Source organism: Aegilops tauschii, chromosome 2 (genome assembly GCF_002575655.3).
Source record: "Aegilops tauschii subsp. strangulata cultivar AL8/78 chromosome 2, Aet v6.0, whole genome shotgun sequence".
Lineage (NCBI taxonomy): Eukaryota > Viridiplantae > Streptophyta > Magnoliopsida > Poales > Poaceae > Aegilops > Aegilops tauschii.
The window spans coordinates 11,515,100-11,587,188 of NC_053036.3; the positions used below are offsets into that span (position 1 = coordinate 11,515,100).

The 72,089-nt window shown below is 42.9% G+C and overlaps 4 protein-coding genes and 1 non-coding gene across 5 annotated transcripts; 3 read left to right on the top strand and 2 right to left on the bottom strand.

Moving 5' to 3' along the window:
- Positions 1-12,672: 12,672 nt before the first annotated feature.
- On the bottom strand, positions 12,673-23,068 carry LOC109759072 (probable amidase At4g34880). Its single transcript, XM_020317914.2, has 5 exons — positions 22,553-23,068; positions 20,257-20,471; positions 13,475-13,714; positions 13,197-13,395; positions 12,673-13,029 (listed from the first exon to the last, which is right to left on the bottom strand). The coding sequence occupies exons 1-5, from the start codon at positions 23,066-23,068 to the stop codon at positions 12,673-12,675; spliced, it is 1,527 nt and encodes a 508-aa protein (XP_020173503.1).
- A 2,056-nt stretch (positions 23,069-25,124) lies between these two features.
- On the top strand, positions 25,125-26,159 carry LOC141040606 (uncharacterized). Its single transcript, XM_073506718.1, has one exon. The coding sequence runs from the start codon at positions 25,125-25,127 to the stop codon at positions 26,157-26,159; it is 1,035 nt and encodes a 344-aa protein (XP_073362819.1).
- Positions 26,160-26,176: 17 nt separating this feature from the next.
- On the top strand, positions 26,177-31,617 carry LOC141040607 (uncharacterized). Its single transcript, XM_073506719.1, has 3 exons — positions 26,177-27,495; positions 29,551-30,996; positions 31,467-31,617. The coding sequence occupies exons 1-3, from the start codon at positions 26,177-26,179 to the stop codon at positions 31,615-31,617; spliced, it is 2,916 nt and encodes a 971-aa protein (XP_073362820.1).
- An 8,238-nt stretch (positions 31,618-39,855) lies between these two features.
- LOC109759060 (probable carboxylesterase 3) lies at positions 39,856-41,532 on the bottom strand. The gene has a single exon (XM_020317903.2). It carries the CDS (start codon positions 41,530-41,532, stop codon positions 40,162-40,164), a length of 1,371 nt encoding a protein of 456 aa, XP_020173492.1. The 3' UTR covers positions 39,856-40,161.
- Positions 41,533-69,557: 28,025 nt separating this feature from the next.
- On the top strand, positions 69,558-69,645 carry TRNAS-GCU (transfer RNA serine (anticodon GCU)). The gene has a single exon. It is a non-coding gene; the product is annotated as a tRNA-Ser (tRNA).
- The last annotated feature ends 2,444 nt before the right edge of the window (positions 69,646-72,089 follow it).

The window sequence follows — 72,089 nt, forward strand, 5'->3', positions numbered from 1 at the left end:
GTGAACATGGCTCTATATAATACCACATGATGCCTTTATGGATTTGATGCCCGTGTCTACGACCCTTATCACTAAAATACAGAAAGTCATAAACGCACATAACCGTGGCTGCGGAGACTTTATCAAGAAAGAAGTGTGACGCAACTCAGTACGGAACCGTGTCTGTATGGACTTCACGTCTGTGCTTTTAAATACAAGGAAATAAGCTTTTAAAATCAGCGTCTCTCATATAGGCACTTCTGTGCTTCATAGAGTAAACGCCCGTGGCTGTGCGTAAGACAAAGGTTCAGTTCCGTGGGCTAGACGCCCGTGCATCTTCGTCTGATCGAGTCTCATAGGCGAGCATGACTCTGTGTAATACCATCGACCATGCGCAATAAACGCATGATTGTGACCCTGCCTATTACTAAAGTATGCCTTCATGGGCTGCTCGTCCGTGCTTCTCCGTCTGAACGAGTCGACTGAATCATTCAGAACACAAACACAAGTGAACATGACTCTGTTTAATAACACACGATGCCTTTGTGGATTTGACGCCCGTGGCTATGACCATAATGACTGAAACACTGAAACACAGAGAGTGCAAGACCGTGCTTTTAAAAAACGCGCAACAGCAGTGACATCTGCAATTATGTCCCTGCACTGTGCCTAACCGTACCTCATGTGCATAACCGTGCTTGCGATGCGTGTCCAACCGTACTTCATGTGCCTTCACGCGGTGCTTCTGTGATGCAAAGATTTCAAACACAACGGGTCACGGTTGTGTTTGCGTTTCTGTTTTACAAATGGATATAGTGCCTGGCAGTAGGTTCCCGGCGTTTCCTATGAATGAATTACGTCTTTACGTGCTACTGAAGCACGTGGAATCACGGGCGTGCCTGTGTGGCATGTAGAACAGCGCGCGTCGTATCACTTCACGGCCGTTGTGTGGTTCATGGCAAACCGTGCGTTTGCCATGGTCGTGCCTGTGTGACAGGTAGAACAGTGCGTCTCGAATCACTTTTCTATGAAGTCATGATCGTCTGTGTGTTTGCTGACAAACCGTGGTTCACTGAATCATTCGGAACACAAACGCTAGCACAAGCGAACATGACTCTATATAATACCACACAATGCCTTTGCGGATTTGACGCCCGTTCCTGTGACCCTTATCACTGAAACACAGAAAGTCACAAATGTACATAGCCGTGGCTGCAGAGACTTGAAGCCCTTTTAGTTAATGAAGTGTACGGCATGAGCAAAAGACCGTTTAGCCATCGACCGAAATACCGAGTTCGCTGTTGGCAAGGTTACAGATTGAGCAAAAAAGGTACGGGCATTGTTTCACCACATCTATGTAAATTCCAAACCGGAAAGTGGCGGCAACATCTCACTCCAGCACTGTTTTCAGCACTTACAAGTGAATGGATCCTTTAAATCCAGGTGCTCAACACATGTGTGCCTTAGATCCAAGTTCCCGTGGTTGCGACTTGGCGACAACCTAAGGCAAGCATGTTTAGAAGCCTTTTTGTCCCACTGAAGCACGTCTTGTTGCTGTTTGTAGAATTCTTCCGTGAAGTCTTCCTGAAGAAGAAACTTGATCCTCATAGTCTGCAGTTGTGCATCGTTGAGAATAAAGAATGTCGCAAATCGAATGCTTTTCTCGCATTGAACATAGCTTTCCAGCGTCAGTGACTTCAAACGAACGTCATGATGGTGCTTGCAAGAACAGTCGTTCGCAAGACTTTCTTCATTAGAGGCTATTTCCCGAATAAACATGAATATTTGAAATGGTTAAGCTCCATAAAGAGTGATTCTGCTGGGAGAGCAAGTGAAGGAATAATTCTATAACCTCTGTTGTAATAAAAGCTTTTTTTTAGTTTTGTCCTAATACTGGTCCATGACTATATACACCTTTGTCCATTACATACAAATGTATGTGACATTTTTGTTGTTGAATGGAGTTCTACACCATGCATGGTATGTGTTTTGCAATTTGTGTGAGAAGCATCACCTCGATATACAGGTTTTCCAAGCTTCAGAAGTGTTCCACCAAGGAAAAGACTGCGTGCAGGTCATAATCCATGTTGATAGATAACGTCTTGATATAATGAACCGCTGTGGATGTGCTGACTGTCGGCAAACACTTCATGTAGAATAAAACATAATATTAGTAGAGTAAAGGTTGAATTGCATGGAACTTGTTCGTACCAATGAATGGAGGTGAAAGTATTGTTGAAAGTCAGTACCTGAATAATTATAGGTCATTTGTGACGCCGGATTCACAGAAAATATTAGATAATTTGCCCATGACCTGCAGTTTAGGTGCAGAGGTGATAACTATCCGCAACTTTTTGCAATCACCATCACAAAGCAACCGTTGAAGTGACGAGGCGTCTTCTATAAAAATTTTCCCATAGTAACCAGAAATGCCGATGCTTATAAGGTTAGGTGAGTTTATTCTGATGCAATGGTGCCTGACTGTCCAAACAAGCAGCAGAGACTCAAGTGTAGGAGAAGTAGAGCTGATGATGCTTTGTAATGAGACGTCTGATACATCATCATCTACTAGCGAGAGTCTCCTGAGCAGTGGTAGTTTAAGCACCCGTACATAATTGTCTGGTAACTTGCAAAGAGCAAAGGCGATGGTTTGGAGAGAGGAGGAAATTTGAGGGTTTAATGCTGGTGGTGATGGCATGAGCGAAGGGCATGAGAATGGCCCTATGTCATGTTGTCTCAAGCATGGTGGGAACAGGTAGTAAAAATCGAGCACCTGGAGATTGTTCAGTCTTGGGGATCGAAGCCAGTCGTCGACCGTGGAGTGCCTGCAGTCGAGGTAGGACGCCGGAATGCAGAGGCGGCGAACTGCACTCTGACGCCCGGAGAGGATGGCCTCTGGAAGGTACGAATCATCATAGGAATTATCTTCACCGACATGTTCTCCTCTAAAATAAGTTCCAGTGTATGTTACGCGGACGAGTTCCTCCGGTGTGGCGGAGTGAATTACAGAGACGGAGACAGAAAGAATACATAAAAAACACACCATAAGGATCACCAGGAACTGGTACGTCAATTCAACCTTGTTTTCTAATTGGTTTTCCAATTCCTGCATTCCCTTGTTTAATGCCAAAACCCAACAATAACACCAAACCGTAATCACAGATTAAAAGGATGCACGCACTCATGAAGAAGCATTACGGCGAAGCGGAACTACGAGCCAACAGCAAACCGAACTAGTCGAGGATAGCAGAAACACCTAACAGAGTTTGCGTGCCAAAACAGCAGGGTACCCAATGCGGACACTTCATGGTTCAATTTGCAAAGTACTGGAATGGCATTGATCTCATAAAAGATAATGAGGATTTCGATGTAAGTGAATAGTACGAGAGCAACAATTTTAATTTTTACAAGCATGTAACACCCACGATGCGGCTATATCTCCCACGTGTCGAGGCACGACTTAGAGGCATAACCGCATAGTGGTTTTGTCGCAAGAAGGGTCATCTTCACACAATCCCATGTAATGAACAAGAATGGGATAAAGAGTTGGCTTACAATCGCCACTTCACACAATACATAAATATAATTCATACATCATCCAAAATACACACATATAGACCGGCTACGGTCAAAATCCAGATGAAAATAAGACAACCCCAAATGCTAGAACCCCGATCGTCCCAACTGGGCTCCACTACTGATCATCAGGAAAAGACACATAGTAACGACCACGTTCCTCATCGAACTCCCACTTGAGATCGACTCCATCATCTGCACTGGCATCATCGGCACCTGCAACTGTTTTGGTAGAATCTGTGAGTCACGAGGACTCAGCAATCTCACACCCGCGAGATCAAGACTATATAAGCTTATAGGAAAGGATGGTGTAATGAGGTGGAGCTGCAGCGGCTATAAGCATATATGGTGGCTAACATACGCAAGAGAGAGCGAGAAGAGAAGCAACGGAACGGTCGTCATCTAGCAATGACCAAGAACTGGTCCTGAACTCCTACTTACATCATTCATAACTCAAACCGTGTTCACTTCCCGGACTCCGCCGAGAAGGGACCATCACGGCTACACACACAGTTGATGTATTTTAACTGGGTCAAGTGACAAGTTCTCTACAACCGGACATTAACAAATTCCCATCTGCCTCATAACCGCGGGCACGGCTTTCGAAAGATAATACCCTGCAGGGGTGTCCCAACTTAGCTCATCATAAGCTCTCACGGTCAACGAAGGATAAACCTTCTCCTAGAAAGACCCGATCAGTCTCGGAATCCCGGTTTACAAGACATTTCGACAATGGTAAAACAAGACCAGCAAAGCCGCCCGAATGTGCCGACAAATCCCGATAGGAGCTGCACATATCTCGTTCTCAGGGCACACCGGATTATCCAAGCTTCCGATAGGCCAGACCAGAGTTGCCCATGGTGGCCACCGGCGACTGACAGGTTGGACCAATACTCAGAGGAGCACTGGCCCGGGGGTTTAAAATAAAGATGACCCTCGGGCTCTAGAAAACCCGGGGGAAAAAGGCTTAGGCGGCAAATGGTAAAACCAAGGTTGGGCCTTGCTGGAGGAGTTTTATTCAAGGCGAACTGTCAAGGGGGTCCCATAAATCACCCAACCGTGTAAGGAACGCAAACTCAAGGAACATAATACCCGGTAGGACAGAAACTAGGGCGGCAAGAGTGGAACAAAACACCAGGCATAAGGCCGAGCCTTCCACCCTTTACCAAATATATATAGTTGCATTAATTAAATAAGAGATATTGTGATATCCCAACATATCCATGTTCCGACATGGAACAAACTTCAACTTCACCTGCAACTAGCAATGCTATAAGAAGGGCTGAGCAAAAGCGGTAACATAGCCAAACAACGGTTTGCTAGGAAAGGATGGTTAGGGGCTAACATGGCAATATGGGAGGCATGATAAAGCATGTGATAGGTAGCGGAGCATGGCAATAGAGCGAACAACTAGCAAAGCAAAGATAGAAGTGATTTCGAGGGGTGGTCATCTTGCTTGCAAGGTTCTCAGAGTTGTCGAAAGCTCGATCCTCGTAAGCGTACTCAACAGGTTCCTCGTTCACGAACTCGTCTCCCGGCTCTACCCAAGACAAGAACACAAGCAAACGGAACCACAATCAATCACGAGAAATGCACAAGCAACATGATGCAAGACATGTATGATATGCGAGATATGATATGCGATGCATATGCGTGCTCCGGAAGGAAAATGATGAACAAGGAAGTAACTTGGCAAACCAAGCATGCCACTGGAAAGATGAGATGATTTCGGTCGAAATCGTTATAAAGATTACCGGAATCGGATCCACGGTTTGCAAATGGCAAGCAAAACAAGAATGACACGAATCTGCGATTAACAGCATGATAGCATATAAAATGCAACAAGTAACAATGCTACAGCACTCCAACATAGCAACAAAGCATATGACAGTAATCTACAGGAGATGCTTGACAAAAGATGAACACTGAGCTACGGCTAGATTACAACATAGCAAGCTCAAACAAGCATGGCAAAAGTGCAAAAGATAACAGGATCACAGACTTAGTGAAATTACTGGACATGTCTGAAAATAGCATCAGGTACCAATGTTGAGAGGACGAAATCAACATGCTACCTGAACTTAAAATAGCAAAACAAGGCATGGAAGTATTCCACTAAATGCATATGACAAACGTCCCTTACTGACCATAAGCCAAAAAGGATTAGAAGATATGATGGCAAGCATGTAAACATAGCAAGTTTCGTTATCAGGTTTCGGACTTAGCGGAAAACAGAGCATGGCAGAACCAATAATATGTAGGCCTCTTGGTGAGCTTGATGCACTCACCACAAAGCAATACATGACAAAACTAGTATACCTACAGCAAGACGGCATGTTTATGAAGCTATCCATGGCAAGAACAAAAGCATAGCATGTATGGATCAACTACAATAATCTTGGCAAAAATAGCATATCATGTTAAGAATCTGCCAGAAATATTTTATAGCAAAAGTAGAGCAAGATTGAGTCATGCTATGGCACTCCATAATTGCAAACAAGGGCAGGAATGGATCAACTACAACTATAGCTACAAAACATCCTTACTGAACATCACCAAAATATGCATGGATATCTCTGTAGCATCAAGTTTACATGGCAACAAAATAACAGCAGACAAAGACTTAGAGAAATCACTAAGTCCCTGAAATCAGAAACATTACGGAGCCTAGTTTGCATGCTTGTGCTAGTCACCACAGAGATCACAAAAATACATGGTATACACCACTGGAAATATGGCATGGCATACATAAAAACACATGTAGAGCTCATGCCCATAAGATGCACAGATTTAATGATACAAAAATGACAAATCTCCAAGTTCTGATAAGAACCAGCAGATAACAGCAACTAGCCCTCTTGCAACAGAGAATTGGGCATCAAAATGACCTCTAATGAACATGGTGCAATTGAACAAAATGTAGAGCATCACGAGACGAACAATTTGACATATTACATGCGCGAAACGAAGCTACATGCGGAGAGTTATGCACTGTTGAACAGGAGCACATGCTGTAGATATATCATGACTTGGAGAAAATTAGGGGGTCGAGGAAAAGTCAACCGCACGGGATCTCTCGATCGGATCTGGCCGGGCTCCTCGAGCTCGGGCTCGGGGCCGGCGATGGAGGAAGGAGAGGAGGCCGGAGGGCGTCGGAGGGGAGGAGAGGAGGCGAGGCGGCGCCTCGGGCCGGCGACGGTGATGGCCGGCGGCGGCGGCGCGAGGGAACGGCGACGGGCGGCCGCGGCGGGGCGGCGCCGGCCGGCGGCGGCGCGGGGCGGCGCGCGGGTGCGCGGGCCGGGAGGAGCGGCGGCGGCTGGGCTCGGGCGGGCCCCGCCTGGGCCCGGCGGGCCGGCGGCGCGGGGAGGAGAGAGAGGGCGCTGCGCGGGATGAGGTGGCGCGCCGGGATTCGTCCGGGACGGCGGCGCGGACACATCCGGCGGCGGAGGATTTCGTCCGGGCGCGAGGTGGAAGAAAGGTAGGGTTTGGACTGCAATTGTAATTCGGGAGGGTCACATATATATAGGTAGAGGGAGCTAGGAGAGTCCAAATGAGGTGCGGTTTTCGCCCACACGATCGTGATCGAACGACCTAGAGCGTGGAGATGACTTGGAGGGGTTTTGGGCTGGTTTTAGGGGGTTTTTGCTGCACACACAAAAGGACTTTGCGGATGCCCGGTTAACCGTTGGAGTACCAAACGACCTTCAAATGGAACGAAACTTGACCGGTGGTCTCCGGGTGGTATACTAGGGCCACTTGACAAGCCTCGGTCCATTCCGAGAACGTTTGACACCCGCACATGAAAGAAAACAAGAGGGGTGCACCGGAGGAGATAGGAGCGTCGGATTGCAAAACGGACAACGGGGAAAAGGCTCGGATGCATGAGACGAACACGTATGCAAATGCAATGCACATGATGACATGATATGAAATGCATGACAAGAACAAAATACAACACGAAAAACAAAACCCGACCACGGAGGGAATATCATAACACATAGTCGGAAATGGCAAGAGTCGGAGTTACAAATATGGAAAGTTACATCCGGGGTGTTACAAAGCAGCACTACTTGAATACTTCAATTATCTCATGAAAGAAAAATAAAAGAATATCAATGACCTCCATGCAGCAAAGCAACGTAGATGCCGAGTGGAAACCAGAGTTCCTTTTTACAGCCATATTTGGTGAAACAAACAAAGTAAAGTGCGAGAAACTACCTGGAAGAATCAAAGAATTCAAACCAGAAACTTCAAAGTTCTTTTCCACCAACAAAAGTAAGAAAATCATTTCTACTTATCTTTTTTTTTGTAATAACCTACCCATCCCACGGTTCACCAATGTCTTTCGTATCACAAGAGCTTACATATTACATATCTGCTTCCGCTGACAGAAACAGATGAAACTAAAAGGGAAAGAAGACGAAGCACCGGTCCATTCCCAAAACATTCGCATTGCTTCCAACACACAAGGGAGGCGTCCAACCTCTTCCATCTAGTCATGAGCGACAGCTGGCAGGAAGAATACAAAAAGTGAGTTGTTTTCTATTGCACCTCAAAAATAGTTGGACAGAGGCCAAAAATAATGTAAAAATATGTTTCTCACTGACCGTGACCTCCAAAATTATTTAATCTCCCTGTCGCAGCGAAACTATATTTAGGCGCATCCGCAGGGACAGTGAAAGCACGCAACTTACTGGAGCCCAACTGAAGGCAGTATTTGGTCCAAGACCAGCACAGACGAACATACCACATCATATGGAAAAGAGGGTCCTCGATGACATAGCAGAAATCTGGGAAAGCAGACAAGATTCAAAACAGAGTGACAGAGTAATATTAGGCCCAAACTTTGCAGAGGTAAACATTTAAAAAGCAAAATCTTGTCTATATTGCAACACCTACTCTTTTTATATTGTTACACAGCTCTTTTTTCTAACAGTTTTTTTCATCGTAATTATTGTTTGCAGCATATATTGGATTTAAAGGAACACAAAACTACTATTAAAAAATTTAAAAATGAATTGCAAAAAAGAAAGAATCAGCTGGTTCCATGTATCTCAAGGAAAATCAACGGAAAAAGCTCTCAACAGCAAACATGGTAACAACCCTTTCCTCCATGACAAAATCTCAAAATATGCGTTCTATTAAATTACTTTATATTAAACTGTCATCTAAGCAACAAGTATTTTGTACGCAGATATTCGTTCCAATGGAGAAGCATGACCGCTGCGTACTATATGTGCTGGACAAATACAAACACAAAGTTCACATTATTGATCCTCGAGAAACGACTCCAGAGGAATTTGAGAAAGAAAAGATAGACGTGGATAAATTGGATCCACATGAAGCATGTCAAGTTCTTCAGGAACATGAAGACGCTCAAAAAGAAAGAGAAAGACAGTTTCAGGAATATCATGTTCATAAGGCGGCAATCGTAAGCATTTATACATAACAATTTTTTCAGTTTTACAAGTTGCAATATTAAAACAATTAATTACAAAATGCAATGTTCCCAGGTACCTAGGTTTAAAGAAGTCTTCAACACCATACTAGGGCAAACAATGAATGCCAAGGGTACAAGATGGCAGATTCATACCGTGCAAGATGTTCCAGTGGTAGAAAAGGAAGAATCAACATTTGCTGTTTTAAAGCTTGCATTCCTCTACAATGGTGAAAAGTTTGTCGAAGACCTAGAAGATTTGACAGTAAGTTTATATAGATTTACTTATAAACAACTTATATGCACAAACTCTAATAATATACTTCCCTTCTCGGCAAAATTTCACAGGATGAGGTCGAAGACTGGAGGGCAGAGGCAATGTACATTCTCTTAAGTAGCGAGATGAATCAAGTCAAAGCTAGTGAAATGGGTGACGAGATTAGCAAGATCTTGAGCAAAAATGAAGACTAAAACTTTTGATTTAGCCCGCGAGGCTAATTCTATCTAGACGTGACAAAAAAGTTTATCAATAACTCACATTTCTATGTAATGTAGTTAGAAATTGCGTGTTCATGTTGAAAAGATAACTATTTCGACAACAGTGCCTCTTACATCATCAGAGAGTGCCAGTAAAATATAAACAACAATGCCTCTTCTTATTTGTACGACAGCAGTGACTCCCAAAACGAACCCTTATGCGTGACTCTGGAGACCACCCTCCCGTGCCTCCAGAGGCGGCATGGCCTTGTGCCACCAAACCTTGGGTCACCATGCCTCCGGGCAATATTCACACACACACATACCCTTATGCGTGACTCTGGAGACCACCCTCCCGTGCCTCCGGAGGCGACATGGCCTTGTGCCACCAAACCCTGGGTCACCATGCATCCGGGCAATATCCACACACACACACATACCCTTACGCTTGACTCTGGAGACCACCCTCCCGTGCCTCCAGAGGCGACATGGCCCTATGCCACCAAACCTGGGTCACCATGCATCCGGGCAATATCCACACACACACATACCCTTACACGTGACTCTGGAGACCACCCTCCCGTGCCTCCAGAGGCGACATGGCCTTGTGCCACCAAACCCTGGGTCACCATGCCTCCGGGCAATATCCACACACAAATACCAAGAACGCCTCAACCATGGCTAGCTCCTACACACACGTGACTTCACATGCTTCAAACCCATGCCTCTGGAGGCAACACACCAATGACTTCACGTGACTTCACATGCTTCAAACCCGTGCCTCCGGAGGCAACATACCAATGCCTTCATAGTATACACACATGTGAATGCACGCACAAACCTAGCTCATAAGCAGACGTGACTGCACACGCTTCAAACCCGTGCCTTTCGAAACAAAGCAGCTTTGCCTTTTGCACAACCTGCTATATAAAAATTAAACAAGCAGGTTCCCTCGCACCGGAGGCGCCGTGCCACACCACGACGTACAACGCACCGCACGAACCAACACGCCGCACGACCAACACACACTTCGACCTATGCCCCCCCCTTCAAGATGTTTATGAAAAGTGAACGAGCCGAAGGCGAGCCGGAGGTTCCCTCGCGCCGGAGGCACCGTGCCACACCATGACGTACAACGCGCCGCACGAACCAGCACGCCGCACGGCCAACACACACTTCGACCTATGCCCCCCCTTCAAGATGTTTATGAAAATTGAACGAGCCGAAGGCGAGCCAGAGGTTCCCTCGCGCCGGAGGCGCCGTGCCACACCACGACGTACAACGCGCCGCACGAACCAGCACGCCGCACGACCAACACACACTTCGACCTATGCCCCCCCTTCAAGATGTTTATGAAAATTGAACGAGCCGAAGGCGAGACGGAGGTTCCCTCGCGCCAGAGGCGCCGTGCCACACCACGACGTACAACGCGCCGCACGAACCAGCACGCCGCACGACCAACACACACTTCGACCTATGCCCCCCCTTCAAGATGTTTATGAAAATTAAACGAGCCGAAGGCGAGCCGGAGTCTCCCTCACGCCGGAGGCGCCGTGCCACACCACGACGTACAACGCGCCGCACGAACCAGCACGCCGCACGACCAACACACACTTCGACCTATGCCCCCCCCCCTTCAAGATGTTTATGAAAATTGAACGAGTCGAAGGCGAGCCGGAGGTTCCCTCGCGCCGGAGGCGCCGTCTCACACCACGACGTACAACGCGCCGCACGAACCAGCACGCCGCACGACCAACACACACTTCGACCTATGCCCCCCCTTCAAGATGTTTATGAAAATTGAACGAGCCGAAGGCGAGCCGGAGGCGCTTTTCTTCAATTTAGTAAAGTTAGTATACACCCGTGCCTCTCCTAGTGTTCACTTGTGCCTATAAAAGAAGTCACGCGATTGAATGACTCTGGAGACTGCTGTTTTACATTAAAAAGTTGCTTTGTTCTTTACTTGAAAGGTGACATTTTATAGTGTTGGTAGTCTCCGCCCGTAACTACCCCATAAATCTCCATTACCCAGAAATATAATGGGAACAAAAAGGGAAACAAGAAAGGGAAACAGGGAACCAACCGCGCGAGCTGGTATTTTTTTTGTGTTTTCGCGCGGAAAGGGAAAACGGAAAATTCTGATAGTTCGAGGGTCAAATTGCAAAACACATCAAACCACAAACTGGAAAGGAAAAAACCGGGGACCAACCACGCAACTGGTTTTCCCTTGCGGGAGCGCTCCGCGCGCGACACTTATCACGCGCGGAGTGCTCCCGAACCGCTCGTTACGAGCGCTCCGAAGGAGCGCTCGTTAACTAGTTGCTCCCGTTCAACCCAATCTTCTGAGAAGGCAGCCATGAGAAGGAGGATCCCGGGAAAGAAGCCCGCGTGAAGCTCCATGCACGCCGAACATGGGGTGGCCCCCTGTTGGGCCCCATATGTTTGACTACACATGGGGCCCACCGGTGTTGACTACACATGAGGCGGCCCATACCGCACACCTGTCTCACAATCTTGATACAGACCGCATGTAGGGTATAGTGTTTCAACCACTCCATGGTGATATCATGGAGTGGTCTTCTCGTGTAGTAGATAGGTAGTTTTTCATTGCTCTGTACCGACTATAAATATGAATGGAACACTGTCAGTAGAGAGTTGCGAAAGGAAACATGTCCTAGAAAATATCTCACACACTCCTCCTCCATTGTTACTCGCACACCAAGGTTCTTCCGTGAGCTCATTCCGGCGGCTCGCAGAAAGATCGGGTTGGGCTAACAATCTCCTATCATGGCCTCCGACCCTGTGTCCTACAATGGCCGGTAGAGTCTTGGCCATTTCCGAGCTGGATCCAAAGAATGGTTAAATCTACAAAGTCGGGCACTCTGCCAGGAATGTCTCCCAAGCCAGTACGGATGCCGAATTCACTTATGTAAATTTCTTTACAGTATACGAGCTCTAGTTAGATGGAGTACGCATCTTCTAGAAGATCCCTTGGACTTCGTATGTGAATAAATCAGCATGCAAGTATTATTACAATACTTATTCATAGTTTATTATCTTCACAATGATGAAGCTACATTATGAACAAATGTAGTTGCCGGGAAGATGATGTTTGTCCTCTGCAGCTAAGGTGGATAACTTACAAATATTTCTGCAGAAGGTCTGATGTTTGTGCTCCGGTGATCACCCCCTTGTCAATTGTTCTATGGCATGAACATGGGAGCTTTCCTGACCTTGGTGTGTTGCTCGAATGCGTAGGCCATCTCGATCAACCTCGGCTCGTACCCCCTCAACCCACCAAAGCAGAGACCAAATGGCACCCCCATCTTGCCATACCCGGCTGGCACGGAGATGCCCGGCATGCCACCGATGGCGAGCACCGAGGATGCATCAGCGTTGGGCGTCACGATGGCATCTAGCTTGTGCTCCTTCATCAACTTCTCCAACCCATTGGTAGACAACTTCTTAAGCTGACGGATCGCTGCTCTCTCTGGAGCACCAATACCAGTCGTGTTCTCGGCTGCTAGGAAGATGATCTGCCCGATTTCTTTCAGCTTCTCCTGCCATACATTCATGTAAGAAAATTAAGTTTCACAATATTTATCTGTTCAACTCTTCAGATATAAAAAGGTGAATGCCTGAGAATAAAACTAAAGAAAAGATAACATCAATCATAGCGAGAGGAAATGCATACACAATGAACAGGAAACTAAAATTTGGAGCCGACCTCAACCGGATGTGCATTGTTGAAAGCTATGATCTCTGCAAGTGATCGAACTGGGGAGTAGGATAAGTCTAATAGGTAAGAGTTGAGGCTTAACTTGAACTCTGCTGGTAATGCAATCTGTTGCCCATTGTTAAGGTTATCCATTGTGATATCTAACTTGTCTATGTCCAGGTTCTCAATAAGAATAGCTCCTTGTTTCCTTCAAGAATATGTGCAATGAATTATTAGAAAAAACATGCTATGAAACAGATATGTGGATTAATTTCACCAATATATACCTCATTGTGTTGAGATGTTGCCGGTAAACCATGTGCTGCACAGTCCCATTCGGGAAGTTGAAGAAGCCGTTGGGGACACCGATTCTCTTCCCCTTTAATCCGTCCATGTTCAAGAACTGCATATACCCGCCATGGGGAATGTATTTGGAAGTTTTCCTCGTGGCTGCTGCATCCCGAGCATCGTAGCCAACAATGGCGTCCAACACATGGACTGCATCTGCCACCGTGCGGCAAATAGGTCTGCAGTTACATAAATCTCAAGATTTTTTTTAATTTGTTCATATATGCATTTCCTTAGGTTCTAAACAAAACCCGGTGGCTTTGAACATGTCTGGAAATATGCATATGCAGAAAATTTCTATGCATAGGTATGACCACACGTGACTGTACAAAATTAATGAAAATAGACATATATGGCAACCACTTATTGAGATATATAGGATGCTTAGCAGCATTTGCAAAAAAAAAAAAAAAAAAAACAGAATGAATCTTGTTCATTTGGTTGTGGAGGAGGATGTACAACCCCACGTTCAGATTCTCGTTAACACCGACGTGGATTTTGTTTCTATTTATTAACATTAAGGGTATTACTGATTGCATTTTTAACAAATATTGGATTCTTAGTACCATCTACCGAAAGTGATATGTTATTTAGAGCTGGGTTCTCTCTTGCCTGGACTACTAGGAATATTTATATGCTTAGCAAGGAGTAGCAACTAGCCAATTGGGGAGTTGAATATAAAGTTGGAAAAATGTCCAACTTTTTGTAGGAAAAGAGGGCATCACCACCCCTTTTCTAGGTTAATTGTTACATTCGAAAATACTACTGTATCGATAAGAGTATCAAAACAAATATGGTTCTTTGAGAGATACCACTATGCATCCGACATATATAGTATGTATTACCCCATATTAGGTATTTGATATGCTGAAGTCAAATCTCTACTCCTAATGTCTGAGTTGGTGAATAGTATCCACGGTTTATTTTCGCTGGGGTTTTTTCGTCCTCCCTCCCACCATCTCTCCTATACATAGGTTTTTTCACCCTGCCACTAAAACCGAAGTAATTCCCTTTAATACTCCACCTGGTTTATATCAGGTAATAATTGTCGCGCTTCTTTCTTTGGTAGGTGCTAATTTGCTTACCTTCTTACGTGAGATCACCTTCCCATCAAAAACCGAATTGGTTTCCCATTTGGTTTTTATATCCATAATATTTTAATACCAAATTACGGATTAAACAATTGCATTATAATTTTTGGTCACCTTCCTAAATCGTCCACGACTCGCTCGAAGGAGGGAGCGAGGCCCCTCGATCGTCTCGCTACGAGTACGTTGTGGTTTCGTTTCTTAACCTATCGATCGAACAAAATCTCCAGGCCCACCCCACGTCCTTGATTTCGTTCCATACCCCCACCACCGAAGATCCTCCCCATCCCATCCTAATCTTTCCTTCCGAAAATCTTAACTTTCCTTGCCTAGCTAGGGACCTAGGCCCACAAATTTCAAATCACAAAACACTCTACAATCTTTCCTTTGGTCTCATCCAGATTGTGACCCTCTCTCCCGACGATCTCGTCCTCGTCCTCACGGCGGCCAAGACTAGCACGTGGATGTAGCTGCGTATCGGAAATCCTAGGGACGACAGAGGATCCGGTCGCTATAGTGAGGCTGGTCGCTGGTGGTGGCCGGATTGTCACCATGGACAAAGCGGTAGGCGAAGTGGTGGCATTGGTGAGCGGCAGCAAGGACAGCTTCTTCAACATGATGTGATGTCTCGACTACATTCAAAAGGCAACACAATCCATCCATCCTGCCGCACCTCATTACGTCTGTTAGGTTTAATCTTGATTTCATATCTGCATGTGTTTTTTGCTTTTGTACTGCATGTAGTTCATCAGGTGAGTCGTGGGTAGGAGTCTTGGAGCAGCAAGTGTGCAAGGCGAGATGCCAGATCATGTGAAGCGATGTAGATGGTGAGATGCCTGGTGTCGTGTGGATCGGCACGCCGCCGTGTGAAACGGCAAGCTGAAGCCAAGGCCCTGAGGAGTAGTCGGGTGAGTTTGTTAGTATTGCATGCCAGGTCCAGGAAGAAGATTAGCCGCACGGGATAGTTGGTTAGTGGTGCGTTAGTGCGTGGGTAGTGCCACAAAAATCAGGGAGGCTTTGCCCCGGCTGTGTGCGTGCGTGTGTGTTTTATTTAAGAGTTGTACATATGTTTGCTTTGAGAAGGAGAAATACAGAGAGAAAAGGTCGTGGCCGTGTGAAGCAGCACGACGCCAAAAACCTTCTGTGTTCCATTGTTCCTGTGCGAACTTGTGAGAACCTGAGAGGAAGAAGGAGCTGGGGATCAGCTCCAACAGCGTCCACCCTGTTTCTCAACTATGAAAACCGTAGTTTTAGTTCTATAATTATGTGTGCTTGGCTGCTTGCTTGATGATGTGTGTGTGTGTCGCTGCACTCCTCACCTGCTCCCACCAGTCAGCAGCGGCCGGCCGGTGCGCTCTCTCGCACGCCGCCAGTAGAAGGGGTGAGCTGGAGCTATGGATGCTAGCAACTAACAAGGGTTTGCAGAACGCAGGTGAGGGGTCGCATCGCCATACCCATCCCAATTGTTGGTATTCTTTTTTCTTTCAAATGGAAATCGGAAAGGTGCGACAGGTCCCGGGAGCCCAGGCACCCGCTTATCCTGTCCGTACAACGGTTTTAAGATTCGTGCGAGTTACTGTTCATGCGCAGGAGATTTGCAGGTTCAGAGTAAAAAGTGAGCTGTTGTTATGCGGTCAAACAGGGACGTCAGAAGCATGCAGCATGCAGAGATAGGGTAGGCAGGACTAGACATGCAGCATGCAGAGATGGTTGAAGTGACAACACAGCGTGCATGCGACTAACATCATAGCAATGGATTCCTTTTCGCCACGTGTTGTTCAGCTTGCTCTGCCGTTTCAGATTTATTGGGCGACCGGAGCTGGTTTCTCTCTCACAAGTGTTTTCTTCCTCTCTCCATTTTTCTATGTGACTTCTTTAGGAAAAAAGTGAAGTTCTCTGTCATATGCGCTCTCTCTCTCTCTCTCCATTTTTTCTGTCACATCTTCAGAAAGTAAAGTTCACTTTTAAGCGATTACTCTCTTCTTTTTTCTCTGTCACTCTCAAAGTCTCACGCAGCAACGTCCTCTCACTCAAGTGTATTACATTAAAAAAAGTACTGTTGTATTGTTTCTCTCAGCTGTCAGAGAAATGGAATCTGTGTTAGATGAACACTGTGAGGGTTATTGTTGATGTACTCGGGCCGACATGTCAACTCGACAGCTCCCTGCTTGCATCGCTAGGTGGAATCAGCCTACGAGGCACAATGCCAGACTAGGCCTGGAATCATTTCAAATAGACGCATCCTCCCATGCTAAACAACTGTTGCGCCTGCTAATCAAAATTGTGGTACAGTACATTGCCCATATCTCTATACGGTGAATTCTGAACGTATGGTTTTGATAAGGGAGTGTCTAGACACCCGGGTACTGAAAATCCCTTCTCAATGGAAATAGCAAGGTGACTGTCCTAACTATAAAAGTTGTACTAGCAAGATCATCAAAAACACCAATGCTTGAATTTTTAGACTATGTTCAGTTTCTGTGCCAAGCTCGAAATTTGAATATATAGCATGCTCTCTTTATTTGAGCGTGTATGAATGTTCAATTGTTCATGCATGAAACTACATAACCAAGAAATGCTAGATTTAGCGATGCTTTCATCAGAGTTCTTGTACATCAGACTGCACTGTTATCACATGCTTGATATTTATCATGTCATCATTGGAAGTTCTGAGTGTTTTAGCCTATGATTGATGTGCCATGGGATGTAGGCGCCATCGATGGAAAACATGGTGTATGCGACTTCAAGTATGTTCTAATTTTGTTCAGTGCTTTGTGGTCCGATTTATGTGGTTTCTGAATTTTTTTTTATGTGGTCTTGAGGTGCAGGAAGCCGGAGGGGAGAGGCAGTCGGTCAAGTCTTGCTGGATAGGGAGGTGGACGTGGAACTTGCAGCATTCTTGCACGGGTGTGGGGAAAGGAAAAGATGGGCTTCTACTGTACACTTGAAGATTGTTGAATCATCTTTCGAGAAGTAAATTCAGGAGTTGCAGGCATGTTAGAAGGTGACATGTTCATAGTATATCTTCAGTCTTATGCACACAACATAGTATTGTCAGCCTTGAAAAAAATTGTTTTACATACTCCCTCCGGCATTTTTACTCCGCGTATTAGATTTGTGTCAAGTTAAATTTTGCAATGTTTGACCAAATTTATATTGAAAAATATGAACATCTACAATATGAAATATATGTATTATGAAGCCCTTATGAAGCTACATTTCATAATGAATCTAATAATATTGATTTGGCATTGTGAATGTTGATACCTTTTTCTATAAGTTTGGTCAAAATAGAGATACTTTGACTTCAGACAAAACTTATATGTAGACTAAAAAGGACCGGAGGGAGTATATTACTCGTAAGACAAGCTAGGACTGAACATACTTTCTCGTGGTACGTAAACTACGTCATTTATGGTTGTAGACGGGTATTTTAACTGCTTCATTTCTTGCATGATGTTGGTAAGGTGCTTCCATAACTCGTTAGAAAATTGAGTGGAATGGCCTTCCATGTTCCCACTGTCGATTTTTTCTGTTGTTGATCTCACCCTTAGACTTAAGGGAGCAATATATGAGCAGATTATTACGGCTCCTATCAAGTGAGTAATGCTAATAACTAAGATCAATACACTTTATTGGGCTGAATTTTGGTTTTTGATGTTTATGCAACATAAATATCTTTCTTTGGATGGGTAATAACACTTTTAAGAATGTCGTTGTGACTTCTGTAGTACTCCCTCCGTCCCAAAATAAGTGTCTCAAGAAATGAAGCAGTTAAAATACCCGTCTACAACTATAAAGTTGAGACACTTATTTTGGGATGACGGAGGGAGTATATATTTACTAACATTTATTGTAGGTCCACATGTGAGAATACAGTTGTGCCAACATTTTCTCAAATTTTTATTTCTTTATTGGTTCCTCCCATGTATAAAGTTGGTATTCCTCTACAACATATGCCCTAACACATCTCTCCTTGCACCCATACTGTTTGTGAAAAAAAATGTTTTCTATACATGTGATTTGATTTTCAAACTTGAATAAGCAGTTTGAGCTAGAAAAGTTTTCCAAATAAAATTTTGAAATCGCATTTTTGTGATGCCTCACATACCCATGTCTCATTCATCCGCCGTCGCCCCCAACAACAAGAATGACGATCAGCTCACGAGACGGCTACTAGACCGCTAGAGCCCTCTTCAGAAGGCAACACATTTGAGACTAAGAGAGATCAAGAGAGAGTGAGTGAGTGAGAGAGAGAGAGGAGAGAGGGGCGATAGATCGAGGGAGGGAGGGAGGAAGGGGGAGAAAGATCTTGTAGGCACACAATTGTAGGACAACCATGTTCTGAAATATAAATGAGATTTGTTGGTAAGTCACCATTTTTTTTGTTCTCAATCTACCAGACATCAGAACCTTAATGTCGAATCTGTGTACATATGCTCTTTGATAAATATGTTTTTACCTCTTGATATGTTAGTTTGGTTGTAAATTTATGAGTTCACATATCACTGTCAGAAACATTTTAGTTAAGGGAAGAAAAAGGGAACAAATGAAGAGCGCTTTAAAAGCCCGTTGCAACGCACGGGCATTCTACTAGTGGTATGTAACCGGCCATATGCTATTTTTGAACCTTGGCATGGCAAGTGGAAAAATTTAGTGTCAAGTACGTTTTCCTGAAAGATACCACTAAGCATCCGATATTGCACCCCATAAATATATCCTGAAGTCAAACGGTATCCCATAGGGCATATTCTCTATTTCAATCATGGCATGGCAAGTGGTAATGTTTAATCTCAATGGTCTCTTACTAGCCTATGTTAAAAAAAAAGGATGTTTGACCACCACGTCTCTCAATTGATGCATTTCGATACTCTATGGACAAGAATATTGAAACAACTATGTTTCTGTAAGAGATATATGCCACTATGCATCACATATGTTATGTATTACCCCATACTAGGTTACCCGTAACGGGAAGTATCATATACTAGTATCATTCATATGATACTAGTGTATGATATGTAGTGCATAGTATCATAAGTTACTATTTTAATTATATTGCCTTATTAATTGTCATGTATGACACAACGTAGTACAACATTTAATATGATACAGTATCATGATATGATATCACATCCGCTCTTTTCACATTTAGTTGTGTGCCACATCATCAATAAAATCGAGTTGGCATGCATGATACCGCTTATGATACTTCAATTATGACCAGCCTTTGGTATCCGATATGCTGAAGTCAAATGGCATCTAGCCGGGCATATGCTATTTTGGAACATTGAAATGGCAACGTCTAAATCATTCCCCCCCCCCCCCCCCCCCCAAAACACACACACACACACACACACACACACACATATTAGAAAAAAATGTTACATTACCCTGTCTCTCGAGTCTCCATTGATGCATTTCGACATACTATATCAACAAGAATATCAGAAACAAATACAGTTCATTGAGAGATCTTGTTTAGGGGAGTTCTTTGAGAGGCAGCACTAAATATGCATTTGTTTTAGGACGTGCCACCCCATATAAAGGTATGTATCTGATCTGCTAAAGTCAAACGGTATCTAATCGGGCATGGCAAGTGGCAAATTTTAATAGAATGAGTCATCTCTTACCCGATCGTGTCTTGCCGTGGTGTGATGGGGATGACTCCGGCTCGGCTGGTCAACCCCACCGTCGGTTTGATCCCCACCACCGAGTTCAGCGACGCCGGGCAGAGTATGGAGCCGTCCCTCTTCGTTCCCAGCGTCACCGCGACCATGTTTGCCGCCGCGGCGATAGCCGAACCCCCGCTCGACCCGCACGGATCAGCCGAGAGCACGTACGGATTCTATAGTATATGGGTCTGTCTAGGTCTTAGTCGACTGAGACTTCGCGAAGTCTCAGTCCGATGACATCATCTAACAATAGCCCAGCTCATTTTTAATTTCTCATTTAGTCTGCTACTTTTCTAGTATTGTTGGGTTGGCCCTGCTATTGCATCTAATACCTTTGTCAGTTTCTCACGTTGCTCTGTGCCTTTAGGCCAGCGTTTTTTTGAGTCCATCGAGAGTTTCTAGAGATACTGCTCGTTCTGGCACACAGACCGGGCCAGTAGTAAGTTGGCATGATTTTCCTTCCATCCTTTTTTTGTTTATGTTTAGTTTTTCTGTTTTTTCCTATTGTTTGTTAAACGTTCATTTCCTTTGAAAAATTAGTTATCAGCTCACTATAAAAAAGAAATGGAAGCATTTTGTTTACATTTATCATGATATTTTGGAAAAATTGCTCGTTTATTCTTAAAATTATTCATCATGTGTTGGAAAAAATGTTCCTAAAAAACATCATGTATTTTGAAAATGATCACGTGTGTTTTCAAAAAGAAAAACTCAAAATGCAACAACAAAATAAAATAAGCATAAAAAATATATAATATGATGATGATGATGATGATCATAATAATAATAATAATAATACTAGTAGTAGTAGTAGTACTACTAATAATAATAGTAACAACAACAACAACCACCACCACAAGAACAACAGCAACAACATGCAGTTGTAGTCATGGCGACAATGTGTCTAGTGAAAAGATATGCAACTGCCCCCCTCCTGACAAAAAACATCATTGAGTTGCAGTCGCGTTGAAGACATGCAATTGCAGTCGGAGGAGACACTTGCAGTTGCGTGCCTAGTGGCAGACATGCAACTACCCCCTCCCCGACAAAAACACCACAAAGTTGCAGTCACGTTGAAGACATGCAATTCCAGTCGAGGGCAACACTTGCAGTTGCGTGTGTAGAACAAGACATGCAATTGCGCCCCCCCCCCCCCCCCCCCCCCCCCGCGACAAACCAACACTAAGTTGCAATCGTGTTGAAGACATGCAATTGCAGTCGAAGGAGACACTTGCAGTTGCGTGCCTAGTGGCAGACATGCAACTACCCCCTCCCCGACAAAAAAACACCAGGGAGTTGCAGTCGCGGTGAAGACATGCAACTGCAGTCGAGGGCAACACTTGCAATTGCGTTTGTAGTACAAAACATGCAATTGTCCCCCCCCCCACCCCCCCCCCCCCCCCGACAAAACAACACTAAGTTGTAATCGTGTTGAAGACATGCAGTTGCAGTCGGAAGCGACACTTGCACTTGCGTGCCTAGTGACAGACATGCAACTTTCCCCTCCGACAAAACACTATAAGTTGCAACTGAGCTGAAGACATGCATTTGCAGTCAGGGCGACACTTATAGTTGACCGGCAAGAAAATACTTTTAAAAAGGAAAAAAGAAAGGTAAGTTGCACGCGGATGACATACATATACAATAGCGTGTGGCTGATGCGCATGCAACTCCGTATGATCGATGGATGTGACCGATGACAATACTCTTGAAAAGAAAAGAAAAGGTTGCATATCGATAGTTGACATGTAATTACACACAAAAACAAACCGTGTGGTAATATTTATGAAAAAACAAAAACTAATAGAAAAATAGAAAAAGAAAATGGGAAAAGGAAAAATGGGAGCAAAGCAGGTAAACAATCCAGAGCGAAAGCAGCAGGAAGCAACGACAAAAAAAGCAAAAAACAATGAAAAAGGCCCGGCTGAACACCCGCCCAACACAAAAGCAACACACGCACGCTACAAAAAGGCCCAACAAAACAAGAAAACGGGCTGGTCGCCTTATACAGGCTGAAACAAAGACAAACACACCTGGCGTGAATCTTAAAGCGAACAAAACATCCAACGGCTAACTCGTCGACTAAGCCTTCGTGAAGTCTCAGTCAACTGAGTTTTAGCAGCTCCGATAGTATATAGTAGCAGAACAAACAAGCAAGATTATTTGGTAGGTTCACCGTCAAGAGAAAAATTGCAAGATGGTCGACAGAGTAAAATGAGAAAAACAAATCGTGTATGGTTGTGTAACTAATTACCCGGGCCTGGCCGCCGCGCGCGCTCCAGCCGTCTGAGCCATGCAGGCTGCGGAAGTTGGCCCACTCGTCCAGGTTGGCCTTGCCGAGCACCACCGCGCCGGCCAGGCGGAGCCAGCGCACCACGCCGGCGTCCCGCCTCGCCACGGACCCCAGCAGCGCCAAGGAGCCGGCCGTGGTGTTGAGCGCGTCGTGCGTGGTGATGTTATCCTTGAGGAGGACAGGGACGCCGTGCAGGAGCCCGCCGCCAGCGAGGTATTTGATGGAGGAGGCTGAGCGGCGCTCGGCGTCCGCACGAGCGGCATGGTGGAGCACGTCTGGGTTGACCTCGATGACGGCGCGGAGGAGCGGGTTGAGGCGGCTGATGCGGTCCAGGTAGAGCCGGACGAGCTCCACGGAGGTGAGGCTGCCGTTCTTGAAGCCGAGCTGGATGCTGGCCAGGGTCGCCTCCTTGATCTCGAATGCTCCGGCGGCGAGCACCAACGTGGCCACGGCGGCCGCCAGGAGTAGCCGAGACATCGTGCAGCGCGAGTACTTACGTGGAAGAGGAAATGCCGTCTCTCTCGACTTGAAATGAACCTCTCTCTTCCTTCGCCGGTCACAAACATACTCGTGGCCTACACGCCTATATATTAACGGTAATGCTAGACATACAGAGAGTTATTAGGATTTACTCCTTCCGTCTGAAAAAGCTTCTCCCAAGTTTATTCCTCAAATGGATATATCTATCACTAACTTGATGCTACATACATTTATTTGAGGGACAAGTTTTTCGGACCGGGGGAGTACACGCTAGTGAGTTTTGATTGGGATAAGGGGGAGAAGGGGCCCACCCCCGTGAAAATTAAGGGGGAGAGATTAGTTACGAAAAAAATTCTATTCAACATGTAATTGTGTGTAACTCTTTGTATTTTCAGCATTATTGATATATTAACTGTATAAGGTATATATAATTGTATAAGGAGCGTGCACATAGACCAGTTGCCAATCTTTCCCTAATAATAAAGTCCATTGGAGGTTCCCCGAAAAAACTGAGAGCCCTAGCAAGGGCGATTAGGGTTTCGGTGTAGATAGGCGGCGCTCGTCGGCATCTCGCCGGCAGGACGCGCGAGGGTAGGGCTGGGGACGCCTACGTCCGCGGCTCCTAGTACGGGGAAGACGGGGTCTGCATCGCCAAGGGCGGGTAGAGCCCAGATGGAAGAGGCGATGGGCAGATTGGATCTCACGGAAGAGGAGGCCACCCCCTTGGTGGTTGATGACCTGGAGGACGAAGCGCAGCAGAAGTGGGCAACTGCCGGCAAGGTCCTCCACCGCAAGGTGCTCCACGTCCAGACGATAGAGAGTGCTCTAAGGCCGGCATGGGGAAACCCTAGATGTTTGAGCTTCAGGCCAGCAGGAGAGAATGTGTTTGTGGCGGAGTTCGAGAATCACCGCGATCGTGATTGGGTACGAGATGGATCTCCGTGGCATGTCAGTCGGAACGCGGTGATTCTCACTGAGTTTGAGGATTACATGCGACCATCAGAGCTTAAGTTTGACAGACTACAATTATGGGCTAGGGTTCCAAACCTGCCCTTCAATATGCAGAACACAGTTCGAGGACTAGAGGTTGCGAAGCAAATTGACAAGAATATCACCTCGGTTCAATTCGATCTCGTTGGGGTTTTTTGAGAGCTAGAGCCACAATTGATGTCACGAAACCACTGAGAAGATGGATATTGATTGACTCGGCGAAAAGGCAAAGTCGGGACTGTTATGATGTTCAGTATGAACAGGTTCCAAATTTTTGTTTTTCGTGTGGCCGGCTTGGCCACTCGGATATGGTGTGCCCTACTCCCGGTACGCGAGATGAAAACGGAGACTAGCCTTTCAAAACAAGTCTGCGTGCGCCGGAAGATAGGAAGCGTACTGCCTCAGGTGAGAGCTCGTCGAAGGAACCACAAAGCTCAAGTAATAGAAAGAAAGAAACAGCTCCTCCCAACAAGAAGGCAGATGTTAGCACTGAGGTCAACTCCCCGGTTAAACGGAAGGACAACCAGAATAAAAGAAAGGGAGGACCGCAGCAGAGTCAAGTGTATCGTAGAGTGGAGACACTGGAGCCTCCAAGAACAGAAGTTGTTACAGCTACAGGTACAGCTACTGCTACTGATCTGGTGTTGTTCAAAGCAGCAGGGAAAGGACACTCAAGTGGAACAAGGGAAGGAGGTGAGACAGCTCTGGTCGAGCCTGATCCAAAGAAGAAGAAACCAACCCCTCCGTCGTCTGAAAATTCGGCAGCGGCCGCCAGTCAGCCCTGCCCGAGCCAATGAGTTGTTTAAGTTGGAACTGCCGGGGGCTTGGGAACCCCGAGGCAGTTCGAGAGCTTCACAAGATAGTGAAGCAAGAAGGGCCTGCCCTAGTTTTTGTTATGGAGAGAAAGATTAGGGGGGAAAGGGTGGAAGAGCTACGTCATACTCTTGGTTTGGCGGGTTGCTTTGCAGTGGATAGTTTTGGGCTCAGTGGTGGAATTGGACTTTTTTGGTCTAATGAAGTTGTTGTGGAGTTAAAAAACTTCAGTTCGGGACATATCGATGCGATGGTCCGGAAAGCTGATCATAACTCTCCTGATTGGAGATTTACGGGGTTCTATGGAGCCCCGCGGAGTGAGGACAGACATCATAGCTGGCGGTGTCTCCGCACTCTACATGCCATTCAACATCAAGCATGGTTGTGTGTGGGGGATTTCAACGAAACGTTGTATGGAACAGAGCACTTCAGTCGATCACCTAGACCAGAGAGTCAAATGCGTGCATTTCGGGAGGTGTTGGATGATTGTGCCATGCAGGATTTGGGTTATTCAGGTGTACCTTACACTTGGGATAACAGACAGGCGGGTTCTGCTAATGTAAAAGCTAGGATCGATCGAGGTGTAGCTAATTCTGAATTCTTGCAGCACTTTGAGCTAGCCCGTGTACGTCACATAAGTGCTATAGAATCAGATCATTGCTTTGTGTTTGTGGAGACTCGAGTTTCAGTTGATAGAAGAGGTCCACGTCAGTTTCGTTATGAGAACGTGTGGCAATCCCATGTTGATTATGATAGAATTGTTGCAGATTTGTGGCGCAAAAATCATTCAGGACAGGGACTTGCTTCGATCTCAGCCACTTTGCAGTGCATGCAAGTGGAGCTGGGTACATGGGGGGCACGTGAGTTTGGGTGCTTGGCGAAAACAGTTAAAAAACTTCAGAAAAAGCTCGAGCTGCTGCGTGCACAAACAGTCGGAAGGGGGCCGTCTAATGAAGAGAAGGCTACTGTAATTAAGCTTCGCGAAGCACTTCGTCAGGAAGAAGTGTGGATGCGACAGCGATCACGAGTTCCTTGGCTGCGTGAAGGCGACATAAATACGAAGTATTATCAGGCTCAAGCAGCTCAGCGGAAGAGAATGAATCGGCTCTCACATCTTCAGCGTGAGGACGGTTCTGTTTGTGCAATGGATGAAGATGACAAAGCCGAGGTTCAGTCGTTTTATCAAGAGTTGTATACTTCCCAAGGATATAATCCTATGGATACACTACTGCAGTACGTCCCGGAAAGGGTGTCCTGGACAAGCCGTATGTGGCTGACGAGGTGAGGGCAGCCCTGTTTCAGATGGCGCCGTCCAAAGCTCCGGGAGTCGATGGATTTACAGCGGGTTTTTTCCAGAGGCATTGGGAACTAATTCAGGGTGATCTTGTTCCAGCCATATTGGATTTTGTTAATGGAGGGGAGCTTCCACCGGGGTTTAATGATACTTCAATCACGTTAATACCGAAGGTACGCCATCCCCAGTCCATTAAGCAGTATCGTCCCATCTCGTTGTGTCCGGTGCCATATAAGATTGCTGCCAAAATGATTACAAACCGGCTTAGAGAATGGATGGACACAGTAGTGGGAGAGGATCAAAGTGCTTTTATCCTCGGTCGCTTGATAACTGACAATGTGCTTGTTGCATTCGAGAGTGTTCATGCGATGAGGAGGAGGAAGAAAGGAAAAAATTACTCGTGTGCAGTAAAGTTGGACATGATGAAAGCTTACGACCGTGTAGAATGGCATTATCTGGAAGCAATCATGGTCAAACTTGGTTTCAGTTTGAATTTTGTTCTTCTAATCATGAAATGTGTTTCTTCGGTCAGGTTCACAGTTCGTGTCAACGGCGAGTTACTACCATATTTCATTCCCTCGAGGGGTTTTCGGCAAGGGGACCCTGTGTCGCCCTTTCTGTTTCTACTCTGTGCTGAAGGACTTACATCTCTACTCAAGTTTTATGGAGGGGCACATGTTGATAGAGGGATCCGTGTTTCCTTCCGAGTGCCATGGGTAAATCATTTATTGTTTGCTGATGATTGCCTCATCTTTATCAGTGCAACAACAGAGAGTGCAGAAAGACTGAACCAAATTTTGCTCATTTATGCCTCATGCTCTGGGCAGGCAGTTAATCGTGAAAAAAGTGCAATTTTCTTCTCCCCTAATACTCCATCAGCCAGGAGGGTGGAGGTTAAACAAGTTCTACAGATTTTCGTGGAAGCGTTCACAGAGAGATATTTGGGTCTCCCTACTGCAGTTGGGAGGATCACCAGCGGAACTTTTGAACAAATGGGGGAGAGAGCAAGGAGTAAGATGTATGGTTGGGCGGAGCGCTTGCTAGCTTGTGCTGGGAGAGAGACACTTTTGAAATCTATCATTCAAGCCATCCCCACGTTTAGCATGAGTTGTTTTCGTCTGACTAAGAAGGTTTGTAAGAATTTGACGTCTTGCATGGCGAGATTTTGGTGGAGTGGATCTCTTGATAGACGGTCGATGCACTGGGTATCTTGGGATGAACTTGCATCCCCAAAAGCTTCAGGTGGAATGGGGTTTCGTGAGCTACAACTCTTCAACTTGGCTCTTCTAAGGAAACATGGATGGCGATTCATAACTAATCCAGATTCCCTATTGTAACATCCCAAATTTTCAATTTGGTATGTTATACATAGATCATCATTGCATATCATATTTTATTGCATTTTGACAAATCCTCGATAAATCCTAAGCAACTCAAGGACCCTCGGAGAGAGTTGGGGATTTTCTTGAATTTTCATATTTGATTTTCATCAAATAATAAAACGAGGATTTTGGTTTTAATTATTTTCTCTCCGGAAAAATATTTCATTTTAATAATAAATCCTAGATCGGTTTTTTTTCGGTTTTGTTATTTTGTGAACGTTCACCGACCCGTTCGTTTTAACGAACGTGTTCATCGGATTTTCTCTGTTAACGAACGTCCGTTCTTTAACCGTTCGTCCGTTTTTCTTTTTCGTCAGATTTTTCCGCGATTATCTCAGATTTCGATTTCTGATCGAATCTTCGTTTCTGTTTAACTTTTCGCTCGTTTATCGGAATCAGGCGATTCAAGCGCCTAGAGTTTCGTCTCGAAATTCTCTTTCCGTTTAACCTACTCAAACAAGTTTTTGCTACTGTAAAATTTGACCTAGATCCAGATTAGTAAACGAAGCTTGTTTCTTTCGCAGTTTGACTTTCGTTGCTTCGTTCGAATTGATTCTTTCTGCAAACCGGAGTTCTTAAGTTGAACTTTCTGGTTGGATCTTTCATTCGAATTTTACCTGTGCATTAGATGAGTACTGATTGTCTGCTTGTTTGTTTGCGATAGAGTACCCGGAGTGTGCCGCTTGTTACTTCGAATCGCTAGGTTTTGCGGATCATCAGCAAGGCAAGTAACACTTTGATCATACCTTCCATACCCAGTTTTATTGCATTAGATCTTTTCCTCTAACAATTGCATGATTAGGATCTAATTAAATTGTGGGAACTGGGAAGTAGTTGAGGTAGTACCTATTACCTGTTTTATTTATCAAACCCTTGGGAGTTACTTCTACGTTGCTATTATATTGTCATGCTATGCTCGTAGACGTGGATTGGGTTTGAGAGATATTCAAGACAGATGTGAGATTGTTAATAATGGTTTACCTAAGGTGGCAACTAAAACTCACATCTGGGTGGATTGAGGTACCTGGAGAATCCAGTGTTGTCTGTTTGTATAAGGACCGCCACCCAGGCTCAAAGGGATCATAAGATTATTCATGCTAGAAACTTCCGTGTGCAGCCACAAGCTATTATGGGCTCTAGCATAGTTGAGTAGGTTACATGATCTCTTGAAGAGGTGGGCTAGCAGATGTAGGGGAAAGTAGGTGTACCGGTCCACCCGGAGTAAAGAGTGATTGTTCCTGAAAGACTGTGTCTCGGTCATCCGTTTCTCAAACATCGTGCAGTGCGAGAATCAAGCGGAGGCGATCGAGTCTTGTGGGGAAAAGTGCGCAAACCTCTGCAGAGTGTACAAACTAATCATGGTTAGCCGTGTCCCCGGTTATGGACAACTTGAGTATCTAGTACCTGGATTATCATTTGAATCTCATCACCATGTTACTTCTAATTAATTTTGTTGGGTTAATGATGATTCTTAATTGGGATTGAGATGCTGTCAACCATCTCAATGTTTCACAACCACCATGATAGTTAAATAAAATTTATTCCTTTGAAGTAGGGAAAAATTGTCTTTTCGCAAAACTGTAACCATAGAGCTTTACACCAGCCATATATGCATGTAGTATAGCATTATGATTGTTCATTATTCTCTATGTGTTACTTTGCCAGCATATTCTATGTGCTGACCCGTTTTCGGGCTGCAACGTTTCATGTTGCAGACTTTTCAGACGACGAGTAAGGTGCCTTAGGTCGTAGTCTTATACTCAGTGATGCCGCTGGAGTTGATGGACTCACTTATCTTCCAAGTCTTCCGCTGTTATCGTTTTTAGATGGCCTTAAGCCATATTTATCATACTTAATCTCTTTGGAGATATTCGATGTAATAAGTGTGTGATTGCTACTCTGTTATAAATCCTCCATTTGTACTGTGCGTGTCAGCATTACTGATCCAGGGATGACACTGGTGCACAGCAGCACAGGCCATTTGAGGTCTGGTCGCTACACCTATGTGCCCGTGTCATGAAAGGCCGTTATTTCCCTGATGGTGAGTTCATGCAGGCTTCGATGCCGCGAGCCTCATCGGCTGTTTGGCGGGCAATCGTTGCAGGTCGGGAGGCGCTGCAGACGGGGCTGTTGAGACGAGTTGGTAATGGCCAGAGTATATCCATTTGGGAAGATAAGTGGATCCCTGGTCTTGACTCTTTGATTCCGTCGGTGATGCCGGGAGGTACTACACTGGCTACTGTGAGTGAGTTGATTGATGTCGAAAATTGGACTTGGCACCGGGAACTGATACGGAATGTTTTTATCCCTCCGGAGGCTGATGCTATTCTCAACATACCACTACAACATGGGGGTGGAGAGGATTTTATTGCTTGGGCTCATGAAAAGAATGGCAACTACTCTGTCAAATCTGCGTACCATGCTCTCGTGACTCGCAACGAGCGTTTAGCTCTAGAGGAAGGGACGGTTCTTAGCACTTCACAGACTGATGGACAGATGTGGAAGCGTCTTTGGAAGCTCAATGTGCTGCCTAAAGTTCGGGTATTCTGGTGGAGAGTTGTTCGACATATTCTTCCGGATGAATGTACCTTACGGCGTAGGCATATACAACAACTTGGCAGATGCAAAGTTTGTTTTGCTATGGACGAGGATTTAATGCACGCTCTAGTGCATTGCTCGCACGCAAAGATGTTCTGGGCGGAGGCTTATTCATGGCTGGGTGTAGTCCGGCCATGTCTTCACCCAGGAACTTGGTCGCGAGACATATTGTGTGATGATAAATACACGGATGTACAGAGATCGCAGATGATTTCCGTTATGTGGGCGATATGGCAGTCCAGGAATAGAATTACACATGATGGTGACAGACTCGATCCGGTTACAACGATTCAGCGCATCAAGGAAGACTTGGCTGTCTTGGAGATACCGCGGTCGTGTGCGTCAGTGCTGCCAGGCCATGGGTGGAGACCCCCTGATCCAGGCGTAATAAAGGTTAACACTGATGCGGCAATGTGTATGGACACGGACAAATGTGGTGCGGGAGGAGTTGCTCGCTCCAACACCAGTTTGCTGGGTGCATGGTCAAAACCCCACCATGGGGTCACGGATCCTTTCATCGGTGAGACACTAGCATTGAGAGATGGAGTCATCTTTGCCAAGCTTCGTGGTTTCTCTCATGTGATAATGGAAACCGATTGCCTAGAGGTGGTGAACCTCTGGAATTCTCGCCACAATAGTCGGTCTGTTGTGGCACCGGTACTAGTAGAAATTGGAGAGCTAGCTTCCTCTTTTGATTATTTTTGTATACAACATGTAATGAGGTCAGCCAATGTACCGGCCCATCTTTGTGCAAAGCGAGCTAGCACATTGACAGTCACCGAAAGTTGGACTGATGATAGACCAACCTTCCTGCTCACTAGCCTTTTGGCTGATGATGCTAGGAGTTGGTTTTGTTGAATAAAGCTCTCGAGTTTGAATGCAAAAAAAAAGTCCATTGGATTCACCGTCGTGGCACTTTTCAAAAGAGTCCCTGAAGTTATTTAGAATCAACCCACAGTCCACGATTATAAGTGGAAAGAAACGGTTTGTACGCAGCCCTGACTCGCCCGTAGCTGAAATTGCTGCCCCGCACGAGAACCTGAGGGTTTCTTCCGCCGCCGCGCCTCCATCCCTCCACCGCCGCCGTCCCTCCCAGTCTCCCACTCTGCGGCGTCCTTCCTCGATCATGGGTCGTCAAATCAAATCAAGACGAGATCGGCAGGATCCGCCGCACCTCGCGTGAGACCCAGCTGCAGCTGCTCGTGAGATACAGCCATCGATCTCGACGAGTTCCAGATCGATCAGATCCAGGATGCGGTGGACGACGGTGGCAAGAAGTGGCTAGATGAAGGTCGCGTGGCCGTGTGCGGGTGGGCAGTCAGCACAAGAGGGGCAGCGCCGATGCGTATCTCATCCTGCAGGGGGACAAGGAGGATGGGATGGAGCCTCCTGCAGTCGAGGACGACGAAGGGGAGCAGTGCTGCCCCTCCTCAGTGGAGGACGATGGCAAGGAGATGACGGTGGCGTGAGATTCCTCTTGAGACCTGCGGCGGCGACGGCGAAGTGAGGGCACGTGGTGACAGCGGATCGAAGGCCGCGGCAGCAGATCGGTGTAAGCATCCATCTTACTGTTCTCTCTCTCTCTCTCTCTCTCTCTCTCTCTCTCTTCAGCTTCCTCTCTCCTCGCTCATCACATACTTAATGTTGTGCAGGTTAAGAACTTCTGCTGTAGTGGACATCAAGATCATGCAGCAACCACAGGTTTTTTTTTTGAAGCGCGATCTACTTGGATTTGACCTGTCTCTCTGGTATTAGATAAGCTAAGCGCTCACATATTCCTGCCAGATCTAGAGGTATTTTCTATTGCACCCCATGAGTTACTTTGATCTGATTAGTTGAGATATTATGAAACTCATGGTCACTAAGCAGTATTGTTTTCCCGCAAAAAATAAAGACTACGCAGTATTGTTTTTGGACAGAATGGTGGTTTCAGAGTAATTACAATGATAGTACGACACATTGCTATATAATCAAGTTTTAATGTGCATTATTCAGTAGACCTGACATGACTTACATAGAGCGAAACATCTGATACTGTATTGTATTCGCAAATATTTAATTATGGTTGGGGCTTTCCATCTGAAAGAAAACAAGATGTGTATGTTGCCATGATATTTATGTGTAGGTCTGGCATGGAAAAGGATGAATCCAATAATCAATTACAAACTTACGGTATCATATGTTGTGTGCTATCTTCAGTCACGCCCGGATAATATAGAATGAGTATGTACCAAGAAACCATGTGTTACTCAAAATACAAACATTGAGATAACTCATAGCTCATGGTTGTTCATATGTTTGTTAGTACGATACGACATGCATGGTTTATATAGATATATTGCAACTTTTTTAATCTCTGTTTATAATACTATATTTGAGAAAACTATTGCAGTGTTTTGTTTGACTTTATTATAACATCTGAATACTATTGTTCCCGACAGTTATAATTATATTTTCAAATACATTAACCAGTGTGATTTCTATTTTCTGCAGACCTTTGACTTTTTGGTGAAGCGAACAAGTGAAGAACTATCCTTCCTTTCATACCTAAAATGGCCTGGTAGTTTTCCTAAGAAAGTTATCGTATCATGTGATAGACTATTAGGTGATCTCCCATTAATAATGCAATAGAATCACTCCTGACTGATCACCTGAATCGATCATGACTGTTGTCATTTGCATCTTAAATTATCCGCCTATGTACATTCTTTAATCACTACATGTTTTTTTACCAACTTAGATCATTTTCCAAGTGACTCTTAGATGAGAGGAATAAGAAATATATAAGTTGGTAGTTTTTTATTTATTTAATTTTTGAGAGAAAAATATACGGTAGACCATGTGGACATATATACTCTTAAAATTATACGATGAATTGATGTAGGGTCATACAGACCAGAACTTTGTTGCACGGTCATTGGGAAAAGTTAAGTGGTGCCTGAGTGGATAAAACAAATGACAAAATACGACTATTGCATGGGAAACAAATTCAAGTCATATCGTGTTCCCATTTGGTTTTGTCTCTGTAGATAGACGCAGTGATATTAAAGAAAATGAAATTCAAAGCTTTTTTGACATGCTTACATAGTTCATCTAAGATTAGTAAAAAACATATGCTTAACCGGAACTCTCTCAAAAGAAACAATAAGAGAAATGTTAAATGATTGAATCTATTAATTTCTTACTTATATTCAGAGTGTTAGTTATATACTCCGTCCGTTGCAAAATAAGTGACTCAACTTATTTTGGGACGGAGGGAGTAACATATTGGTTCTTCTTCAGGATGTCTAAGCAATTTTTACATTTTTGGTGTTGCATCTGTTGTACAATGAAATATAAGCATTTTCTGATGCACACGACACAAAACAAACTGTAGTTTGGAATAATTACTTTCAAGAGCTTATCACCAAGCCTCTGTATTCATCATTAGTGCAAGTTTTCACACGCAATTCTTTTTTCGAAAAGGTTTAGTTGATGTATTGGTTTAAAAAGCTAGCCCGTGCAGTTGCACGGGTTTTATAGAACGTAGCGTTCGTGTTGTGCTTGCGCCTGTCTGCTGTGGGTGTGTGATGTGCGCCGGCCAGCGTCCGTGTTCTTGTGTGTGGCGCTCCACAGGCAGAGGAAGCTGCTGGCTTCTCGCAGAGGAGGATTAGGATTAGTATAGCACAGATTATGATATCTCCCTTGATTTCTGGTCTTTATTGTTTTGTGGTGAAGGAGCTTGAAGACAACAAGGGGCCGTAGGATTCATGGCAAAACATTCTTCTATGATTTTTTCCCCGAATCTGAAATTATTTGGCCCCTAAATTCGACTCCTTTTGAGAGAGTGAGTATTTATGACTATGCTCTATCGATGTGACAAACTTGAATACAACAGGGACTGGAAAGTAACTGCATTTCTCACCGTTCCACTTATATTCAGGGCAACATCAAACTTCAATCAGAAGAACATGACCAGGCAGGGAGCTTCCTACAACACTGGATGTGAGAAAGTTTGGCATTAGCAAGTGCAGCCACCACTCTGCCCCTCCCCTCCACACTATCCTCGGCTACCTTGTTGCTCACTTCGCGTGTGGCCACGTCATCCCCGACCTATTAGAGCATAGTCTGGTAGACTGGCGGACAAAAGACTACGCCAGTTTCAGTTTCATGTCTTGTAGGGTTGGAACTTACAAAATTTATTATGTTCAGTGCTCTCCAGTAAGTAACCATACAAGAGAAAAAAGTATTACCATTTTAATCGTAGTTCATGTGAATTCAACAAGAAAAGGTTAATCTTTTTACAAAATGAGAAAAGTACAACCTTACGGGTTACATTTTATAGAAATTTTGAAAATCGTCCGACAGATTTGCTAAACTATACATGAGATGTGCTTCGAAATTTACAATTTTCATATAATAGTTAGTGAAGAAACAACGTCACACATGCGCCGGAGAGCATTTGCCGTGGTTGTGCGTAAAGTGTCTGGAAGTCACGCCAGAAGGGCGTTGATGTTAGTTAGCCGGCTTGCGTCGAACTCGTCACTTTGGGGTTGACCATATTTGGATGCGTTGTGATTAGATAGATAACGTGCTCACCATCGGCGAGGGCCGGAAGGAGGGTAAGCGGCGAGCGGGAATCGTGTTGGAAGAGGACATGGAATGTATGTGTTTGGTGAGGGGGTCTTGAGCCATGCTCATTGAGCTAAAGACTTGTGGTATTTCTTTCTCCGCACGGACATGTTTACTAGTCTATACCTAATAATGAGGGTGTGGTTAGGTCTCAATCGACTGAGCTTAACTAAGTCTGAGTCAAGTGATTAAACTGAAGAATTTTTTTATACGAATCTCCATGCAAGATCAAAGAAAAATAGCAATGACTAAGACATAACAAAGTCTCTAATTCATTAACATTTAGCAAAACTGTAATAATAAAGGGGCTATTGCTTCTGGTCGTACGTAAAAGAAATTGCCCCAAAAGTTATAAAATATTACCACCGATGCCATTTATAAATATAAAAAAGGTTTCACACAGGGGAATACCCGCCTTTCCCGACCCATGCAGTAGAAACATTCTATACTACGCTCTGTACGCTGGGAGACGACACAGCACACCTTTTTGGGCCGGCCCATGTCCGGGCTGCCTATTTTTAAAATTTGGTTTTTAAGTTATTGTTTTCATTTTTGTCTTTTTTTCTACTTTAAATAATATAGGAATTAAAAAAAGTTCCAAAATTTTATAAATTGATGACTTTTATATAAAATGTTTAATGATTCATAATTGTTTGTGGCTGCAGAAAATGTCCGCGATTTTTAAATTTTTTTGCATATTCAAAAAATGTTCACAATTTGGAAAAACAACTATTCGACAAAAAAATTGTCCTGATTTTTTAAAACGTTCGTGTATTAAAATTGTTAAATTGAACAAAGAATGATGATTTCAAATAAAATGTTTAATGATTCATAAATGTTTGTGGATTCACAAAATGTTTGAAATTTTCGAAAGAATGTTTGCATGTTATAAAAATGTTTGCAATTTGGAAACTAAATGTTCGGGAAATTGAAAAATGTTACTGATTTTTTTAAAAATCGTTTTTTAAAAATATTAACGAAATTGAACAAAATTTTGATTATTCAAAAATGTTCATGAACTGAAGCGTGTACATAGACCAGTTGCAAATCTATACCTAATGATACAGGTATGGCTAGGTCTCAATTGACTGAGACTTAACCAAGTCTCGGTTAAATGTTACAGTATATAAGATAAATGAAAAACTAAAAAAATCTGTATGAATCTCCATGCAAGATTAAAGGACTATAGCATCGATTAGGACATAACAAAGCCTCAATCGATTAAGACTTAGCAAAACTGTAATAATGAAGGGGCTATTGCTTTTGGTGGTACATCACCAAAATTGCCAGCAAAGTTGTAAAATATTACCCACTGATGCCATTTATAAATAATGAAAAAACGTTTCACACAGGGGAATACCCGCCTGGGACGGGCCATGCAGTAGGACAGTTCCATACTGCACTCTGTACGCTACGATAAGACATAGCGCGCCTGTTTGGGCTGGCCCATGTCCGGGCAGCCTGTTTACAATACTTTGTCTTAAATTATCGTTTTATTTTTTCTATTATTATTTGTACCTTAAATAATTTATATATTTAGAAAGTTCCATAATTTAAAAAATTATGATGTTGAAATATTTAATGATTCATAAGTATCAATGGGTTCAGAAAAATGTTCGCGATCTTTAAAAATATTTGCTTATTCAAAACACATTTACAATTTGTAAAACAACTGTTCGGGAAATTGAAGAATGTTTGTTATTTTTTAAAAAGTGCATGCATTAAAAAATATTATTGAAACTGAACAAAATTTTTATTATTCAATTTTTTTATGAATTGGAAAATATCATAAAACATAAATCTGTTAATGTCTTAAAAATAATTTATTGATTCAGAAAATGTTCGAGGATTCAAAAAATGATCATGCATTTCAAAAAATGTTCGTTAAATCAAGAAAATGTTGGTGGATATCAAAATTTGTTCCACCAATTTACAAAAAAATGTTCATCAATTTTAGAATGTTCGCCTAGTCAAGAATATTCTTTTAAAATGTTCACAATTTTTTATAAGTATGGTTGCAAATAGTATAAAATGTTCATGAATTCAATTTGTTCCATGATTTTAGAAAATGTTTGAAAATCTGTAAACATGTTCATGATTTCATATATGTTAACAAGTTTTAAAAAATGATCATGTTTTTCAAAAATTGTTCACGTTTTCACGAAAATGAGAGTGATAGTGTCTCTTGGTGATGCAGCAAAATATGGTTATGATCGTTGGAGATTATTATTATCTTTTCTTCAGTTGCAACGCAAGGTCCGATTTGCTAGTATTGACAGAAATATACAACCTACACAAAGGAAGAAAACTAAAGAACATAAACATCTATGGTGACATACGACCGACCATCGGTGAAGTAGCCATTGGAGAAGAAGAACGCAGCCGACAATCGTCCTAGAAATTAGAGAAACATCATCACCCATTTGCTTTACAAGCCATATGGTAGTCACACACCAATGTACAGACTCCCATGCTTCTCTATACGAAGATAACATGTCCCAGAGATAATCCAAGTCCGGTCCTGAAAAATATATAGGGTAATGGGCTGAATGTTGTCTTGACCCTTCGTGTGTTTCTGGGCTTTTCGCCTTCCATTGCAGGCTTTTAATCTGTTTTGTTGTTTTTTTTCTTCCCTTTATGGTCCTCGGTTTTTGTACATTTACTGTATGTAACGTATCAGGCTTTGTAAAGTTCAAAAGAAAATGTAATATGTTTTGTAGCACAAGGAGATCGAATTGTGAACCTAACTCAAACTACCATATTCATTTGGTCATTCATAGTTTCACTTGGTGCTGCTTTGGTACTAACATTGTGCAATTGTTTTTGTTATCTATAGCTTTGAATTAAATGTGTATTTGTCTACAGAAAAAATGTTTTCAAACTTAATTTGTCTCTGTGTTTTACATAGTATATAATAAAAAATGGGTATGTCCATTTGGTTTAAATTTAATGTCAAGACTTCGATTCTCATTTTCGTAGACTTTGTGTGATTTTTTTGTGGTTGTATTTTTCCTTATTATTGCACTTGCGTTTTTTGATACACGAAATTGCACATATTTTGCTTTTTGTAGCTGATCCTATCCAAAATGTATTTGATAATTCTTAGTCACCTGATAAATAGTGAAATCCTAGTCACATATATAATTGTTGGATCTAGAACATCAAGATCTGTGCATGAGCTAATTTTATTTGTTGTTTCTTGTCTATATAAGAGGGTCAGCGCGCTTGTGGAGTTGTTGTTTATTTTGTTTGTTTCCCATGTATGTTGGGCCAATGGGGAGTGGGTTTTGTGTGTTTGCTTTTTTCCAATCTGGGTTGGGCTCGTATTTCGGGCTATATCGCCTCTCTTATAGGGCTCTTTTCCAAAGTAGTTCTAATGTAATATCCTAAGTTATTTTCATAAGTTTTACTGTGTTTTATTTTTATTCATTTCTTCTCTCTCAACAAGAGGGGAGATGGCCCTGCAAAAAAAAAAACAAGAGGGGAGATGAACGGCCATGTTTGCCTAAATTGATAGTGGTTGGGAGGTCTAGTTAAGTAGTTCCTTATTCTGATATTGGATGTGTTTACCTGCGTCTGTAGTCTATGATATTCATTCTTTGTGCATGCATACGGGCACAATACTTTTTTATTGTTCATAATATTCTGAATCATCATTACTAGGTCCATCATAAACCATGTTTTCACAGTGTATTTATTTAATATGACAATGCTGATTATCCTCTCCAAAACTTGGTCACACATAGAAAACTTTGACTTATGATAAAATTTATACGAATGGAGAGAGTACTATATGCTTATTGATTTGTTGGATTTTTATATTTTGTTCTCAGTGGTCATTCATAAGTTTTTGTATCCAATCAGTTTCGTGTTATTGCAAAGGAGTAGTAACTGGGGCTTTCAAGCCCTGCATTTTTAATGTACATAGTTTTAATTAGTTATCATATATTTTATTTGCATTTGACACATTTCTCTGTTGACATATAGAAGTGTCGATCTCATGTCGAGATTCATGCAAGTTTGTCTTTCATTTAAAGGGGCTTGTAAGCCAGGTCACAACACTTCACTAAACCTATTCATCGGATTTTTGTATCTATTAAGTTATTTTAACTTGATTTAAGTTTTCAAAATTTTGTTTTTTCTATGTGGTACAATTCATCTTTCTTACTTAGTGTAGTTATTTTAAAACAAAATTTACAAAAGTTAAATTATGCACCCCGAAGTAATTGTTAGTTTTGATTTTTAGGGCCACATATTTATAGAGGAGTTTTGAAGACCATAATTGCACAAAATAATCTTTGTGTTATTGGAGAACATCTTTTTTGCTGTCTTCATTTCTATTTATGTTTATTAAGATTTTCGTGATGTGTTGACCATGACAACAATTGCATTTTATTATCTTTTTAGACATATGAAGCCCATTTGGACACTTGCTGGCCGTGAACCCGGGGGGTTGCGCGTATAGTTTCATTTTAGGTTTTCACTTAAATATGTACCATGAGTTGCACATCCGGCAGGCGCGTGGAACTAATGGTTGGGGTGACAGTTGCATTTTATTTTTTTTCAAAAACACCAACCCTAGTTAAACATCCGCCGACTGTGTGCAAATAAGAGTGGTGTAATAGCTGTATATATATATATATATATATATATATATATATATATATATATATATATATATATATATATATATTAGAAAAAACACAGTTCCAAATCCGCTTATGGTGTGGCTCAATGGTTGGGGATAGTTGCATTTTGTATTCCATACAAAATGCCATGTCAGTTGCATGTCCGTTGTAGGTGTGTGCTACTCCCTCCGTTCAAAAATATATAGTGTATTAGTCTTTTCAAAAGTCAAACATGTGCATGTTTGATCAAGTTTTAGAAAAAAATATGAATATCTATTATACCAAATTTTGTATCATTAGATGCATCACAAAAAGTATTTTCATATTTTATTTATTTTCTACTGTATATGTTGATATTTTGTTGTGTATTTGATCAAACATACACGAGTTTGATTTGCACGAAAATTAATACATTTTATATTCTGGAACGGAGGGGGTTGTACAGATGTTGAGGAGTAGAGTACAAAATTTGTACAAACTCGATGTATGACAATCTCATACACTAATAGTACGTTATTCATACAGCGATCTTACATACATAGTTTATAAGAAAGAAGAGCATACACCACGCAAAAAAAAACATACACAACATATATTTCTTTGGTCCAAAGCAGCTGGTGGTGTGGTGGATATATAGGGGTCTTGGTATAACCTTTTACGTACCTTCCCTGTAATATTCTTACTTGCACTTACGCTCGAGCATGCACAACCGTTGTCCCCGACCTTCTGACACCTGGAATCCTGGATGCATGTAGAGTTGTACACCATCGTCCACTAGATGAAGTTGTGAAAAACACAACTCCCCGGAGCTGTTGATGCTGAGAACGAGAACCTCATGTTGGTCTTGTCATGCCTGATGGCATGGCTCAAAGGTAACCCGTATCTAGTCTTGGATGCTCTTCTCCCCAGTCCACCAATGTGTAAGCAGCTAGTACGTGTCATACCTTGTGGGACACTCGAAGCTTTCATGGCCATGCCATAACCAAATACGTCCATATACGGCCTAGTAGGCACGCCTAGCATAGGGAAGCATGAGCCCATGTCACCAGCAGATGGCTTCTTGTTACCACCGCATGCATGCAGCTCGTGCAGCTCCGGCAGCAAAGCGGCCGGCAATGGCATGGCGGTGGGCTGGTTGATGAACTGCACTATGGCCTCCATGAGAACCTTGCTCGTCGCACGGAGTGGGTTGTACAGGTGGAAGCCATGGTCTTCGCCCTCCGACTCCACCAATGTCACCGCGTTCTCATCATCCGCCCACGCGCAGCAGTCACGCACGCGGGCCGCTAGCCGGCGCCCGCGGTCACGCAAGCTGTCCTTCTCTGCGACGGCGACCAGCACACGCCGGCATGTCAGCAAGGCGACCTCCTCGTCGAGAGGATTGACCCGGCGATCGTACTTCTCGAGACGGCCCGCCGTAACGAACGGCCAGACCCTGTCGATGAACTCGGGCGTAAACATGGCGACCCCGTCCCAGACTAGCTCGGAGCTGGACAGCCGCTCGACGCCCCAGAAGTACGGGTGCACGATGACAAGCCCCTCGATGTCGACGTGGTTTCCAGTGCCACCACCGCTGGCCGCACGCACCGCCGTGTTGTAGACGATGTTCCCGCCGGCGCTGTCGCCGGCGAGGAACGTGCGCCCGGGGTCGGCGTAGTCGGAGAGCCAGGGGTCAGAGACGGACGCCACCCACTGGAGCGCCGCCCATGCATCGTCGTAGGCCGCAGGGACGGGATGCTCCGGCGCGAGACGGTACTCAACGGACACGACGAGCGCCCCGGCGCGCGCGGCGAGTGACCTGGCGTAGTTGTTGTACGTGCGGCAGAAGGCGCTCTCCGTGCAGAAGGATCCGCCGTGGACGTACATGATGGCGGGGAGCCTCTCGCCGCCGGTGGCAGCAGCGGCAGCTGCGTTGGAGGGAAGAAACAGGCGTGCCGATACTCCGGTGTTTTCGTCGACGACGACGTCCCTCGTTGCCACGCCACGGTTGGCAGCCGCGTCCTCCGACGCTGCCACGAATGGGCTGCGCAGGAAGCGCTCCACACGGCCGCCTTTGTATTCGCGTATGAATGGATACAGGTCGACGGTGAGGTCCGCCTCGCCGTCATCCATCTTTCTCAGTGGAGAACTCTTGTTTGCATGCATCCTGCTTGATGGAGCTTACTATCCCGCAGTTGGTGTGTGGAGGCAGTTTTATCTAGCTACTAGGATGATTGAGTGTATATGCAGTGTTGACTTGGTATAAATAAATAAATTTTTAGGACCCGATAAGTGTCACACGTGTGGGCGTTAGAGGGTCTGCCCACACATTTTGTGTGGTGTATAAAAGGAACAGCCTACACACCTACGTGTGGGCAAAACAAGTAATGCCCACACACCTTTTTTTCCCCTCCCGATCCCTCTCCCACGCGTGCGTGTGGGCGAAATAGATAACGCCCACACGCCCCGACTGTCAGGCATCGTACCTCGTGGTCCCGCACGCCCCGCGTGACAGTCACCACGCGTCCCGCAGTTGCCATGGTCCAGACCCTCGTCCATGTTCGTTCAACTACAGTTGCCATGTCGCTGAACTTCGGTTGCAATGTCGGACAACTACAGTTGACATGGTTGCTCAACTGTAGTTGCCATGTATGGTCTGGTCTACTGCAGTTGCCATGATTTCAAAACTTTAGGAATTGCCACCCACTAACATTAGGCAGTTGCCATGTAGCACTACAAAAAGGCATGGCAAAAAAACATGTTCGGGTAAAAAGAGAGAGTTGCCATGTGCTCACAAGCACACTAGGGCAGTTGCCATGTAAAAGAAAGAGTTGCCATCTGCTTACGTGCACGCTAGGGCAGTTGCCATGTATCATGCAAAAACACATGGCAACTCGGGTAAAAGAGTGTTGCCATCTGCTTACAAGCAAAGCTAGGGCAGTTGCCATGTACCCTGCAGAAACACATGGCAACTGCCAGCTTTGGGTGTGGGCGAGGAGACGGGCCGGCGTGTGGGCGAAGTGATAAACACCCACACACCAACCCCCTCTGCGTGCGTGAAAACTGGTGTGTGGGCGAATTGCTAAACGCCCACACACCAGCCCCCCGTGTGGTGAAAAAGAACGTGTGGACGACCGGATGAATGCCCACACACCAGCTTAGTCCTACGTGGCACACAAAAACTATTAGAACGCGCCAAGATTCATGCAGAATTGGTTGGACGAGGATCCATGCGTGTGGGCGAGTTGCCAGACGCCCACACGTATGGGCGTTAGTGTTTTCGAATTTTTAAGGGACAGTTTCATCTCTGCCCCTAACTCAAACTCGTTACTCACGTTTACCCCTAATTCTCATACCAACTCCGTTTTGCCCTTATTCCGTTGTGTGGTCTTATAGAAATACCCCGGAGTGATGTTTCGTTTAGGTCTTCTCTACTTTCAAAGCTTCCTGGCATTCCTCTGTAGTTGCCGGAGTTTTCCATTATTTTGTAACATCCTTGAGGATCTCCATGGATGGCAATTCATGTTTCTTGGTGTTTATGTTTTCGGAGAGAATAAATATTTGTAGGGATGCTACAAAAGAACGGAAAGCACTAACAGCTCCAGAGGAACGTCACCAAGCTTGGAAAGCAAAGAATACCTGATAGAAACGTTACTCAGGGGCATTTCTAAAATAGACCGTCACCACGAATTAGGGGCAAAACTGAGTAGGTCTGAAAATTAGGGGTCAATGAGAGTAGCGGGTTCGAGCTATGGGTAGTAATGTAAATGTCTCTTCTTTTAACTATGGTATGCATTCATACTTCCTTAAGTTGACTCGACCATGTTTATAGAAAAAAACGAACACTTACTAAATCAATATTAATAGATCTCTTAATCCCTCCGTCCATAAATATAGGGTCTAATGTGTTTTTCGAGACTGCCTTTGACTATTGATAAGGTTAATAGTATATGAGATGTATAGTGTGAAAATTATATCATTGGAAGCTCCTTTCACGTCCGAATTTGACAATATGCTTCGTGTAACTTGCATGTCATATATTATTGTTCTAAAATTTGGTCAAAGTTAGCCTTGAAAACGCATTAGGTCCTGTATATCTATGGATAGAGAGGGTATGAAATATGTATACTCACATTGTATTTATTTGGCTAGTAGATATTATTATTTTTCTATAAAGTTGGTCAAACTATTTTTAAAGAAATCAATTGCGAAAGGACTTGTTTTTCTCTTGAAAGAACTCGGGAGCCAACACATATACAACAAATCATACATTTATGTTTTGTCACACAAAATTAGTAATTTCTTTTTACTGATTCATGTCGTTCGAGTTTGTTCACAAAGTCTCTCAAAAACTAAAATAAAAATCGACCACTATTAGGAAATATTGTCGGGAATGTATGCGTACCATGTCCCTCGTCAGGCTACACTCAAGCAAAATTATGCTCCATCCGGTCCAAAATGTGGGTCATATGAGATTTTTGTAAGTCAAATTACATAAACTTAACCAGCTTTTTACAATAAAATAGTGTAAGCATCTAGAACACTGAATCCACACCATTAGATTCACTGCATTAATTTGGTCAAACTTTACAAAGTCTGACTAAAGACAAATCTTATATACAGAGTAAATAAATAAATGGATGTTGTAGATATATATACCTTTCTTTATAAACTTTTACCAAAGTTCGTGAAGTTTGACGTTTGCGAAAACCAATGCATACTGTATTATTTGATAAAGGGAGCACATAATTTACCTATGTGCATGTCACGTCGATGTGGCTGACAACGTTTTTTGTTAAATAAAGCGGCACTTGCACTTCCTATCGTATATGTGAGGTGTGTGCTTAAGAATATTCACTGGTAGAAAAAAGAGGCTTTCATACGCCCCCATTAGTCCCCAAAACAATCGAACCGCGACCAAAGGGGTCTTTAGTCGCGGTTCGGGAGAAGACCCGCGACCAACTATCTGGGCCCAGCGCGCTCGGTCGACAGCTGGCGGACGGGAGGGGCTTTAGTCCCGGTTGGCCTGGCCAACCGGGACTAAAGGTCCCCGAAGGCCTTTAGTCGCGGTTGGCCAGGCCAACTGGGACTAAAGGCCCATCCAGCTGGCGGACGGGAGGGGCTTTAGTCCCGGTTGGCCTGGCCAACCGCGACTAAAGGCCCATCCCTATATATAGGACTCAGCTCACTTCACAATTTTCAGAAGGGGGTGGTGGGTTTGCTTTTGGTTTCTCCTATGCACACAAGGTGTTTGATGAAATGCCCGAGAGCCTGAAACAAACATGATATGAAGTGTCCGAGCCACACTTGAGCTTTCTCATTTATTTTTCCTCCGCGATCGCGGTTAGCAACTTGAACCTTTCATGTGTCATTGATAAAATATGCATGTGTGTAGTTCATTGTTTAATTTGTATTATTTCTAGCTAGTTAGTTTAACAAATGCATGATGGTTAATTATATACTTTATATAATAATAATGCAGATGAATCGACAATGGATGTACGGTCCCCGACTCTCCGGCGAGTTCACTACGGGTTTGAAAGATTTCCTCGTAGTGGCAAATGCGAACAAGCAGCAAGGTTTTATTATCTGTCCATGTGCTGTCTGTAAGGATCAGAAGGGTTACTCCTCCTCAAGAGACGTTCACATGCACCTGCTTCGGCACGGTTTCATGCGAAGCTATAATTGTTGGACCAAGCATGGAGAAAGAGGGGTTAGAATGGAAGAAGATGAAGAAGGGGATGATATCGATGACAACTATCATGATCATTTCGGTGATACTTTCATGGAGGATGATGCTGAAGGTGGGGAAGGGTTAGGTGAAGGTGAAGAAGAGGCACATGATGAGCCCGCTGATGATCTTGGTCGGACCATTGCTGATGCACGGAGACGCTGCGAAACTGACAAGGATAGGGAGAATTTGGATCGCATGTTAGAGGATCACAAAAAGTCGTTGTATCCAGGATGCGATAATAGTCTGAAAAAGCTGGGCTGCACACTGGATTTGCTAAAATGGAAGGCACAGGAAGGTGTAGGTGACTCATCATTTGAAAATTTGCTGAAAATGTTGAAGAATATGTTCCCGAAGAATAACGAGTTGCCCGCCAGTACGTACGAAGCAAAGAAGGTTGTCTGCCCTCTAGGTTTAGAGGTTCTGAAGATACATGCATGCATTAACGACTGCATCCTCTACCGCGGTGAATACGAGAATTTGAATGAATGCCCTGTATGCACTGCATTGCGTTATAAGATCAGAGGCGATGACCCTGGTGACGATGTTGAGGGCGAGAAACCCAGGAAGAGGGTTCCCGCCAAGGTGATGTGGTATGCTCCTATAATACCACGGTTGAAACGTCTGTTTATGAACAAAAAGCATGCCAAGTCGTTGCGATGGCACAAAGAGGACCGTAAGTCCGACGGGGAGTTGAGACACACCGCTGATGGAACGCAATGGAGAAAGATCGACAGAGTGTTCAAAGATTTTGCAGCTGACGCAAGGAACATAAGATTTGGTCTAAATACTGATGGCATTAATCCTTTTGGCGAGCAGAGCTCCAGCCATAGCACCTGGCCCGTGACTCTATGCATCTACAACCTTCCTCCTTGGTTGTGCATGAAGCGGAAGTTCATTATGATGCCAATTCTCATCCAAGGCCCTAAGCAACCCGGCAACGACATCGATGTGTACCTAAGGCCATTAGTTGAAGAACTTTTACAGTTGTGGGCCAGACCTGGTGTACGTGTCTGGGATGAGCACAAAGGAGAGGAATTTGACCTACGAGCGTTGCTTTTTGTAACCATCAACGATTGGCCTGCTCTCAGTAACCTTTCGGGACAGACAAATAAGGGATACAATGCATGCACGCACTGCTTACATGAGACTGAAAGTGTACGTTTGGTTAATTGTAAGAAGAACGTGTACCTGGGTCATCGTCGATTTCTTCCCCGAAATCATAACGTAAGAAAGAAAGGCAAGCATTTCAACGGCAAGGCAGATCACCGGCCGAAGCCTGCGGAACGTACTGGTGCTGAGATATTTGATATGGTCAAGGATTTGAAAGTCATCTTTGGAAAGGGTCCTGGCGGACAATCAGTTCCGCGGGGAGTTGACGGGCACGCACCCATGTGGAAGAAGAAATCTATATTTTGGGAGCTCGAATATTGGAAAGTCCTAGATGTCCGCTCTGCAATCGACGTGATGCATGTTACGAAGAATATTTGCGTGAACCTGCTAAGCTTCTTGGGCGTGTATGGGAAGACAAATGATACAAAGGAAGCACGGCAGTTCCAGCAACTTTTGAAAGACCCAGATGACCGGCATCCGGAATGGTTTCAAGGTCGTGCCAGCTACGCTCTTACCAAAGAAGAGAAGGTCATTTTTTTTGAATGCCTGAGCAGTATGAAGGTCCCGTCTGGCTTCTCGTCGATTATAAAGGGAATAATAAACATGGCGGAGAAAAAGTTCCAAAACCTGAAGTCTCACGACTGCCACGTGATTATGACGCAATTGCTTCCGATTGCTTTGAGGGGGCTCCTACCGGAAAATGTTCGAGTAGCCATTGTGAAGCTATGTGCATTCCTCAATGCAATCTCTCAGAAGGTAATCAATCCAGAAGATCTACCACGGTTACAGAACGATGTGGTCCAATGCCTTGTCAGTTTCGAGTTGGTGTTCCCACCATCCTTCTTCGATATTATGACGCACCTCCTGGTCCACCTAGTCGAAGAGATTTCCATTCTCGGTCCTGTATTTCTACACAATATGTTCCCCTTTGAGAGGTTCATGGGAGTATTAAAGAAATATGTTCGTAACCGTGCTAGGCCAGAAGGAAGCATCGTCAAGGGCTATGGAAATGAGGAGGTAATTGAGTTATGTATTGACTATGTTCCTGACCTTAAGCCGATTGGTATTCCTCAATCGCGGCACGAGGGGAGACTAAGTGGAAAAGGCAAGATCGGAAGGGAATCCACGATATGTATGGACGGTCATTCTATGACTGAAGCACACCACACAGTTCTGCAAAATTCCAGCTTGGTGGCTTCGTACTTCGAGCAACACAAGAATATTTTACGCTCGGACAACCCGGGGAAGCCTGAATCCTGGATTAGAAAGGCCCACATGGAGACTTTCGGCAGTTGGTCGCGAAAACATTTAATGAATGACAATGATGTTGGAGATCAGCTGTACATGTTGGCCAAGAAACCATCTTCGACTATAACGACTTTCCAAGGGTACGAGATAAATGGGAATACATTTTACACCATCGCCCAAGATAAAAAGAGCACCAACCAAAACAGTGGTGTCCGCTTTGATGCAGCAACCGAGAATGGGCAAAAGGTCACATATTATGGTTACATAGAGGAGATATGGGAACTTGACTATGGACCCTCCTTTAAGGTCCCTTTGTTCCGGTGCAAATGGTTCAAGCTAACAGGAGGTGGGGTAAAGGTGGACGAGCAATACGGAATGACAATGGTGGATTTCAACAATCTTGGTTACCTTGACGAACCATTCGTCCTTGCCAAAGATGTCGCTCAGGTTTTTTATTTGAAGGACATGAGTAGCAAACCGAGGAAACGGAAAGATAAGAAAATGATCAGTACATCATGCGATGATCCAAAGCGCCACATTGTTCTTTCAGGGAAAAGAAACATCGTGGGAGTGGAGGACAAGACAGACATGTCAGAAGATTATAATATGTTTGGTGAAATTCCGCCCTTCAAAGTGAACACTGACCCAAGCATTAAGTTAAATGATGAGGATGCTCCATGGATACGGCACAATCGTAAGCAAGCAGGGACACAAGGGAAGAATTGATGTGTAATACTTTATTGTACCAAACTTTGTATTTGGTCGATGAACTGAATGATGTATCAAACCTTTTGTCAAACCTTCAAGGGATTTTAAAATGAATTAGTTTTATTTTTCTGATTTTTTTGATATATAATTGTATTTTTAAGATTTTAAAATGAATTAGTTTTATTTTTCTGATTTTAAAAGGAAAAAGGAAGAAGAAGAAAGAAGGAAAAAGGAAGAAAAAAATAGAAGAAAAAACAGAAGAAAAAAGGAAGAAGGAAAAAAGGAAGAAAAAAAAAAAGAAAAACAAAACAAAATAAATAAAACAAAAAACAGGCAAAAAATAAAAAATATGCCACCTACTGGGCCACCACGGCCTGAATACGACTAGAAACCCATTAATGGGCCAGGATTCAGGCCCACAGAAGGCCCAATAGGCCCACAGGCACACAGTGACAGAATAGGCCCGTAAGCCTGCATTTGAGAGGAGCTCGAAGTGGTGAGCGCAGCCGCGCTTATAAACCACTGTCGAAGCCTCTCGGCTAGCGAGGTGGGACTAAACATCCCACCGCACCGCGCCAGTTCCAGCACAGACCCTTTAGTCCTGGTTGGGGAGGCGGACCGCGACTAAAGGGTACCCTTTAGTCGCGGTTGTTGTCCCCAACCGCGACTAAAGGGTCTTTCTGCGCGGGAGCGAAAGCGGCGCCAAAACCCTTTAGTCCCGGTTGGTGAGGCGGACCGCGACTAAAGGGTACCCTTTAGTCGCGGTTGGTGTGGCCAGCCGCGACTAAAGGGTACCTTTAGTCGCGGTTGGTGTGGCCAGCCGCGACTGAAGGGTACCTTTAGTCGCGGTCCGCCTCCCCAACCGCGACTAAAGGTACGTCTATAAATACTGCACTTAGCAGTTTCGCCACTTCCCATTCTCCTCTCTCTCGACGCCGAAGCGCTGCCCCGACGCCGATCGACGCCGAAGCCCTGCCCCGACGCCGACGCCGACGCCGAAGCCCTGCGCGTCGCCGTCCCCGTCCCCAGTGAGCGCCGCCTCCGCCCGTGCCCTGCCCTTGCCCGCCGCCCGTGCCCTGCGCCCTTGCCGGCCCGCCGCCCGCCGCCCGCCGCCCGACGCCCTGCCGCCCGCCGCCCGCCGCCCGCTGGCCCTGCCAGCCGTCCTCCGCGCGCCGGCAGAAGAAGAAGAAGGAAGAAGAAAAAGGAAGAAGAAGAAGAAAGAAAAAGGAAAAAGGAAGAAGAAGAAAGAAGGAAGAAGAAAACAAAAGAAAAACAGAAGAAAAACAAGAAAAAGGAAGAAAAAAGGAAAAAGGAAGAAAAAAAGAAAAAGGAAGAAAACAACAGAAGAAAAACAAAGGAAGAAGAAAAAAAAGGAAAACACAAGAAAAACAAACAGAAGAAAAAAACAAAAGAAAACAAAAAAACAGAAGAAAAACAAAGGAAGAAGAAAAAAACAAAAGAAAACAAAAAAACAAAAAAAAGGAGGAAGAAAAACAAAGGAAGAAGAAAAAAAGAAAGAAGAAAAACAAAGGAGGAAGAAAAAAAAGGAAGAAGAAAAACAAAGGAAGAAGAAAAAAAGAAAGAAGAAAAAAAAAAGGAAGAAGAAAAAAAGAAAGAAGAAAGAAAGAAGAAAAAGGAAGAAGAAAAAAAGGAAGAAGAAAAAAAGAAAGAAGAAAGAAAGAAGAAAGAAAAGGAAGAAGAAAAAACAAGAAAGAAAAAGGAAGAAGAAAAAGAAAGGAAGAAGAAAAACAAAGGAAGAAGAAAAAAAGAAAGAAGAAAAAGGAAGAAGAAAAAAAGAAAGAAGAAAGAAAGAAGAAAGAAAAAGGAAGAAGAAAAAACAAGAAAGAAAAAGGAAGAAGAAAAAAATGAAAACCAAATGAAAACCAAAAGAAAGAAGAAAGAAAAAGGAAGAAGAAAAAAAGAAGAAGAAAGGAAGAAGAAGAAAGAAAGAAAAAAGAAGAAGGAAGAAGAAGAAAGAAAGAAGAAAGGAAGAAGAAGAAAGGAAGAAGAAGAAAGAAAGAAGAAGAAAGGAAAAAGGAAGAAGAAGAAAGGAAGAAGAAGAAAGAGGAAGAAGAAAGGAAGAAGAAGAAAAAAAGAATTTTTACTTAAAGAATCTTATTTTTTAATTCCTCCTCCTCTATGTCCCCTTAATCTTATTTTTTAATTCCTTTATACTTAAAGAATTTTTACTACATGCAGGAGTGACATATGGCGGACGATAGAACCGAGCCGCTTAGGGATCCGGAGGCTGAACGTTATTTAATGGGCATCATCAACAACGAGATTCCTTATGTGCCGGGCTCAGAATATGAGCAACAAGAGGATGTAGTCTCTTCTTATCTGAACCTTGACGGTGGAACAGAGATTGTCGATGATCAAGAAGGTGAAGGAACGGACATTGTCGACGGAGGTCAACCGTCAACAACCGACGATCTCGAATTGCAAGTAGCAACCACCTCCGGCGAGGTATATATATACATTGAGAGCCTCTCGTGATACAAACTTACTGAAATGTGAATACATATGTATTAACGCGCGCGACTCTCTTTCTTTTTTTAGCCCTCCGGATCGAGTACAACAAAGCGTGGCAAATCCAAGGCGATGAAAACAGGAGAAACATATGCCATTGAGTTTGTCAGTGAAACCGGCAAGCCCCTACAGCACACCTCAAAGTTTATCAACCAATGCGGAGTCGTTGTTAGAGACAATGTCCCGATCACCGTCCAGGAATGGAAGGAGCCAAAGAAGGCACGTCTTGGTTTCAGTTTTGTCGACAAGAGAACGAAAAAGGATTGCTGGAGAAAGCTTATGGAACATTTCATTCTACCTCCGGAATACAACAAAGTCGATGAATTCGGTAACGAGGTTCCGGGTGGACGTCAGAGGAGGAGGCTAGTTAAAGAGTTCGCTCTTCAGAAGATGGGCGAAGCATTCCGGAACTTCAAGAAAAATTTAACCCGTGACTGTGTCAACAAGGGCAAGACTCCGGATTTCAATGGACAACATGAGAAACTGAAAGATGATTGGCCAGAATTTGTGAGGCAAAAGCAATCGGAGCATTTCAAGGAAATATCGAAAAAAAATAAGGATAATGCGAGTAAGAAAAAGTTCCATCATATTATGGGGCCAGGAGGATACCGCCTTTCGGAGCCTAGGTGGCAGAAGATGGAGGAGGACCTGAGGGTGCGAGGAATCCCTCTAGGTACAGAGGGATGGGACCCAAGGGCCAAAAGCTGGTGGTACGGGCATGGGGGATCGCTAGACCCGGAGACAGGGGTGTGTGTTCACCGGCAGAGACAGTTTGCTCCCACCCAAGCCCTTATTGACGCAATGACCCAAGCTCAAGAGGGCTTGATCAAGTTCAACAGAGAGAAAGACGCACTGACAACAGCCCTCGGGAATGATGAACACGGAGGACGTGTACAAGGCAAAGGCAAAGTTCCGTGGAAAGTAGGGTTTTCCCAGGACAATGACCCGTACTGTTACAGAAGCCGTAAGAGAAAGACGGACCGGGATGCAGATCTTATGACGAAGTTTGCATCGGAACTCCATGAGTTGAAGCAGACCGTGCATGAACTAGTGAAGGAAAAATCGGCTGCAGGGCCGCATGAAGATCATGAAGCGGATCGCGGAAGCCAGCAGCGGAGAAGCAGCGTGGCTTCCACGGATGCCCCGCCTGGTGCTAGTGCACCGATGATCGAGATTCGTGCACCGGAGCCTCACTACCCCGTGGATGATGTAAAGGAGATGAAAGAATGTGATCTGCATTATCCCGTGGGGAACGTTTCCACGAAGGTAGCTAGCGGCAGTGCTTTACCCTGTACACCTGGAGCACTCCACCACAACAACCCCATTGCATATGGCTATGCTCGTGTCACGGTGGAAGACATAGTCCAAGGGTTTGAGGACCTGGAGATTGACAAACCTACACCCGAAGGGGAGAGAAGACTTGGAGATGTCAAGCGCCAGTTCATTCTATGGAAAAAGAAGTACATAGTGTTTCCAGGCGAGGCGCCAAGGCTAGCAAGTCCACCCCCCTCCGATGGTGGTGGTGGTGGTGGCGGTGGTGGAGGTGGTGGTGGTCTTGGTGGTTCACCTACACCTCCTTCACGCCATTCGACGCCGTCCCCCGATCCACAACCTCCGGCGGGTACGACGCCCCCCAATCCTCCTCCGGCGGGTACGACGCCCCCCAATCCACCTCCGGCGAAGAAGCAGAAGCAGGCGGACAGCAAGGAAACCCACTCCTGGACTATTAACCCGGACCCTTATGTACCTAAGACCACAAGGGTACCGGAGCCATCACTGAAGCCTCTCCTCCCAAGGCCTGGGGAACTTAGTGAAGCTGAAACCAAATTGGCCGCGTCTGCTGATTATGAGAAATGGAAGGCAGATATGAAGGCGAAAAAAGAGCCTGAGCCCAAGCAAGTATTCACTGAGAAGCAAAAGAAGTGGGCTAAGGATTTTTTTGACGACACCGTCCCAAGCCGAGCTGAATATGCCTGACGACTATGGACATGAACTTCGTAGGCAAGCAAAAATATTGAAGGAGGAGAAAGAAGAAAGTAAAAAAAGCAGGAAACAAGTTGACCAGCTCGGGATGCAGAAGAAACAATCGATCCCCCCGCTCATAGTGAAAGCCGGTCCGGAAGAGGACCCCGAGATCATAGCAGCTGCGGCAGCACTTGGATTGACTGTAGCGGGTGCCATGAAACAAGCGTCCGAGATGGGTTTGACTCTTCGTGCCTTCTTAGGCCTTGAGGATGCGCCAGTATGTGAGATAGCATTACAATATGTGCGGAATGGGCCTCTCGTCGAGCCTGCGCGGGAAAAGAGTCTACCACCACAAATGCGAAATCTGCTACGTTGGTACAAGCAATTCATAACATGGGCCGACAAAGAATATGTTTATGCGGATGTTACAGATGAGCATCACACCAAACGGTACTCTGTAGAAGTTCATATGAGTGAATTGTTCCAGCTGTTCAATCTGCACGACCTCGACAAATCTATGCTGAGTTGCTACGTTCTGTAAGTGATTTATTTCTACCTCATCTCGTTCTTCATTGCCTGCACTATATATATATTGTCCTAACTATATTGTTGCGTACGCTATTATGCAGATTGAAGATTTGGGAATGCAAAATAAGAAACATCCATGATGTTGGGTTCATTGACCCACATATCGTTAATGGACATGTGTTACAACATCACCCCGAAGACGTGGAGAAAGACCTGTACAAGTTTCTTAGAAAGCATCAACTCAAAAGTCATATTCTATTTCCTTACCATTTTGGGTGAGTGTTTCTCTCTTGTGCCCATTCTCTTTTGTTTACTCCATGCATGGTATGTCTAATCGATGAGTTATGCATGACTGTGCATGTAACGTGTCCGCAGGTTCCACTGGATTCTGCTAAATATTGAACTTCACACCTCCAGAGTTCTAATCATGGACTCTATGGATTCGGATCCAAAGCGTTGGGCCGACATGAGAAAAATGCTGCAAAAGTAATTATTTTCAATCATTTGAGCTCTATATCGATCGGTCTCTTTCGTTCATTTCCTAATATCAAGTAACTAATAACTCCCTTATTCATTTAATTTTCTTTGCCCTGTAGGGTTTGGAGACGGTTCTCAGAAGAAATTGTCGGTGAATTCAAACATGAGCTAGATTTCAGAAGGTTAGTTAATGTGGATAAGCAGCCACCGGGGACCAATCTATGTGGATACTATGTTTGTGAGAACATCCGGAGACACACCACTGAGCGGAAGGCATCAGATAGCGTGCGGAACGCGACGGATAACTTGCGGAGGAGGCTTAGTCCAGAAGCTCGCTTCCGACCAATTCAAGAAGAATTAGCAGGATTTTTCATGAGGGAAGTCATCAATCCTAAAGGAGAACACTATACCGAGGACGAAGAAATTTATATGCATACCCGAGATTGAAACTTGTACGAAGTTGTATATGGTCATCCATCCTAATTGTGTATGGAAACTTGTTCGAAGTTGTATATGGTCACCCGAGATTGAATATATATTATATATTCCTCTTGAATTCTTCTTGTTTGAAATTTCATATGCATGTATATAGTAGCGTAAAATATGTGTACTGAAACTTTATCAAAATTAAAATAAAACACAAAATATAATATAAAAGAAATAAAACACTCCAAACTAAAAAGAAACCAGGTTTAGGGGGGCTAAAACCCTAAACCTGCGGAGGAGCCCTTTAGTCCCGGTTGGCCACGAGAACCGGGACTAAAGGTCCTCCGCCCCGACGGACCACGGGCGCCCACGTGGACGGGCCTTTAGTCCCGGTCAGCCACAAGAACCGGGACTAAAGCCTTTAGTCGCGGTCCGTAAGAGGCGCGACTAAAGGGGGGGGGGTCTTTAGTCGCGCATATTTAGTCCCGGTTGCACAGCCGGGACTAAAGGCTGTTGCGAACCGGGACTAAAGGGCTTTTTTCTACCAGTGATTCTGGGTGTAGAGCTTTCGTATCAGGTGGACAAACTAGGTTTAATTTAGTTAGTCAGCGAATAGTAAAAATTGGTCTGAATGATCATTTGAAAATGAAGGGCACCCTTCACTAGGAAAATTAGATATCAAGAACTGAAGTTGAACGTATATGATAAAATCAATGTCAAATAAAAATGCCCAGCTGCCAAGCATGTACAAAAGATTGGCAAGTTGAGTTGTCGACGTACATAAAGCTGTTAAGAAAGGGTTGAGAGTAACAGGGGCTTGTAATGGATCTAGTCATTGTAGATTACCCAATGACCGAAACAATAGCATGTGCAGTGACGACCTGCTTGTGAACTGCATATGGTACGACAGATAAAATTACTCTGCGTACAATAAAATTGCATATGAAGTTATCCTAGCCCTAATGTGAAAAAAATGAGAAGTTGTTATGAAGTGTCATACTCAGATAGCTGTGGTGATGCACTAGTGTGAAAAGCACAACACAATTATCATATGCGACTAACTGGCTAAGTAATCTTCAAACCAAAGTGAGCACTTGTACAATTTTTATGTGTGAAGATACTTTTTGACTTTCCTATCATTTTTTGTGTCTTCATGAATACCAAGACGTTCAAGGGTCTTCATTTTTTGTGTCTTCATGAATACCAAGATGATGGTACTCCCCAAATACTTGTTGTCAAATCAAAATTAATGAGCAACTGTACGTCACCTCTGCTTAAGATTCTTGCTCGGGACTTTCAAATATGTGTTTGTCTTGACTTGAACAACGACATTTGGCTTTCAGTCAACGAACAGTAATTCCATATGTTAGAGTTGTGGTGCTGTACTGGAGTACTAGTGTGAATAAATTAAATCATAACACGGTTATTATATGTGACTGGCTGGCTAAGTCGTCGTCATATTAAAGTGATCATTTGTACCACACATTGTTGATAGAGTGTACATGTAGTGCTGACTCGGGTATAAATAAGTAAATCGAGTAATTCTTTTAAGGGACAATTCCATTTCTGCCCCTAACTCAAACCCACTACTCATATTACCCCTACTTTTCAGACCTACCCAATTTTCTCCTTATTCTATTGTGTGGTGTTATAAAAACTAGATGATGCACCGCGTGGTGCTGCGTGAACTCTAAGTGCAGAAACAAATTTAGAAGTGCACTTACTTTATATTTTAAAACAGTAAAGCATATGAAGCATGTGATAAAATGTTGTATCAAAAGAGAAAACTATTTGAATGAAATCAATGGGGCGCCTACATAACAAAAAAATGTGTAACATGACTACATATATTTGCTCCAGACGTCACATCTATGCTCAGGGACTGAGCTACAGGGTGGACAGGTGGGCCCAGGCCCAACTGGTTTTTTTTATTAGCCTATATACCTATGGATTTCACACTGGGCCAAACAAAACAGCCCAATAACACTTACCTGGCGACCCAAGATGAACGCAGTAGCCACGCCCTCATCTGGAGCAGAACCATTCCTCCATCTGCCTCATCCCAAATCACGGCGCCCTAACCATCGCCGGCTCGCCACCCTCGTCGGTCGCCGGCCGGAGCCCAGCCGCTGAGGAGGGTCGCACCTCTCCTCTCTCCCCTGCCCTGCGTTGCAACTGCGCCCCTTCCTTGTGATATGTTAGCAACCGCCGTCGATGAAGAATAACATAGATGAGAAGGATCCAACCCGAAGACGCACGAACACAGACGAACAATAATCAGATCCGAGCAAATCCACCGTGGATAGATCCGCCGGAGACACACCTCCATACGCCCACCAACGATGCTAGGCGCATCATCGGAACGGGGGCTAACAACGATGCTAGGCAACGAGACATTTATTCCATCTTCAGGGAGCCGCCGCCGTCTTGCCTTCCAGAGCAGAATACAAACCTTAACAAAAATCAAAGGAATGACTAACAACGGAGCCCTCCCACCAGCCCTTACCAAAGTCCACCGCGCCCCCATGGCCCTAGGGCCACCGGAGGCGAGGTGGACCTGTGGCGGCAACATGATGATAAGCCAATAGAGCAATATGCTTCCATATATGAATAATTCAAATATTTGTTAGCCATTATGCTAAATCTCGGTATAGAAAGCCATTTGATAATACGTCACCATACTCAATCTAGGCCATTGGATCAAAATAGACTTACAGTCCAAACAATTTGGTGCATCTTGAAATTTCTTCTTGGGATTGTAGTACTGGTACGGAAGCAACTTCTTACCCCAAACAGTTTGCTGAAACTGTTGAGTATAGACCATCTTAAATAGTTTCACTTTAGAGTTTATCGAAAAAAACAATTCCACTAAGACAACCATTTGATATCTGTTAACTGAATTTTTTAGCCGATGGTGGTACATTTTGATTCATGTTTTTCGGAAAAGAGAGGAGCATGCATTTGTAAAATATCTTTGCAAAAAAAATTATGTATATATAATACTTTTGGGTCACTAGATATTAAACATGAGTTAGTGGAGTGATGGTTAGCAACCTATTTATCTCAAACAGAACAAAGCTTTTTTGCAACAAAGTATTTTTGACCACCAAATAAAATTCTTCCATGTGAAATCTCCAGCGTAAATAGAGCTAGATATTTATGGCTATGGAGTTTTATGTCAGTGGTGATGACTTACAAAAGTCGGCCATATATACTTTATTAGTGAAAAGGTGTGTACAATTTTTTTTAAATGTTTGGCAATATAATTTGGTTGCAATCCATTAAAAGATTATGCAATATGTTTGCTCATTAATAGTTGCATTTCATTGTGGACTTCCATAATGAGTTCAAATAATTATCTGCATTCCTTCACAAAATATTTGTTAATAAACAGCTAAGGATTTCCACATGAATCGTGTCGTGTATCTTCTATTGCAAAAGTACACGTTGAACCATGAGTATTTTCGATAAAGGGTGAATTTTATTGGCTCAGAAAGTAGCATCAAATGTATTCAAAACTAAAGAGCACACACCCAGCCTCTACATAGATAGGATGTAAACAGTCAACACCAACACAGACATAAAAAATACGACGGCAAATAGAAAGGTCATTTAAGACCAAAGCGATGCTTAGGCAAGGAAAAAAAAAAGAAAACCCAAGGCGATCAGATCCATGATCGGAAAATTACTACAACAACCATATCCGCACCAACCATCTCATGACACCACACTAACGACGAGGTTCTTCAACATTAATGCCTTCAATAAGGGAGCGACACTCAAGCGTTGCCATCACCGGATCCAACCACCAAGGCTAGAGTTTTCACCATGAAAAATAAATCCGAGCATATCCGAGCAATGCCTCTAACAATGACGTAAAAACATTGCCATAGCCAGGTTTAACCAGATTGGGCCAGACCTAGGCTTTCACCCCTGAGCTCATGATCGAGTGCTCAAGTAGCACCACCAACGAAGTCACTCAAGTGTTGTCGCCACGACCACTTTTCCACAATCCCAACAACTACATGCGATGTGACCGTCGCCGCTGCACAACCATCCCACTGCATCAAGTTGTCGTCCATAATTTGCATCTCACCGCTGAGGTCAACCACTGGATCTTCAGAGATGAACACTCCCGAAAATCTTTCGGTGACCATTATCGTCGTGGAGCCATAGGACGTCACTATAGCACGGTCTGCAATCACCTCTCTCGGTCAACCAGATCTGAATCACTACCACCAACCCATGGACCATAGTCCATAGCATCGTCGGCTGCTCACCACCCACACAGAAGTCCATCACCTAGCAGAGAGCTCGATGCATGCCCCATCCTAGCTAGATGCCGCACTCACCGTCTGTCTTCACTAGTTGCAAGTAGGAGCGGACGATCCGTGGATGGCTTGGTGCGGACAGGTGCGTGCGGTTGCTGATCCAGATTCTCCGGATCTTAGTTCTAACCGTTAGATCTGCCGCTGCCTGCCAAATCCATGCTTCCAGCAAGCCAGATCTGTGCGCCACGCAAACAAGCCATCGTGAGTGCACGCATGCATCGGCAGCCCGCGCCATCCTGATGCAGCACCACCGGGAGTAGTCGAGACGCCCTGTCACATGCATATGATTGATAGATATGAAAAGAGAGAAAAGAACAAAGAAAGAGAAAATGTGGTCAAGAGTGGGCCAAATCCTACGTGGCAGGTTGTCCGGTCAAGCCGGGACACTGTCATATCCTCCGCACATATGAGGTGGGTATGAGGGTTCGTGGACAACTTGAACATATTATGAAAATTTGAGAGGTACAGTCGGGTGGTTTTTTTTCCTTCTCTGTGATGTGATACTGTTGTATTTGCCCGAGGCAATCATATGCGGGTCCACTTGGCCACCTTCCACTGTCCTTTCGTCGATCTATGCATGTATGCACTAGCTGATCTATACATGTAACTGCCGTATCCCATATGCACGTGTGGATTTATTTGCCTAGCTCATTTGTGCATGTCCTCTACCTCTTTGGCTATGATATGCCTTGTTATTTACTTACTTTTAAGGTCTATGTATGTGTTGGGTGTTAGTTGTGACATGTGTCATCGATGTAAATTATGTTATTAATTGCAAAATTCAATGTTATTTGATTAATATCTAAAATATTGTGATTTACTTATACTAAAGCCTTGTGTAACTAAAGCTTAGGTCCGTAATTTGTTACTTTTATCTCTGGCTAATAGAAACAATTGGACATTGGGTCGTACAGTGTGTAGACTTGATATGGAGTTTTGTTAAAATAGAAATAATCGGAATTTGAGTCGTACGGTGTCACACATGTATTCTAGGCATATGATATAATGTATGGGTGGACAGGAGATGTAACATATGATAACTTAATAGCACAGTCGCACAAAGGGGGACAACGATATGTGGCGTTGCCCGGGTGGTCGGTGTGCGGCAGGGAAATAAGCATATGGCGGCTGCGAGACATTAGTCAATCCGATCAATCGATGGCCCAGATGGGGTGCGCAGCCTAAAGCTGGGCCCCAGGCAAGGGGACGTGTCTATGTTTGTCATGTAGCGAGCCAGATGGTACACTTGCCAACAAGGACTCCCTTCATGGTTTGGCCTACTAGAGTGTGTATATGGTGGTTTCTCTATATCGTTGATTTGATTCTGTGTTTTTTTTCTGGTTTTTAACGTTGGTTTAATCTTGTTTCCAGGACGTTCATGACATTTGTATAATCATTTTTCTGCGTTAAGAACTTATTCATACCATCTAGAAAACCTTCACTGGTTTTAAAATTTGTTCATGACGTTAAAGGGCTTATTTTCTTTTGCAATGACCTATTACCAATTAATAGCTCTTCGTTCGTACCTCCTGGAATAACTAAGGAGTCGACACATATACAGTAACTAATCGAAAATGCCAAACGGAGACTGAGCTCTATGGAGGCCTTTATTTGAAAACTTCAAAATTCAAACTTTTTAGTTTCAAAAAATTCTGAAAATAAATACACATATAGGTAGATACATAATATACATGTTTGCAAATTTTTAGGTCGAAATACAATAAAATGTGAGCTACACAAAAAATACTAATCTGGGACTTTTTAGCATATGTACTGTTCATCTTTAAAGTCCATGATTTTGTTTTTTTGTGCAACTCGCAATTCAAGGTATTTCATCCTGGAATTTTTCACACATACACTTTACATCCTTGCATTCATGTGAATATTTTTTCAGAATTTTTTTAACCAAAATTTATGAATTTTGAATTTTTCAAAATAAAGAGCTCCATGGAGCTCGGTCTCCAAAATGCCCTACTCCTAACTAATCATATAATTAATTTGTAGCATGAAAATGATATTTTGTTTACTAATTCGTGCCGTTCGAGTTTGTCCACAAAGTCTCAAAAAAAAAGTGTCACCACTAATAAAAATATAAGTCCTGAATTCACATGTACCATATCGTCAAGCTACACGTGAGCAAAATACTCCTTTCATTTCAAAATGTAGTGCATATGACGTATAGTTTGAACCAGTTTTCAGAAATATAAAACATATGTACTAAATCCACACCATTAGATTCATTTCAATATATATTTTAATATGGCATATATTTGATTTTAAAATATAGATAATTTTGTATATAAAATTGATCGAAGTTTGTGAAGTTTGACTTTTGTGAAACGAATGGCGTACTATATATATTATGGGATGAAGTGAGTAGTGCACTTACCTGTGCATGTTACCTCAATGTGGCTGCCATCAAATAAAATGAGCACTTGCGCTTCCTATCTTATATGTGACGTGTGTGCTTAAGAATATTCTTGGTACAAAGTTTTGTATTGTGTGGGCAAACTAGGTTTTGTTAGTCAATGGATACTAAAAAAATTGTTTCAATGATTTCCTAAAAATGAAGGGAATCTTTGACGAGGGAAAAAGATTGTCAAGTACTCAAGTTGAACGTACATGATAAAAGTAATGTCAACCAAAACTGGTCAGTTACCATGAATGAATGTACATATGTTCAACGTTACACATTAAGCCCAAATAAAGATTGCCAAGTTGAGTTGTTGACGTACATAAAGTTGTTAAGAAATGGTTGAGAGTGACAAGGGCTTGTAATGTATCTAGTCATTGCAGATTACCCAACGACAGAAATATTAGCCTATGCAGTGACGACCTGTTTGTGAACTGCATATGGTACGAAAGACAAAATTGCTCTGCGTACAATAAAATTGCATACGATTTTCATATGAAGTTATGCTAGCCCTAATGTGAAAAAAATGGAAGTGTCATACTCAGATAGTTGTGGTGATGCACTAATGTGAAAACGCACAACACAATTATCATTTGTGACTCACTGGCTAAGTAATCTTCAAACCAAAGTGAGCACTTGTACAATCTTTATGTGTGAAGATTCATTTTGACTTTCCTATCACTTTTTGTGTCTTCATGAATACCAACACGTTCAAGGGTCTTCATTTTTCATGTCTTCGTGAATGCCAACATGATGGCACTCCCCAAATACTTGTTGTCAAATCGAAATTATTGAGTAACCGTACCTCACATGTGCTTAAGATTCTTGCTCCAGACTTCCAAATATGTGTTTGTCTCTACTTGAACAACGACATTTGACTTTCAGTCAGCGAATAGTAATTATAGTATGTTAGAGTTGTGGTGCTATAATACAGTACTTTAATAAATTAAATAATAAGATTGTCTTTATATGTGACTGACTGGCTAAGTCGTCGTCATATTAAAGTGAGTAGTTGTACTCACATTGCTCAAGATTCTTGCTACAGACTTTCATATCTGTTTATGTTTCTACATGAATGGGAGGATGACTTTGTCGTCAATTAATGTATAATAATTCCAAAAAATTGAAAATTGGCAAATGTTGGAGGGGTGATCCAACACCATGTACTTCCTCCTTTTCTTTTTAGTCCGGATAAAAACTTTGCCAGAAGTCAAAATTAGTAAAGTTTGATCATCTTTATAGGAAAATAAATTAATATTCACAATGCGAAATTAAATATAATTGGATGCATCATGAAATAAATTTTCCTACCATATAACTTCAGTATTGTAGATGTTGATATTTTTTAATATAAATTTGGCGAAACTTTGTGTAGTTTGACATCAAAAAAATCTTATATGCAGGGTGGAGTATATTCTAGTACTATTAACAAACAAATTTGAAACTGTCAAGTGGATGCATTGTGAACGTATGATTCAGATGAGATTGCCAATTAATTTTGAAGTGCCTTCTCACGGTGCCGAAAGCTCTTTTCTCTGCAATAAACTAGACAATACCCCCATATTATAGCATTCCAATTATCAACATAAACTTAGAATATATGAGAATAGATCCCTCCAGAATATCACTCTGCACATCATGGTGGTTCTTAACCTTGTAGCTTTGGTGATATGCTTTATTCCCAGAATATAAAAAAATTGATAATGTGCAGGGTTGCATGCGGTTGATTATGTGGAATATGTTAGTCAATAATAATATTAAAATATAAGATAATGATACTCTCCGCATTGTCGCCAAGTATATAGAGGATGACTGCACGTCATAGTGGCTTGTGGCGTTCTAGATTCAGCGAAATGATTCGTTGTTGAAAACATAAAATTAAAATTTGATAGTTTGGAAGGCTTGCGTGCTCTTTATGATGTGGAGTGTTTGCATGTGTCAGACAATGGAATATGGAGGGCTTGCATTTGCTACAAGGTTATAGTTGTGGTGATGTACTATAGTACTAGTGTGAATAAACAGAATAACAAGATGGCCATCATATGTGACTAAGTAGGTAAGTCGTGGCTTGCATGTGCTAGAAGGTTATAGTTGTGGTGTTGTACTATAGTACTAGTGTGAACAAACAAAAAACAACACAGTCCTCATATGTGCTATAGTACTGCAAATTCGCCGCCCTACTAAATTGAGTAGTTAGACCCACCTTGGTGAATATTCTTGCATCTAACTTTTGTATCTGTCTTTTTCCTTTGCATGAATACTAGCAAGACTTTGTTGGTCAGTGAATCTATAGTACTTCACAAATTAGAAAATTGACTTCTTAATATTGAAGGGCTGATCCAGATTCCTAGTATATTCTTCTATGTGTAGAGAAATGATTCTTTGCTAAAAAAAAAAAAACCTAGTGGTTTGCAAGGCTTGCATGATCTTGCTGATGGGGAATCTTTACAGGAGCTTGGCTCCATGATCTTGCTGATGTGGGCCAATTTACACGAGCTTGGCTCCATGGTGGCAGGAGCTTAGCTCTATGGTGGCAGGAGAAAACCCTGAATTTGTTGTGGTAGTTTCTCTCTATAATGGAGATTTCTTGTTTGGAGTGGTGCCACAATTCTGGTCACTATGTCCTTGTTTAGGTTGCTAGGTTCCTAGTAGTTGGGTCGTAGTACTGCCCCTTGGCCTGCCTTTTGATTAGTGTTTGCGTTTTTTTTTCCTTTCGTTTTGTGAGACATTGTAAGACAATGTATCAGTCATCTCTTATATCTTAATGCAACACATATATCTTATATCTTAAGCCATGGTTAGAAAAAAATACTCGCATGTAGGCAGTGTCGGACATATCCATTATGGACAACTATATGATATACGTTTGCATTGGCTTCCACATGGGAAAACTAGTTTTTTTTTCTTTTTGAAAAGGAAGATTGTACCCGGCCTCTGCATCGAGCGATGCATACAACCATCTTTATTGCATTATTCAACATACAAAATAGAAACATAGATCAACCCAAAGCCATCCTGACAACAATTTTCGCTCTAGCTACAAGACTGATGATGTGGCCTCACCAAGCCGCCCACCGGCTTGCCGGGAGCACTAACCTGTCTAGGAGACCCTCTGCATGCGCCGCATGCGCATGCTGTAAAATCCGCCGCCGCCTTCTTCTGCAGTCTTATCTTCAGAAGCAATCAATGCACTGATCTTGCCAAACGCTTCTGCCGTTAACGCCACCACGGCCAAATAGCGACTGCCTCCTGTGAACGTCCTTTGAATGGTATCCAGCGCCGAGACCCCGCTGCACCTTGCCGCCAAGATTCGCCGTTGTCAATATTCTGGATGGCACGCCGCCCACCTTGATCACCACACGAGAAATATACTGAGACCCGCACCCAGCCACCAAGCAAAACACTTATCCCTGTAGCCGGTGTACAGCCCCAAAGATGATTCCCCCATGAGGGTGATGATGCAGGAACCTCGTCATCGTCCGATCCGGAAAAGCCCAAATATGTGGTTTCCCCCGGGGCACACAGGGAACACGAATTGCCCCACAATGTCTCCAACGAGGTAACGACGTCCGCGGGCGCCACCGTTGATGGTTCTAGCTGAGGCCGAACCAAGCTTTCACTGGCAAATTCAACCCTATCCGCGTCTAGACCACCAGATCGACTTCCTGCATCATCCTGCACGACCGAGGGTGATGGTTGCCACCGGGAAATAGCACGATCGGAGCCGCACCACCGCCCATAATCGTCGCCCCGCCTGGGTGAGCCATCGATGGTAGAGGGGCCTTTACTGCTGTGCCGCCGACGCTGGATGGCGCACCTGTCTAGGACACCCACGCGGATCTCCACCGCAACCACATCCCGGAGCCGCGACGGAGTGATAGGTGGGAACCCGATGAATGAGTTCACGCCTGAGGGTGGCCCGATCTTCACGTCATAGGATCGAATCGGAAGGGATAACTAGCTTTATACCTGCCAAGGTTGGATGCAACCCGTACGTTGGGGATGGCTGACCGAAGCTACAAGAACTCCAACCCGCTGTCCGAACAATCGCAGAACCACAAACCGGGACTAATCCACACAAAACGGTCGGAACCGTAGAGCGCGAACTAGAGGGAACCAGGCTCCTTCTCGCGAATCCGAATGAACTCACGAGAGCAAAGGTAGCAAGATCTCTCGGATCTCTCTAGCAGTCTTGCTGCATAAGCTTGTAGCTGAATGGTTTGACAAAAGGTTGCAAAGATTGTTATTCTTTCTGATCAAGTATGTTGACATATACTCCCTCCAAATGTCTTATATTTAGGAATTGAGGGAGTATTATGCAATATTGTTTTGTATCAAAACTTTGTTGTGTACTAACAAAAAATTTGTCATGATATTTCTAAATTCATACTTAATTTTCCGTGCATTGCAACGGGGGCACTAATATTGTGTACATAGTGGTTTTGTTCACCTATTATTTTATTATCAATGTGGCTTAACTATTATTTTATTGTCAATTCTTATTGACTTACCAAAGAAAACATGATTTTGTTTGATTAGCCAATAGAGCAATATGCTTATATGTATGAATGATACATTTTAATATTTGCTACCCGTCATGCTAATAATCTTAGTATAGACAGTCATTTGATAATACATCACCATACTTAATATAGGCCCTTGGGTGAAAATGGAGAAGGTCCAAACAACTTGGTGCATCTTAAAATCTCTCTTCTGGGTATTATACCCCGAAGCAACTTCTTGCCCCGAACATTTTGCTGAAACACTTGAGTCACTACAGGAATCAGGAACTTTGCCGGCTGCCATGGCTGACGGCAAAGGCATGCCTAGCCGACGGCAAAGCCCTTTGTCGTCAGCCAGCAGACGACAACACGTCCGGCTGAACAAACTACGGCAAAGGGCACTTTGTCGTCTGCTAGCGGACGACAAAGATGCAAAGGTCTTTGCCGCCCGCCAGCATACGGCAAAGGACCTGGACGGCACACGTGGCAGTTTACCTCCGTTAAGGGGTTAACAGCGTGCTTTGCCATCTGCTGGTAGACGGCAAAGACCTTTGCATCTTTGTCGTCTGCCAGCAGACGGCAAGCCCAAATAGGGCAGCCCAGCTGCCCCCAGGTAGCTGCCACGTGGCATGCTATGCCGTCTGCTGGCGCACGGCAAAGATGCAAAGGTCTTTACCGTCTGCCAGCCAAATAGGCCAGCCCAGTGCACCCCAGGTTGCACAGGTAGCTGCCACGTGTATAGCCCCTATTTTTTTGTTTTTTTTTCTTAAATTCATAGAATTTCACACACACACACACACACACACACACACACACACATATATATATATATATATATATATAGGGAAAATCCATCCTACCACCTGGGGGTAGTTACGCCACATGTCTCATATACTACCATGTGGTAGTATATATTCTACTTTATCATTTTAAGTATATTCATATACTATATATAATATACTCCAAATTAAGTTACATGAAAAAATTGCAAGTTAGCCCATGGTTTTTATTATATCTGTTAAATACGTACATATTTGTACGTAAAAATGAGCATACTCAAAATACGATACATACTACCAAAAAAGTAGTATATATACTACCTAAACAGATAATGATGTTTTGGAGGCCGAGCTCCATGGAGCCCTTTATTTTTGAAAAATTCAAATTCAAATTTTTATGTTTCAAAAAATTCTGAAAAAATATGCGTATATGTAAGGATGTAACCCACATGTGCGTAAAAATTCATGATGAAATACCTTAAATTGCGACCTGTACAAAAAAGACAAATTCATGGCCTGAGGGAATGAATAGTATGATGTTTTAAACAGCCCTAGATTTGTCTTTTTTGCACAGCCCTCATTTCAATGTATTTTGCCCTGAAAATTTACACACATGTGTGTTATGCCTTCATGTATAGCTGTGTTAATTTTTTGAAACGTAAAAATATGAATTTTGATGAAATTTGAATTTTGAATTTGGAGGCCTCATTGGAGCTCGGTCACCAAAAGGGATTTTCGACCTAAACATTCTTATATACTACATACTACGCGTACATACTCTCTTCTTTGATAGATAGTACATACAACATATAAAACTCAAGTCGTGGTAACTACCACTGGTGGTAGATAAAATTTGTCATATATATATAATGATACTATTCATCACCCAGGGTGCAGAATAAGTTATTCTTCACCCGAGGTAATCTTACGATCATTTCATAATTAAATTATGTTTGGAATTCAAATAGTTACATTCCTATTGATTCACTTCGTAAAATTTGACATAAGAAAAAAAATCAGGTCATAAGAAAAGAAAATTTGCAGTTTATGTGTATTTTACACTATATTTTTACGTTCGTAATTTTACATAACATAAATTATTTTTTACGACGATTATATATTTTCTTACGGCCTCTTTTTACGTTGGAAATATTTTTTACGATGATTACACATTTGAAAATAATTTCAACAAGCATACCAACAATAAGTTTCCAACAACATATCCAACATATAAGGTAGTTTTCATTGCGCTGACAAAACGATCTTAAAGTGTACCAAAACTCAAAAGCAATTCAACATTACTGGCGGCACAGAGTGCCTCCCTGAACATAGTGAACATCAATATAACAGCAACACCTCAGTCTACTGGACTAGAAAACAGCCATAAAACACATGATAATGATAAATCAGGTGTTTGTCGCCCTGGTGAAGATCTGCTGGCTCGAGTGGATTGACACCATCCTGATGAGCCCCCTCTCCATCAGGTCCTTGATGGCCCTGCGAGCCAGAGACCCGTTGATCTGCAGGTAGGTAGACACAGGGTGAAAAAGATCATCAGCACCCTATAAACCAAACGAAACATATGACACACTCATATACATTGTGTGTACATGGAAATGGTAGAAGAGTTCAAATTGTATAATTGATAGCAGTCACAAATTTGAAGCACAGGTACATGCAACGGTAAATAGCTAAACACAAACTTGCAGTGCTCTCCTCGATAGTAGTTCTAATGCATAGTTCAAGGCAAGTCAGGCACAAATTGTTGATAGTAAAGATGCAGGGACATGTTAATCAAGTGTTCAGCAGCAACATCAAACCACATTTAACTCTATGAAACGCTACAAATCAATGGTGATGTTGAATCACGTAAAACACCATTAGCACTGTGCCATGTCCAAATCAGACTATGAAATATATGTGACACTAGGCATAAATGATCACTACATGGTCATATCAAATCCACTTCAGCCTAGCTATAACATGGCACACCAAGCAAAATCTGCACAAAAACCATCAACAAAGATGCAGCAGCCGAATCCAGAATCCAAGGTAGTTAGAAGAAGATGATGATGATGATGATGAAGATTTTTTTTTCTTCTCTTTCTTTCTCTCCTCTCCTCTGCTTTACCTTCTTCTTCTAACTAAGGTAGGTAAAAATTCCATTTTTTAGCTAAGCTAGGTAAAAATGCTAAGTGTAGGTCATTTTAGAGCTAAGCTAGGTAAATAGGTCATTTTGGAGCTTAGTAAGGTTATTATGCCATTTGTGAGGAAAATAAGCTAAGTCTATGTCATTTTGGAGGTAACCAAGATTATCATGCCATTTTTGACCTAAGTATGATAAGTATGTCGAACTGAAGATGCTTAGTATAGGTCATTTTTTAGCTAACCTAGGTAGTTATGCCATTTTTTAGCTAACTAAGCATATTTATTCATTTTAGAGACAAAATGGCAAGTGTAGGTCATATTTATTCATCTTGGTGTTTATGTTTTCGGAGAGAATAAATATTTGTAGGGATGCTACAAAAGAAGGGAAAGCACTAACAGCTCCAGAGGAACGTCACCAAGCTTGGAAAGCAAAGAATACCTGATAGAAAAGTTGCTCAGGGGCATTTCTAAAATAGACCGTCACCACGAATTAGGGGCAAAACTGAGTAGGTCTGAAAATTAGGGGTCAATGAGAGTAGCGGGTGGACTGTTCAGAATGCATTATTCCAAGACTCCTATTTCAAAGTCTATCTTTTAAGGGAAAAATGAAAATAAAAGTAACCCTTCTTTTCCCATTCCCTCTCTATTGCATGGGTGGAAGAACTAAAATAGAGGATTCTGAAAAAAAATGGACCTTCGAAATCCAATTTTATGTGTAGCGCAAAGGAGTTGCGATTTCTTCTTATTCCTATAGAACATCGAGTAACAAGAATATGAAATCGTAAATAGCGAAAAATTCTTGTCTTGCGCGGTCTAAGTCTAAGGAAATAAAAAAAATTCGCTTATACAATTTCATCTACATCGAATTTATATATCAGAATAGCGGATAGAGGCATCATTAAAGGAGTCAGGTCTACTTACTTTATGCTTCTTTCCAATTTTATGGTGGATTTGATAAGAACCCTTTTTGCTTTCTTGATAAATAATCGACAAAAAACGAGTTTTTTTTATATAGCCTGCTTGTTTTATTATAATTATAACCAGTCCTATATGGAAATGCCCGCTAAAGAGAAAATCTATTTGATTGTCTCTCGGCCATTATCGATTTTTAGAAAGAAAAAACAAGAATTTTCTTCTTTTTTTATTAACATTAAGAAAAAAAGAATATAATTAAAATGGAATTGGCAATATAATTTTTATAGACTTTTGAAAGAAAAAAAGGGGGTTTTTTGCAACCGTTATTTCTTATTTCTTGCCTATATCATATCACGGAAACCTTTCGCTTTGGAACGTGGAGAGATGGCTGAGTGGACTAAAGCGGCGGATTGCTAATCCGTTGTACAATTTTTTTGTACCGAGGGTTCGAATCCCTCTCTTTCCGCTCCCTTGGATCATTTGGGACTTTCGAATTGGAAAGAATTCTGACCCCCGGATTTTCTCATAGATAAATGTACGAAACAAATCCAATAAGAAAAAAAACTGAATTTTTACTCCTCGCGTCCAGGATTCCGTCCTGGGTCATTAGATAAGAATCCAAAGATAAAGAGTGAAACAAAGAATATCACTACTGTATAAACAAAAAGTTTGAGAGTAAGCATTACATAATCTCCAAGATTTTTTTTAAGGAATAGATTACCAGTTTTTCCTTACCACACGGATCCACTAGGATGGTTTTTTTTATACCTAAAAATGCAAAAAAGAATTCTTGAAAAAAATTGCAAGAATTCTTTTATAATAAGCACTCTTATCAATAGCAGAAATAGGGTTAGGTGGTTAGGTATTGTGTAGGTACCTTTAGGTACCTGCTCAACCTAGGTGCAGGGGAGTAGAAAGGCTGATCCAAATTTATTGTTGTAGCTACCCATTCAATGTAGAAGAATTTAAATTTTAGAATCGAAGGTTCATAATATAAAAATATAAAACTTCTCGGCTTTTACCCATTTTTAAATTTTTTTGGAATGAACACATCATTCAATTTGGCATACAGAGTACTAAAGATTTCATCGAAAACTTACAGCAGCTTGCCAAACAAAGGCTAATAGAAAAAAGAATAGAGGTATAACAGGCATAATATCCACGATTGGATTGAAAATAGCATAAGCTTCGGGTAATTTGGCAAAGAAAAAACTAGTAGGATAAAGAACAGAATTAAAACAGATACAGGTTAAACTAAGTATATTAGGCATAACAAGCATTTCATTCTTGTAGAGTAAATAATTGGATTTTTCTTGAGTTATTTTTTTAAGGGAAAGAAGGAAAAGGGAGATTCAAAATCTTTTTTCTTCGGACTTTCCCAAACACAAAATACCTCCTTGTATTTGCACTCTCAAATGAGAGTGGAATAAATTCGACTTTCATATAATATCTTAATAGAATTCCATGTAATGATCAATGCATTTTTTTTGATTCTATATTATCCGCATGTGTAGAATACTAGCAAGAGAATATCCCTCCTTTTTTATGTAATTGAAATGGTATTGACGAATAACAAATAAACATACTAGTGTTTATTAGTGTCGCATAAAACCCGAAATGGGGCGTGGCCAAGTGGTAAGGCAGCGGGTTTTGGTCCCGTTACTCGGAGGTTCGAATCCTTCCGTCCCAGATTGTTTCTGATGAAACAAACGGTGAAATCATATAGTATTCCGTACGAGACAAAAGTTTATTAAAGAGAATAATGATATCTTATTCTTTCTCAGAAAACATAATAAAGTCTTAAGTCCAGTCAAATTGACTATCTTTATTTTCATGAAAAAATGGGATCTATCAAGCACATTCAGGATATGCCTCTACTATAAAATCACTTAGTCATATTTTTTTCTTCCTTTTGGTATTCGAGTTGAAGAAGTACGAGAATTCTATAACTACCAAAAACTTTCAATCTTTTCATTGGAATAGTTTATTTAGTTATTATAGTTAATTGTTTTTGGTACTAAAAAATATATTACTACTAGAATTCTAATTCTAGTAATTAAATTAATTAAACTTTTTTGGAGGTTGATAGTTTATTTATTGAGGAAGAGTCAATCCTTCTTTTCTCACTTCAAGATTGATCATCTCGAGCCATCCGTTGAGGGTGGAAATTTAAGAATAAATAAGTTTTAAGCAAACTTGTTTAGTCGTCTTTTTCAAACTATGTTTCATTCATATGATAGAATTTTAATATGGGTTTAAATAAATTGGATCTTGGCGGAGGCTTCCCGGATAAATACTTACTTTCTTTTATCCATATTGCTCCATAGATAGCAAGTTTTAATTAGTATAAAAAAACTAAACCAATGACTATTCATGATTCCATCCATATTGGATCAATTCTCTATACCACTTTGCAATGAAAAGAGGAATGTTTGTTATGGTAAAACTTCGTTTAAAACGATGTGGTAGAAAGCAACGTGCGACTTGAAGGACATGATCGATTGTGGATTTTTTTATCCATCATTTTCCATAGTAATGAAAATGCTCTTGGCTCGACATAGCCTGTTCTATTCGTTCCGAACCAAATTTGCGCTGGGTTTAAGTAACATAGTACACGATGGAGCTCGAGAGGATAGAATTTTTTTTATCAAGGGAAAGAATCTAGGGTTAGTGAAAACTAATAAATTAGGCCAACTTTGTCAGTCTATCCTTAATATAGAAATAAATCGAAAGGTTAAAATAAGAATAAAGTCCAATAAAAGTATATCAGAATCAATCCCTCTTATTAGATTTCTATAGAAGAGATAAATGCTTTATCAAAGGAAATAAGAAAAAAGGGTATGTTGCTACTCTTTTGAAAGAAAAAAATAGGAATTCCCGAAGTAATGTCTAAACCCAAGGATTTCAAAA

Coding starts and splice junctions, on each gene's coding strand:
- LOC109759072 (XM_020317914.2), bottom strand. CDS start 23,068: ATGTCTCGGCTACTCCTGGCGGCCGCCGTGGCCACGTTGGTGCTCGCC. Junction 13,715..20,256: donor CCACGGCAAGACACGATCGG/GTAAGAGATGAC, acceptor ATGTAACTGCAG/ACCTATTTGCCGCACGGTGG. Junction 13,030..13,196: donor ACAATGCACATCCGGTTGAG/GTCGGCTCCAAA, acceptor AATGTATGGCAG/GAGAAGCTGAAAGAAATCGG.
- LOC141040606 (XM_073506718.1), top strand. CDS start 25,125: ATGGTCCGGAAAGCTGATCATAACTCTCCTGATTGGAGATTTACGGGG.
- LOC141040607 (XM_073506719.1), top strand. CDS start 26,177: ATGGCGCCGTCCAAAGCTCCGGGAGTCGATGGATTTACAGCGGGTTTT. Junction 27,496..29,550: donor TTCATAACTAATCCAGATTC/CCTATTGTAACA, acceptor CTGGTCGCTACA/CCTATGTGCCCGTGTCATGA. Junction 30,997..31,466: donor GCTGATGATGCTAGGAGTTG/GTTTTGTTGAAT, acceptor GCGGGTGGGCAG/TCAGCACAAGAGGGGCAGCG.
- LOC109759060 (XM_020317903.2), bottom strand. CDS start 41,532: ATGCATGCAAACAAGAGTTCTCCACTGAGAAAGATGGATGACGGCGAG.